Here is a 70227-nt window from a genome sequence, read left to right on the forward strand (position 1 = left end):
AACCTGTAGTACTTTGTATTTAATCATATCCTGCTGTAACTATCACTATTTAATCATATCCTGATGTCACTATCACTATTATCTGCTGTATTATTGAATTGTGGTTTGTCACACTTGTACTTTGCTTGAACAAAAGTTATAGTATTTCTTGCTCTTATTGTAACACTTGAAATGTATTTGCTTACGATTGTAAGTTGCCCTGGATAAGGGCGTCTGCTAAGAAATAAATAATAATAATAATAATAATAATAATAATAATAATAATAATAATAATAATAATAACATGTGGGATATTTCACCATATAATGCTTATTTAAGTTATATAATGTTTGTCCTCCGGTTCTGCAGAGGCTGTGGTATTATTTTGTAGCATGGGTCAACATTTCAAATATATAGGTCTATAGTAAAAATACAACTTTTTCTGTCATTGTACACAGTATAAACTTTATGTTATTTAAAAAAAAAAAGAAAAAGAAAAGTTACATTACTGTCTACTGTAAAACCAAGAACCTACTTTTTTTGACAAACAACCCCAATATGGGCAGGTTGTCACAGGTGACCGGCGCATTTTCAACCGTCTAAATATCATATTTGGAATAAAGTTATTCTTCAATATAACGAGGAATAGAACCTCGCAGTATGTCACCAGATTGAGGAAAATAACCAACCCCAGTCTCCCCCTATAAGATCCTCCCCAAAATTATTATTATTATTATTATTTATTTCTTAGCAGACGCCCTTATCCAGGGCGACTTACAATCGCAAGCAAATACAAATACATTCAAGTGTTACAATATAAGTCATACAATAAGAACAGGAAATACAATAATTCTCAAGTGTGACAAACCACAATTCAATAATACAGCAGATAATAGTGAAAGTTACATCAGGATATGATTAAATTGCCCAAACCTTCGCAAGAAATTGTTCTGACCTACACAAAAGATATGTGTGAGAGAAGATCTTTTTTTCTTCCCACAAGCACGCAAAACAGGTCCAACAAACATATTTCTCGTTTTTCTACTGCGCAATCGCCAGACCGCTAGCGCAGCTGGGATATCAAAATCAACACTGTAGTAGAGATGCTGGATTTAGCTGCATTTCAATGTCATTGGAGGAGACAATGTCTGGCTAGTTTAACGTACTTTTTTTCCCCGCCGATCTGAGCCCCCCATACCGCTGCAGAAGGCAGCCGACGAAAACTGAATCCTTTTCGCTCATTCCCTTGTCTGGAACATCCTCTTCACAAGTTCTGCATTTATTCGAATTGCTGTTATCTATAGAAACAGCTTGATCCGAATCTGATATTGTCGTAGCATAACCTACTGTCTGTTTTCACGCACCCACGTTTTGTGAGAATTTGGTAACTGTGACGCTACTGTCAGAACATACTTCCTTCGACTGTTCGAACAAATGCCACTTTTCAGAACACTGTTTGTGGTGCCAGATTATGAATGTTTCTGAAGTTTTTTCTTTAGATTTATCCAGTCCTTCACTCCATTTTCAGTGAAAGCGGCATCTTTTGAACTTCTGAAAAAGTGTCTGCAAGTAAAGCAGAAAACCGCATCTGCCTGCATACTGTACTCTAAATAGGATAACGTATTTTAATATTCTGATGAAAATTAATGGTTTTGCTTACCAAAGACAGTTTTTGGATACACAGGTAAACAAGGCGGTGACAGTCCCGTTGCAGTATCACCAAGGTCCAAAATACAGGATTTAGTTGCATTTCAATGTCATTCGAGGAGACAATGCTTGGCTGGTTTAAAGTCCATTCTTCCCGCCAATCTGAGCCTCATATAGATATTCAAAAGTTTAAGGTAAGAGTGCAGTCATTTTTTTTTGCAAATATACCTTATGAAATACGTTGAATGCCCCTTGATTATAAATACCATAGTAAGTGCATGTTTAGAAGCTTAATAGTCAGTGTTAATAAGTGATTTAAATTGGTGTGAAGTGATGGAGATGGTGTTTGAAATTAGTGTAGGTACTGTAGGACTGCAGAACAGGTTAACAGATTTAAAGGTTTTAAAAAACAGTGCAGCTTGTTATCCTGACTGTTTTTCTAATTTGCTTAAATAAGCATAACATGTTTTAAAGTACAAGCTAGTGCTATGTTAAACTTCGTTTATTTGGCCGTCTTATGTTGGAAAACAAAAACAATGTCAAATATATATGTAGCATCCCTGAGTGGTTTCGAGGTCTGTTTTGTGCTATAAATTATTATACAAGTTCTCAAAACGACGCAGGAGAATGAATACGGTTTACAGCTTTTATTTGAGTTCGTCAGTCCGACTAATTTTCAAACTCAACACAATGAATAAAACCTAGTATTCAGACTCACTAGTAACAGAGAAATAAAAGAACAAATCCAAGCACCGGTAACTGATATTGTTTTATTGTACGACCAACAATTGAAAGTAATCATTTAACTTCATTAACGTATGCATTTATATGTGTAGTTGTTCATATAACGCAGACTAGGTGAAGGAGATGAGTCATAAAGAAAGATGGTCTACTCGGGCTTCTGAGATCATCGCCACCTGCTGGAGTGGATGGCAACTCAGCAATAATAAAACAGTTCCCTACTTTTTCGAAGGGAGCGTATTGTTACCTTAAATAACCCAGGCTAATATAATATAATCACCGTTTTCATCCCTAATAAACCTCAGACAAGCTAACACTTTTTTGTAGACGTTATTAAAACACGTTCAATGATATTCTTTTTTTTTTTAAATCCCATCTCATTTCAATGATAACCTACACAAACCAACGCTCTCCTCTCCCCTCCCGCCCCACGCTGGCTTTCTAAAAATGTCATCACATTTAGAATTAATCCTCTCTTTTGAAAATGCTGCTTTTCTCTGTTAGCATGGAGTGCCTCCATGATGAGAGAGAAAAAACGTGCTGAAAGGCAGCTTTTATAAGACAAGCACAGGCTCATAACACCTGCTTTATTATTATTATTGTTACAGATTAGTTAAATTACATATGAGGGACACAGAGACGGTAAAGCTTCTATATCTTTATCTTGCATTACTCCAGTTGTTTCCTATTTCGTATCTGCCAGCTGGGTCTATTAGATTTGGTTGATACGCGGAGCTTGCGAAATTGATAGTATTGCTTTGGTCCATAACCATTAAAATGTGTCTCTGTGTGTGTTTTTAATGTAAATTAAGAAAACTGCTATAATGACAATTCTTTTTTATATGAAAGCTATAGATAAAAAAAGTAATTGTGTGGTGTATTGACCAGTCCCCTTTCTTCTTCCTCTCTTCTGAAAATGCTTTTTATAAAACTGGTCTCAGCTCACAACACCAGCTTTCCATCCGTGTTACTAAGCACGCGATTTAAGGTGCACCTTATAGTCAACACGGTTTACTAGATTCCATGTGCATATCATTCCCCTCATTAGTGCTATCTTCCTATTCAATTTGAAGACATTGCAATGTATTAGGCATATTCAGCAGATGCTATTCAACCCAGCACCTAATTTTTAATGCATGTGTGACCTTCTAATTGAACATACATCGTCTCTGAAAAGTAAACCAACTAAAGCAAACCATAACAGCTATTCATGAGCAGGATGTAGCTACTCAGATCAATCTTCATATTTTAACAATAATAAAAATGACAAAAAAGATTTAAGCATCATGACTAAAACAATACATTTTTTTTACAATTTATTTGAATAAATACATATCAATAAATAACATACAAAATGCTTAGACAATTACAACCATTAAATAAAAAACATATAAATATATAAATAAATGTTTATAAATAGATAAATTAAGGAATCAACACCTACATAATAACACTTGTTCATAAATGGTGCCGTAACTTCAATACATCATATATTTTAACAATAAATAAATATGAACACGTAAACATTAAATACAATTAATTTAAATAAAAAAAGTTAAATAAATAATTCAATAAATAAATCCTTTGTTATCTATATTTACAGAAATATCCATAATGCATAACACTTTATAAATCTCTCCCAAAACAAAAAGGAAATATTAAACGTTGGAATTATCCATCATGTGTGTTCTAATATGAGCAGTGAATCGATCCATCCTTTCCAAATTGTCTTGAACTTGTATTCTGATAACCTCCCAGGCACGAGCAGAGTAATTCTAAAACCAAAAGAAAGAGTTATTTCAGTTAGTTCAGTCAACAAATTGGGACCGATATCCTTATTTTTCAGTGGTTATTATGGAGTGATGGACTCCCTCTCCCAGAAGCCTTTGGAACTGCCTTGGGTCACATGATTGCAAGGCTCTCCCATGATTGCAACACAGAAATCACAGTAACAAGCATTATAAACATGTTAAAAACACCAAAGAAAGGGAATATTGGGCATCCTTAAAAAAGAATGTGTACAATTTGCATAAAATTAAAAAAGGGAAAGACATTTTATCTTGTCATATCCTGGAGCTACAATGGCAATAGCAACAGGAATTACCATACCTTGTTTTCCAAAAAATGTTCTAACTTTTTAAAATATGATTCCAGTGTCTTGATTTCAGAAGATCGTCTGTTGTCGGAGTATTTCATCTCCTGCATCTGTGTAAAAAATAAAATAAAAAATCAATCAATCAATATACCTGTACATAAAGGCTTTACCCCAGTGTGTTGGTTCTAAAAACGGTTTGGTATCTATTTATAGACAAAAATACAACTAATGTAGTTCTATATAGGTCTCACATGTGCATTTTTAAAAGAATCACATTTTAAAGCAAACATGTATTTTCATTTACATTTTTTTCAGGTACATACTACAGTAGGTTATGGCAAACTTCCAGGTTGCTTGCATTCCCCATGAATTTGTGGTTAAAACATGTAACTGACTGCAGAACGGGTCAGTCATTAAGAGAAGCAGCTAATTGGTTAAGATAGAAGGCATTGGACGGCTGGAGTCAATTTAACTCTCTGCAGGTTAAATGAACTAGAATGTGCAAGACTACCTGAATGTAAGGCAGGCAAACCAAGCTTTCATTAAATTAAAATTGTCCTTTTTTAAAAATTGAAATACACTTTTGCTCTGCATGCCTTTAAAAACTGCACATACAATAACTATATAGTGAATGAATGTGCACAACAGGTAAGATTTATTGAATTATTTGCTTCATGAAAAAGGATTGATTAATAATGAATAACGTACACAAGACTTGAGTTCTTTAGTCTGTCGGTAGAGGTTGTTCCTGAAGATATCCAGCGCAGTCCTGTTCCATGTTGTCACTGAGTCTTGATTTAAATTGAAAATCTTGCTGATGTTAAGAAATGCTTCATAAACCTCAAACACATTGTCTCCCAACTGTAAACAAATACATGAACGAATCAGTTACAGCATTCTGTAAAGCTTAAACTCTTGAAGTTCAGTTGAAGAATAAAAACGTTTTTTTAAGGAAAATAGAAAAAGGAAAACATAAAAATATAAAACTAGAAAATTGTATGCAAATAAATTCTAGAAATCGTGCTTGCCATTAATGAAACATGTTTTGGAGGTGCTATTTAACTACAGGTGTAAATGCAGTATAACTATGTTACAGAAACTACATTTATTATAAATGGAACTCCTTTAGTTACAATGTGGCCTAATGTTGCTACCACTGTATATAAACACACATACCAAAAAAAAAAAAAAAAAAAAAAAAAAACAATTCGAATAACAGTGCAGGAAAACTGTAATTAAATACCAAATAATGTTATTTAAGTGATGAATAAAAAATATAAAAAAACAGGCAGGTTTACCTTCATATGTTTGTGCATTTTGTAAGCTTTAGGTGGGATATGCATGTGTGCTCTTTCTTTAACAAACTCCTTGCCCTGAAAGGAAAAGAAAAGAAAATGTCAAAATCCACCAAATGAAATTACTGCACAAATTATTAAGAAGAAAATCATGTATTATTATTATTATTATTATTATTATTATTATTATTATTATTATTATTATTATTATTATTATTATTATTATTATTATGCATTTATTTGTCCTAAAGAATCAATATTTAACTGAAAAGCTGCATCAATAGATTCTGAAACATTGCTCACGCCATACTCCCTTCATGAACACGTGTAATAGGCCCTACCCGAGAATACATACATCCACCATTCCTATTAGGTTTAATACTTTTAAACATCGCTCGTTCATTCTATACTAGTGTTCTAAGTACAGCTGAAGGTTATCTTACCATGTGTTTCAGCAGGTTCATGGTTTCTTTGCTGGTGGGTTTGTACAGGTCGTCCTTGATCCATTTGCATCCTAGCGATGAGCAGCAGCCGCATAATAGCGACAGTACAAAGCAGAATGTGAACATATTTCGGCCCATTGTGAGTCTTGCAACTTGTGTTCGAAGTTTGCGGTATAAAATTGTGAGCGGTAAACTGTTCTAGTCTCGTGTCTCGAAGGATTTCCAGGCGGTGTGCTGAGTGCCATGCTGTACAGGTGAGTATATATACACCTGGCGAAGCAGGTAAGTCGGAAAGCGAAAACTGTAAGGAGTTTCCCCAAGGCCGGGTATTCCTCTGCACATAGTTTTGTTTGCTATTTTCAAACGAAGACATTAGAAAGAGTAGAAAGTGCAGCTACCTTATGTTAGTATTCTATTAAAACATAATAATATTTTTTTTCAAATGTATTCTCTATGGATCTATGTTTGCTTTCACTTTAGCCTGCACTTTCTGTTAAAGCTAAGACGGACTTTTATCGTGCTTTCCTGCGTTGCCATTTGCGTTAATTAGGTGAAATCAAAAGCCCTTTTTGTATAATTTATACAGGTTTCCCATTAATACTGAACAGTAACATGTCTTTCTTTCTTTCTTTCTTTCTTTCTTTCTTTCTTTCTTTCTTTCTTTGGCAACAGTTGTTGAACTCGTTAACACCGCCATGTCAAAATAAAGTACACAAACCACACGCATACATACAAACAAATAACAACAGCAAAGTAACGTCAAATAATACGCGTTGAAATCCACTGACAAACGCTGCATCGGCACAGCTAAAAAAATGGACAGAACGCGTTATGAACCCCCCTCGCGCTTATTCTTTCATTTCGTCTATCTGTCAAATAAAATTGAATGTACTTATAAAGTAAAAGAAAAAAAATAAAACAAAAAATAAATAACTCCGATAAAGCCTTGAAAGGAATTCCGCAATGGTCCAGTGATTTAAAAAAGCAACATGAAAACGGAAGATGAGTAGCTACATGTACTCCTGTCAACCGCTCTTCTGGTCTCTGACGTAGCCTGTTCCATGAGTGTTTTTGGAAATCGGAAGTGTGTTGGAGCCAGTGCGCTTTCACTATCTAACTCCGAGTTGTTTCAACTTTTATTTGTAGAAATTTTAAAAATACAACTTTGGGGTACATAAGAGACTTGTATATTATATAATCGAATCATATATTTCACCTCGCCTCGGGGTAGATGTTTTGTTGCCTATTAGGTGGTAGTGCGTTTTAGGGGGTTGGGGGGTTACAAGGATGTCATGGACTCTGCCACACATGATATAAATGAAGATGTGCAGTGATAAACGTTGGAATATATAGTGTCAATAAGATGTTGTGAGAACCAATTAAAAATAAACACCCAGGTGTGTATTGTAGGTTGCCTACAATTTAAAACTAAAACTAGCTTCACTGTGTTTTTCGAGGAACAATTGTATTGCATACCTAGTAATAGTTTACACCGTCTTCACCAATTAGCTAGCACAGGCCTATTGATTTATGACTAGGAGGTAGCATCTAGAAAATGAAAGTATTCCATGTGGATCCCGTCGTGCAAAGTTCAAACTCCTCCCAGATTCGCTTTCATAGTATAAACTCCAGGCAGGCAGGCCACAGTATATACAGCGCACTATATACGTCGTTTTGAAAATGGATTTGAGGAGCTTATGGAAATGCAAACTCGCAAAAGAGATTTATACTTCCATTTTTTAGATGTATTAAATACATTAATACATGAATAACTACATAAATAAATGCAAAAGTTAATGAAGTTAAATGATCACTTTCAAGTGTTGGTCGTACAATAAAACAATATCAGTTACATAAAAAAAAAAAAAAAATCAATGCAGATCTGTTCTAAAATGTTCACCCCAGACCTGCTTCCTGGGATAAAGGTGTTTTTGTGTGCATTAACCGGATATAATAGAAAGGCATTTTTATTCAAATATGGGAATTGCTCATTTTTAATATCATGTAATCAAAGAAACTACAAAATGACATCGCAAAAGTCTACTGGAAGCCATGACAGTAGTACAGTGTAAGCACAGGTAAGTTTTGCAGAGATGGGGTTAATTCTGTCCTGCCAACAATCACAGGTGTGGTCATTCCCCAATTAGGCATTTGAGTTTAGGCATCTGCTATAAAGATACACCTGCTTTCTATCCGTGTTACTAAGCACGCGATTTAATGTGCACCACACTGAACATGGACCAGAGAAAGCAAAGGAGAGAGTTGTCTGAGGAGAACAGAAAGAAAATAATAGACAAGCATGGTAAAGGTAAAGGCTACAAGACCATCTCCAAGCAGCTTCATGTTCCTGTGACAACAGTTGCAAATATTATTAAGAAGTTTAAGGTCCATGGAATCGTAGCCAATCTCCCTGGGCGCGGCCGCTAGTGGAAAATCGACCCCAGATTGAACAGAAGGATAGTGCGAATGGTAGAAAAAGAACCAAGGATAACTGCCAAAGAAATACAAGCTGAACTCCAAGGTGAAGGTCCGTCAGTTTCTGATCGCACCATCCGTCGCTTTTTGAGCGAAAGTGTGCTCAAAAAGTTGATAATGAAAATGAAGAACTGGAAAAGTTGATACTTTTCCAGTTCTTCATTTGCAAAGTTTCCAGCAGCACTTTACTTGCTGCAGTGGATTAGTTCCACACTTTTCAAAGAGCCTGTTTTGAGAAGAAAAATGGCACGAAAGTGACAAGCATGGTTAACCTGTTCGCTAAGCGTTACAAAAAGGTTTGAAACCTGACATTATTTTAGTGCCAATACATGTTTCTTTTTTCTACTGTTTCTACTAAATGTGTTTTCTTGTTGTATATAGATTATCTTAGAGACCAGGCACTTTACCTCCATATTGAGGAGGTTAAACCCATACAGTGGATTGCATAAATATTCACCCCCCTTGGACTTTTCTACATTTTATTGTGTTACAACATGGAATTAAATTGGATTTAATTAGGAGTTTTTGCCATCGATCAACACAAATAAGTCCATAATGTCAAACTGAAAAATAAAATCTACAAATTGTTCTAAATTAATTACAAATATAAAACAGAGAATAATTGATTGCATAAATATTCACCCCCTTTGCTATGACACACCTAAATAAGCTCTGGTGCAACCAATTGTCACTAGAAGTCACATCATTAGTTGAATGGAGTCCACCTGTGTGCAATTAAGGTGTTTCACATGATTTCAGGTTAAATACACCTGTCTCTTTTTTTTTGTTTTATTTTTCAGTTGCAATCCACTGTATTTGAAAGGAGAAGGAACCAAGTTACCTTTTCAATTTAGTACTTAAATTGCTTAGTGGCACTTATCTTTCCATATATCAATAGCACTTTATTTGTAGTTTCTATGATCATATTTTGGCATTACTCCTTCAAACAAGTAATAGATAACTTACTGTGCGTGAATAGCATTACAAAAAGATTTGAAACCTGGTGTTTTTTTTGTGCTAATCCATCAGTTCATTTGTTACTTTGCAGGCTTGAAAATAGAAATACTTGGCGACTCATGATCTGTTGATTAACATTGAATGTGGTTTTTTTCCTGCTTATTCAATATTCAAAGGACATGTAACTTTGCAAAATAAATATGCTGTTAAATGTTATCGAACCAAATCTATCTCTTTCTTGATTCCCTGCAGGAACTCTGTTTTAATTTCAAGTGTTTGATATTGAATGTTTTACGATATGCTTTATTTTAGAGGTAAATCAATGTCTAATAATTACTTGTGTAGGAATGGCAGTATTATGTAGTACTGGTAATTAAATTTTACAAGTAGTATGCACTCAGTTATTTCAAGGCAATGAGTTTGCATGGTTTGATCAAGTTATTATGACAAATGATGGAGTGAGTAGAACTTTAAATGGTGAAGTGAGTAGAACTGAAGAAAGTGGAGTCTTTTTACTCGACAGAGGCTAGTTAATGGAGCTTATGGTTTTGAGTTATCATTACTAACAGAGTGAGTCAGAAGCTAGTTAACAGAACTTGTGTTTTTTAGTAGACTTTACTTTAATGAGTAAGTGTGGTGTAATCAGAATAGGAAAGTTATTCAAACTTATCATCTGAAGTAATATTACCTTGAGCCTACTAAGTTCCTTCACTTGATTGTTTCAAGGCAATGAGTTTGCATGATTTTTTCAAGTAAAGGCAACTAATTAGATTTTACAGTGTAGAGCAAGTCACTTAACCTCCTTGTGCTCCGTCTTCGGGTGAGATGTAATTGTAAGTGAGTCTGCAGCTGATGCATAGTTCACACACCCTAGTCTCTGTAAGTCGCCTTGGATAAAGGCGTCTGCTAAATAAACAAAGTAAAAATAATATTTGGACCCTTATCCGATTTTGTGAAACTTATGCTTGAGCATTTGTACAGATTTTAATGTTACGAAATGTAAAAAAAAACAAGACAGTTGGTTTAGTGTTCCATTGACTACAAACATATAAAAGAAAGTCTAAAAATAGTTGCACAGTTAAGCACACTCCCAAAATAATGTCTGTCAAGCTAATGTACTAGCCATAGACCAGACAAGAAGATTTGTTTGGCTTCTGTGGTATATGGATCCCAGTAAGCATTGCTGTAAAGAACCGTTAACACTAAATCTACTGTTCTTTATAAAAACATTTATGAATGTTAAACCAGAAACATTTTAGATAGATCTTTACAAACAAAAAAGTTTTCTCCCATTGAATGATTAAATCATACTTTATTTTTTTGATCGCATTAAAATAAATAAATAAATAAATAAATAAATAAATAAATAAATATCAAACCAAGTAAAACAGGTTGTTCTAAATAACTAAATGACAATACGTATCCTGACAGTCAAGGTTAATAAATAAATAAATAAATAAATAAATAATTAAATAATGCGAGAAAATGTCCACTATAACAAAGAAACAGGCTATGAATTATAACAATTGTGTTAGTACTGATCATCACACAGTAAAAGTGTGATTATTCCATACATTGATTATTTTTGGGAAGGCGCAAGCGAGGTTTCTCATGTTCGATGCTTCTGTTTTCTTAAGGATTCCCAGCTCTGTCAAGCATCATATGTAACTGCTCCAAGTTACGAATAACTTGCATCCTTACGATTTCCCAGGCGCAGACACTGTGGTTCTGGAATAACATATTACACATGATCACATATTACATTACGTGAATAACGCCATGTATTATAGTTCACATTACCATTGTGTCACAGTAGCGGCTCATACATTATTCTTTATCACCGTATACTTTTACACATATAAAAACGCTTAACTCTACCTTGTCCTTTAAAACATTTTCCATCTTTTCAAAGTACGTCTTCAGAAGCTCGCTGCGGTCGGCAAAAGAGTGCAGATCCCCAGCGAAAGCTGTTTGACCTTCCATCTAAATCAGGAAAAAAAAAGTGAATCAAGGTTGTTCTATGCAGTACAAACCGGCATTTGTGCTTAACTACATATATTCTGTATCGGTAACCTATCGAAAGTGTTACTTACGCATTCCTCAAGCTTGCCTGTCTGACGGAATAGGATATTTTTGAAGTAATGCAGCTTTGAGAGGTCCCAAGACACAGGTGTAAGAGTTTCGTCAAAAAGGTTGAAGACGTGGTTCAGAACGTTATATGCAATCAATACAGTTGTCTCAGTCTGATATATTAAAAAACAAAAACAAACAAAAAAACCCAAACATTAAATTAACAGCACAGGCTAATTATTATTATTATTATTATTATTATTATTATTATTATTATTATTATTATTATTATTATTGATGATAATAAACTAGAGTGTTTACTTGTTCTATATATAAAGTAAATAAAATGACTTAGACCTACCGATGAATCTTCTGAATTATAGGCGTTCTGAGGAAACTGCAGGTTTATCTGTTCGGTAAGACATTTCAGCGGTAATTTGCCACCCTGTAAACAACATTAACAGCATTAAAATAATATATGTCATCGATATATATATTACATATGTGGACAATATGTAAAAAAGAGACTTTACCATGTCTTTCAGAAACCCAGTACTTAGTTCATTCTTATGTCTGAAATGAAAATCCATCCATTTGCATTCCAGAGAAAGAATTTGAGGGACAAAAGTCAGAACGAGACAAAACGTCCAGAAATGCTGCTGTGCCATTGTGAAACGAGTTTAAATCGGCCCTATAATAAAATCAAAATACTCGTTAGTTCAAAATAGTTTATAAAAGCAGTCATAGCATACACATAGTTTTACACGTTTACCCAATAGACATACCTTAACTGATGTGGTTGATGCAAAGAAAACGTCCACCGAAATATGTTGCTTGCACCCATTCTGTCAGTCTTTATAAAGGAAAGGTTAAGGTTAATTTAATAACCGAAAGAATCGTTTTCATCAGTTGAAAACGTGAGCGATCACGAGTTTTGCTTTTAATAGATTTTTCTTCTAGGGAAAATCTAACCGTTGTTTTTCTCGCTTCTGCTTTATGTGGTATACTCGCACTGAGGAATACGCTTTCTAGAATACTTATACAAGACATAATAATGATTTTATTTTTATTACTTTACTGTTTTTTTATTAGTTCATTTCTGTATTTTCACACTCATAGAACGCCAAAGTACACGTTAAAACATCTGTACAATTACAGAAAATGCAGCAGTGTAACAGTAATCCATAATCTATTATTATTATTATTATTATTATTATTATTATTATTATTATTATTATTATTATTATTATTATTATTGTTGTAGTAGTAGTAATTTTCAGAAAGTGTCAGTGATTTTACAGAATTTAAAAAATAACTGGCAGATGTGTAAACATTTAACAAAAAAACAAACAAACAAACAACAACAACTGTCTATTATAATCGTGCTTGCTGTCTATTCAGGTGGTGCGCAATTTCAGGAGCAGCAGTTCCGAGGTCCACTGTATAAACGGAGTTATTATTATTATTATGTATGGAGTTATGTAATTTTAAATCAGATACGCAGAGCATAACACTTTTGACACTTTGTTGTATTCTCAGTATATTATGTGTGGATTAAAAACACGTCAACGAGGTGGATCAATACATAACTATTATTATTTAGGGAGATATAGGCTACTGTGGAATATATGGCCATTAGCACAAATGAGTACAATACTTATGAAGCAGTGCTTCTAGATTTAATTTTGTGTGTGAGGTGAGAGCTCGTTTTAATGTGCCAGAAGGGATACTTTGGTTTTATACTTATCCCAATATTGTTAATGATGATAGATGCTTACTTAGTGGATTGTACATGTCCCTGCGAGGATGCTTTTGCTAATGACATCTTAATGATAGCCGGTTGTAACCGTGGGATTACTCTTTCTATTAGGCCTATGAAGCTACTTCTTGCCGTTCAGGTACTCTGGGTAGGCTACCGCGCAGGTGTTATTTTGTGATTTCTTGTATCCTGTGAAAGTTCAGCACAACAGACAGCCGTTCTTCCGTTTTAACCAATAATTCCCCTTTCAAGAAGAAAACCCGAAATACCAGAGAACTCACTGCTGAAAGTCCTAATGAACAAACAGAAACCCCTTTTCCCGTTCACTTGCGATTTCACGAAACTTTTGTTTTGTAACTAAAAGTGCGAGTAATTTATTTCTATAAAATTAGAATTGTGTGTGACTCTGGTTAACTTATTGAGGGATAGTATTTTGCAACAAATTATAAGTGCCCTTATGTTTTTTTTTGTTGTTTTTTTTTAATATTGTCGTAATTTAAATGTTCTTTTTATATTGGTTTGGAGAAAGGATTAGCAACGTCGATTAAAATTGCTTTCAAAATAGATTTCAGTATCTCTGCACGTTTTAATTATCTTCGTTCTACAAGCATATTTGCGGCGGGTAGGGGAGACCGGGGTTGGTTGTCACAGGGGTTGGTTGTCTCAGTGCTTATAACTATGACACTAGATGGATGGTGCAGGCAGGTGACACTAACGCTGAAATGTGTGTTCTATTGTCTGGAACTCAACCATCTTGTAATTTGAGGTCAATTCCATCTAACATAAAGGTTAGCACAAATTTCATTTTTTTCATACCCAAAGTAAAAATGTATATCTTGTTATTTATGTTATAACTCTTAGTAGTATTGGAGTTTGTTTGAACTGATGGCCATGCTAATAGAACCAGATACTGGCTATCTTTTGGTGTAAAAACAAAACCAGTAGGTTCTCCCAGTAGTACTGAGAGAATTAAATTGTCATGTGAAGTCGGGTTGGGGCAGGTTGCCACATAGTTTTTGGGGTTGGTTGTCACATGTAAATCCTATAGGAAGAAGTCTTATATTTTTTCTTTCTACTTTTTTTACACCAGCATGTGGGATATTTCACCATATAATGCTTATTTAAGTTATTTAATGTTTGTCCTCCGGTTCTGCAGAGGCGTGGTATTATTTTGTAGCATGGGTCAACATTTCAAATATATAGGTCTATAGTAAAAATACAACTTTTTCTGTCATTGTACACAGTATAAACTTTATGTTATTTAAAAAAAAAAGTTGCTTTACTCTCTACTGTAAAACCAAGAACCTACTTTTTTTGACAACCAACTCCAGTATGGGCAGGTTGTCACAGTTGACCGGCGCATTTTCAACCGTCTAAATATCATATTTGGAATAAAGTTATTCTTCAATATAACGAGGAACAGAACCTCGCAGTATATCACCAGATTGAGGAAAATAATAAAGAGTAAAATGAGTGACAACCAACCCCAGTCTCCCCCTATAAGAGGCTTGGGGAGGCTAAGCCTCCCCAAAATAAATTGCACAAACACTCGCAAGAAATTGTTCTGACCTACACAAAAGATATGTGTGAGAGAAGATCTTTTTTTTCTTCCTACAAGCACGCAAAACAGGTCCAATAAACATATTTCTCGTTTTTCTACTGCGCAACCGCCAGACCGCTAGGGCAGCTGGAATGTTTCTGAAGTTTTTTCTTTAGATTTATCCAGTCCTTCACTCCATTTTCAGTGAAAGCGGCATCTTTTAAACTTCTGAAAAAGTGTCTGCAAGGAAAGCAGAAAACCGCATCTGCCTGCATACTGTACTCTAAATAGGATAACGTATTTTAATATTCTGATGAAAATGAATGGTTTTGCTTACCAAAGACAGTTTTTGGATACACAGGTAAACAAGGCTGTGACAGTCCCGTTGCAGTATCACCAAGGTCCAAAATACAGGATTTAGTTGCATTTCAATGTCATTCGAGGAGACAATGCTTGGCTGGTTTAAAGTCCATTCTTCCCGCCAATCCTGAGCCTCATATAGATATTCAAAAGTTTAAGGTAAGAGTGCAGTCATTTTTTTTGCAAACATACCTTATGAAATACGTTGAATGCCCCTTGATTATAAATACCATAGTAAGTGCATGTTTAGAAGCTTAATAGTCAGTGTTAATAAGTGATTTAAATTGGTGTGAAGTGATGGAAATGGTGTTTGAAATTGGTGTAGGTACTGTAGGACTGCAGAACAGGTTAACGGATTTAAAGGTTTTAAAAAACAGTGCAGCTTGTTATCCTGACTGTTTTTCTAATTTGCTTAAATAAGCATAACATGTTTTAAAGTACAAGCTAGTGCTATGTTAAACTTCATTTATTTGGCCGTCTTATGTTGGAAAACAAAAACAATGTCAAATATATATGTAGCATCCCTGAGTGGTTTCGAGGTCTGTTTTGTGCTATAAATTATTATACAAGTTCTCAAAACGACGCAGGAGAATGAATACGGTTTACAGCTTTTATTTGAGTTCGTCAGTCCGACTAATTTTCAAACTCAACACAATGAATGAAACTTAGTATTCAGACTCACTAGTAACAGAGAAATAAAAGAACAAATCCAAGCACCGGTAACTGATATTGTTTTATTGTACGACCAACAATTGAAAGTAATCATTTAACTTCATTAACTTATGCATTTATATGTGTAGTTGTTCATATAACGCAGACTAGGTGAAGGAGATGAGTCATAAAGAAAGATGGTCTACTCGGGCTTCTGAGATCATCGCCACCTGCTGGAGTGGATGGCAACTCAAGAATAATAAAACAGTTCCCTACTTTTTCGAAGGGAGCGTATTGTTACGTTAAATAACCCAGGCTAATATAATATAATCACCGTTTTGATCCCTAATAAACCTCAGACAAGCTAACACTTTTTTGTAGACGTTATTAAAACACGTTCAATGATAGTCATATTTTTTTTTTAAATCCCATCTCATTTCAGTGATAACCTACACAAACCAACGCTCTCCTCTCCCCTCCCGCCCCACGCTGGCTTTCTAAAAATGTCATCACATTTAGAATTAATCCTCTCTTTTGAAAATGCTGCTTTTCTCTGTTAGCATGGCGTGCCTCCATGATGAGAGAGAAAAAACGTGCTGAAAGGCAGCATTTATAAGACAAGCACAGGCTCATAACACCTGCTTTATTATTATTAGTGTTACAGATTAGTTAAATTACATATGAGGGACACAGAGACGGTAAAGCTTCTATATCTTTATCTTGCATTACTCCAGTTGTTTCCTATTTCGTATCTGCCAGCTGGGTCTATTAGATTTGGTTGATACGCGGAGCTTGCGAAAGAGATAGTATTGCTTTGGTCCATAACCATTAAAATGTGTCTCTGTGTGTGTTTTTAATGTAAATTAAGAAAACTGCTATAATGACAATTCTTTTTTATATGAAGGCTATAGATAAAAAAAGCAATTGTGTGGTGTATGGACCAGTCCCCTTTCTTCTTCCTCTCTTCTGAAAATGCTTTTTATAAAACTGGTCTCAGCTCACAACACCAGCTTTCTATCCGTGTTACTAAGCACGCGATTTAAGGTGCACCTTATAGTCAACACGGTTTACTAGATTCCATGTGCATATCATTCCCCTCATTAGTGCTATCTTCCTATTCAATTTGAAGACATTGCAATGTATTAGGCATATTCAGCAGATGCTATTCAAAACAGCACCTAATTTTTAATGCATGTGTGACCTTTTAATTGAACATACATCGTCTCTGAAAAGAAAACCAACTAAAGAAAACCATAACAGCTATTCATGAGCAGGATGTAGCTACTCAGATCAATATTCATATTTTAACAATAATAAAAATGACAAAAAAGATTTAAGCATCATGACTAAAACAATACATTTTTTTACATTTTATTTGAATAAATACGTATCAATAAATAACATACAAAATGCTTAGACAATTACAACCATTAAATAAAAAACATATAAATATATAAATAAATGTTTATAAATAGATAAATTAAGGAAGCAACACCTACATAATAACACTTGTTCATAAATGGTGCCGTAACTTCAATACATCATATATTTTAACAATAAATAAATATGAAGACGTAAACATTAAATACAATTAATTTAAATAAAAAAAGTTAAATAAATAATTCAATAAATAAATACTTTGTTATATATATTTACAGAAATATCCATAATGGATAACACTTTATAAATCTCTCCCAAAACAAAAAGGAAATATTAAACGTTGGAATTATCCATCATGTGTGTTCTAATATGAGCAGTGAATCGATCCATCCTTTCCAAATTGTCTTGAACTTGTATTCTGATAACCTCCCAGGCACGAGCAGAGTAATTCTAAAACCAAAAGAAAGAGTTATTTCAGTTAGTTCAGTCAACAAATTGGGACCGATGTCCTTATTTTTCAGTAGTTATTATGGATTGATGGACTCCCTCTCCCAGAAGCCTTTGGAACTGCCTTGGGTCACATGATTGCAAGGCTCTCCCATGATTGCAACACAGAAATCACAGTAACAAGCATTATAAACATGTTAAAAACACCAAAGAAAGGGAATATTGGGCATTCTTAAGAATGAATGTGCACAATTTGCATAAAATTAAAAAAGGGAAAGACATTTTATCTTGTCATATTCTGTAGCTACAATGGCAATTGCAACAGGAATTACCATACCTTGTTTTCCAAAAAATGTTCTAACTTTTTAAAATATGATTCCAATGTCTTGATTTCAGAAGATCGTCTGTTGTCGGAGTATTTCATCTCCTGCATCTGTGTAAAAAATAAAATAAAAAATCAATCAATCAATATACCTGTACATAAAGGCTTTACCCCAGTGTGTTGGTTCTAAAAACGGTTTGGTATCTATTTATAGACAAAAATACACCTAATGTAGTTCTATATAGGTCTCACATGTGCATTTTTAAAAGAATCACATTTTAAAGCAAACATGTATTTTCATTTACATTTTGTTCAGGTACATACTACAGTAGGTTATGGCAAACTTCCAGGTTGCTTGCATTACCCATGAATTTGTGGTTAAAACATGTAACTGACTGCAGAACGGGTCAGTCATTAAGAGAAGCAGCTAATTGGTTAAGATAGAAGGCATTGGACGTCTGGAGTCAATTTAACTCTCTGCAGGTTAAATTAACTAGAATGTGCAAGACTACATGAATGTAAGGCAGGCAAACCAAGCTTTCATTAAATTAACATTGTCATTTTTTAAAAATTGAAATACACTTTTGCTCTGCATGCCTTTAAAAACTGCACATACAATAACTATATAGTGAATGAATGTGCACAACAGGTAAGATTTATTGAATTATTTGCTTCATGAAAAAGGATTGATTAATAATGAAAAACGTACACAAGACTTGAGTTCTTTAGTCTGTCGGTAGAGGTTGTTCCTGAAGATATCCAGGGCAGTCCTGTTCCATGTTGTCACCGAGTCTTGATTTAAATTGAAAATCTTGCTGATGTTAAGAAATGCTTCATAAACCTCAAACACATTGTCTCCCAACTGTAAACAAATACATGAACGAATCAGTTACAGCATTCTGTAAAGCTTAAACTCTTGAAGTTCAGTTGAAGAATAAAAATAGGAAAATAGGAAAAGGAAAACATAAAAATTTTATAACTAGAAAATAGTATGCAAATAAATTCTAGAAATCTTGCTTGCCATTAATGAAACATGTTTTGGAGGTGCTATTTAACTACAGGTGTAAATGCAGTATAACTATGTTACAGAAACTACATTTATTATAAATGGAACTCCTTTAGTTACAATGTGGCCTAATGTTGCTACCAGTATCTATATATATGAACACACATACCAAAAAAACAAACAAACAAACAAAAAAAACATTTGGAATAACAGTGCAGGAAAACTGTAATTAAATACCAAATGTTATTTAAGTGATGAATAAAAAATATAAAAAAACAGGCAGGTTTACCTTCGTATGTTTGTGCATTTTGTAAGCTTTAGGTGGGATATGCATGTGTGCTCTTTCTTTAACAAACTCCTTGCCCTGAAAGGAAAAGAAAAGAATAGAAAATGTCAAAATCCACCTAATGAAATTACTGCACAAATTATTAAGAAGAAAATCATGAATTATTATTATTATTATTATTATTATTATTATTATTATTATTATTATTATTATGCATTTATTTGTCCTAAAGAATCAATATTTAACTGAAAAGCTGCATCAATAGATTCTGAAACATTGCTCACGCCATACTCCCTTCATGAACACGTGTAATAGGCCCTACCCGAGAATACATACATCCACCTTTCCTATTAGGTTTAATACTTTTAAACATCGCTCGTTCAATGTATACTAATGTTCTAAGTACAGTTTAAGATTATCTTACCATGTGTTTCAGCAGGTTCATGGTTTCTTTGCTGGTGAGTTTGTAAAGGTCGTCCTTGATCCATTTGCATCCTAGCGATGAGCAGCAGCCGCATAATAGCGACAGTACAAAGCAGAATGCGAACATATTTCGGCCCATTGTGAGTCTTGTAACTTGTATTCAAAGTTTGCGGTATAAAATTGTGAGCGGTAAGCTGTTCTACTCTCGTGTCTCGAAGGATTTCCAGGCGGTGTGCTGAGTGCCATGCTGTACAGGTGAGTATATATACACCTGGCGAAGCAGGTAAGTCGGAAAGCGAAAACTGTAAGGAGTTTCCCCACAGCCGGGTATTCCTCTGCACATAGTTTTGTTTGCTATTTTCAAACGAAGACATTAGAAAGTGTTGAAAGTGCAGCTACCTTATATTCTATTAAAACATAATATATATTTTTTTCAAATGTATTCTCTATGGATCTAAGTTTGCTTTCACTTTAGCCTGCACTTTCTGTTAAAGCTAAGACGGACTTTTATCGTGCTTTCCTGCGTTGCCATTTGCTTTAATTAGCTGAAATCAAAAGCCCTTTTTGTATAATTTATACAGGTTTCCCATTAATACTGAACAGTAACATGTCGTTCTTTCTTTCTTTCTTTCTTTCTTTTTCTTTCTTTCTTTCTTTCTTTCTTTGGCAACAGTTGTTGAGCTCGTTAACACCGCCATGTCAAAATAAAGTACACAAACCACACGCATACATACAAACAAATAACAACAGCAAAGTAACGTCAAATAATACGCGTTGAAATCCACTGACAAACGCAGCATCGGCACAGCTAAAAAAATGGATACAACGCGTTATGAAACCCCCTCGCGCTTATTCTTTCATTTCGTCCTACGTCAAATAAAATTGAAATCACTTATAACGTAAAGGAAAAAAAATAAAACAAAAAATAAATAACTCCGATAAAGCCTTGAAAGAAATTCCGCAATGCTCCAGTGATTTAAAAAAGCAACATGAAAACGGAAGATGAGTTGCTACATGTACTCCTGTCAACCGCTCTTCTGGTCTCTGACGTAGGCTGTTTCATGAGTGTTTTTGGAAATCGGAAGTGTGTTGGGGCCAGTGCGCTTTCACTATCTAACTCCGAGTTGTTTCAACTTTTATTTGTAGAAATTTAAAAAATACAACTTTGGGGTGCTTAAGAGACTTGTATATTATATCATAGAATCATATATTTCACCTCGCCTCGGGGTAGATGTTTTGTTGCCTATTAGGTGGTAGTGCGTGTTAGGGGGTTGGGGAGTTACAAGGATGTCATGGACTCTGCCCCACATGATATAAATGAAGATGTGCAGTGATAAACGTTGGAATATATAGTGTCAATAAGATGTTGTGAGAACCAATTAAAAATAAACACCCAGGTGTGTATTGTAGGTTGCCTACAATTTTCAACTAAAACCAACTTCACTGTGTTTTTCGAGGAACAATTGTATTGCATACCTAGTAATAGTTTACACCGTCTTCACCAATTAGCTAGCACAGGCCTATTGATTTATGACTAGGAGGTAGCATCTAGAAAATGAAAGTATTCCATGTGGATCCCGTCGTGCAAAGTTCAAACTCCTCCCAGATTCGCTTTCATAGTATAAACTCCAGGCAGGCAGGCCACAGTATATACAGCGCACTATATACATAGTTTTGAAAATGGATCTGAGGAGCTTATGAAAATGCAAACTCGCAAAAGAGATTCATCCTTCCATTTTTTACATGTATTAAATACATTAATACATGAATAACTACATAAATAAATGCAAAAGTTAATGAAGTTAAATGATCACTTTCAAGTGTTGGTCGTACAATAAAACAATATCAGTTACATAAAAAAAAAAAAATCAATGCAGATCTGTTCTAAAATGTTCACCGCAGACCTGCTTCCTGGGATAAAGGTGTTTTTGTGTGCATTAACCGGATATAATAGAAAGGCATTTTTATTCAAATATGGGAATTGCTCATTTTTAATATCATGTAATCAAAGAAACTACAAAATGACATCGCAAAAGTCTACTGGAAGCCATGACAGTAGTACAGTGTAAGCACAGGTAAGTTTTGCAGAGATGGGGTTAATTCTGTCCTGCCAACAATCACAGGTGTGGTCATTCCCCAATTAGGCATTTGAGTTTAGGCATCTGCTATAAAGATACACCTGCTTTCTATCCGTGTTACTAAGCACGCGATTTAAGGTGCACCTTATAGTCAACACGGTTTACTAGATTCCATGTGCATATCATTCCCCTCATTAGTGCTATCTTCCCATACCATTTGAAGACATTGCAATGTATTAGGCAAATTCAGCAGATGCTATTCAACCCAACACCTACAGACGTGCTCAAATTTGTTGGTACCCTTACAGTTCATTGAAATAATGCTTCATTCCTCCTGAAAAGTGATGAAATTAAAAGCTATTTTATCATGTATACTTGCATGCCTTTGGTATGTCATAGAATAAAGCAAAGAAGCTGTGAAAAGAGATGAATTATTGCTTATTCTACAAAGATATTCTAAAATGGCCTGGACACATTTGTTGGTACCTCTTAGAAAAGATAATAAATAATTGGATTATAGTGATATTTCAAACTAATTCGTTTCTTTAATTAGTATCACACATGTCTCCAATCTTGTAATCAGTCATTCAGCCTATTTAAATGGAGAAAAGTAGTCACTGTGCTGTTTGGTATCATTGTGTGCACCACACTGAACATGGACCAGAGAAAGCAAAGGAGAGAGTTGTCTGAGGAGATCAGAAAGAAAATAATAGACAAGCATGGTAAAGGTAAAGGCTACAAGACCATCTCCAAGCAGCTTCATGTTCCTGTGACAACAGTTGCAAATATTATTAAGAAGTTTAAGGTCCAAGGAACTGTAGCCAACCTCCCTGGGCGCGGCCGCAAGAGGAAAATCGACCCCAGATTGAACAGAAGGATAGTGCGAATGGTAGAAAAAGAACCAAGGATAACTGCCAAGGAGATACAAGCTGAACTCTAAGGTGAAGGTCCGTCAGTTTCTGATCGCACCATCCGTCGCTTTTTGAACGAAAGTGTGCTCAAAAAGTTGATAATGAAAATGAAGAACTGGAAAAGTTGATACTTTTCCAGTTCTTCATTTGCAAAGTTTCCAGCAGCACTTTACTTGCTGCAGTGGTTTAGTTCCACACTTTTCAAAGAGCCTGTTTTGAGAAGAAAAATGGCACAAAAGTGACAAGCATGGTTTACCTGTTTGCTAAGCGTTACAAAAAGGTTTGAAACCTGACATTATTTTAGTGCCAATACATGTTTCTTTTTTCTACTGTTTCTACTAAATGTGTTTTCTTGTTGTATATAGATTATCTTAGAGACCAGGCACTTTACCTCCATATTGAGGAGGTTAAACCCATACAGTGGATTGCATAAATATTCACCCCCCTTGGACTTTTCTACATTTTATTGTGTTACAACATGGAATTAAATTGGATTTAATTAGGAGTTTTTGCCACTGATCAACACAAATAAGTCCATAATGTCAAACTGAAAAATAAAATCTACAAATTGTTCTAAATTAATTACAAATATAAAACAGAGAATAATTGATTGCATAAATATTCACCCCCTTTGCTATGACACACCTAAATAAGCTCTGGTGCAACCAATTGTCACTAGAAGTCACATCATTAGTTGAATGGAGTCCACCTGTGTGCAATTAAGGTGTTTCACATGATTTCAGGTTAAATACACCTGTCTCTTTTTTTTTGTTTTATTTTTCAGTTGCAATCCACTGTATTTGAAAGGAGAAGGAACCAAGTTACTTTTTCAATGTAATACTTAAATTGCTTAGTGGCACTTATCTTTCTATATATCAATAGCACTTTATTTGTAGTTTCTATGATCATATTTTGGCATTACTCCTTCAAACAGGTAATAGATAACTTACTGTGCGTGAATAGCATTACAAAAAGATTTGAAACCTGGTGTTTTTTTTGTGCTAATCCATCAGTTCATTTGTTTCTCTGCAGGCTTGAAAATAGAAATACTTGGCGACTCATGATCTGTTGATTAACATTGAATGTGTTTTTTTCCCTGCTTATTCAATATTCAAAGGACATGTAACTTTGCAAAAATAAATATGCTGTTAAATGTTATCGAACCAAATCTATCTCTTTCTTGATTCCCTGCAGGAACTCTGTTTTAATTTCAAGTGTTTGATATTGAATGTTTTACGATATGCTTTATTTTAGAGGTAAATCAATGTCTAATAATTACTTGTGTAGGAATGGCAGTATTATGTAGTACTGGTAATTAAATTTTACAAGTAGTATGCACTCAGTTATTTCAAGGCAATGAGTTTGCATGGTTTGATCAAGTTATTATGACAAATGATGGAGTGAGTAGAACTTTAAATGGTGAAGTGAGTAGAACTGAAGAAAGTGGAGTCTTTTTACTCGACAGAGGCTAGTTAATGGAGCTTATGGTTTTGAGTTATCATTACTAACAGAGTGAGTCAGAAGCTAGTTAACAGAACTTGTGTTTTTTAGTAGACTTTACTTTAATGAGTAAGTGTGGTGTAATCAGAATAGGAAAGTTATTCAAACTTATCATCTGAAGTAATATTACCTTGAGCCTACTGAGTTCCGTCACTTGATTGTTTCAAGGCAATGAGTTTGCATGATTTTTTCAAGTAAAGGCAACTAATTAGATTTTACAGTGTAGAGCAAGTCACTTAACCTCCTTGTGCTCCGTCTTCGGGTGAGATGTAATTGTAAGTGAGTCTGCAGCTGATGCATAGTTCACACACCCTAGTCTCTGTAAGTCGCCTTGGATAAAGGCGTCTGCTAAATAAACAAAGTAAAAATAATATTTGGACCCTTATCCGATTTTGTGAAACTTATGCTTGAGCATGTGTACAGATTTTAATGTTACGAAATGTAAAAAAAAAACAAGACAGTTGGTTTAGTGTTCCATTGACTACAAACATATAAAAAAGTCTAAAAATAGTTGCACAGTTAAGCACACTCCCAAAATAATGTCTGTCAAGCTAATGTACTAGCCGTAGACCAGACAAGAAGATTTGCTTGGCTTCTGTGGTATATGGATCCCAGTAAGCATTGCTGTAAAGAACCGTTAACACTAAATCTACTGTTCTTTATAAAAACATTTATGAATGTTAAACCAGAAACATTTTAGATAGATCTTTACAAACAAAAAAGTTTTCTCCCATTGAATGATTAGGCTGCATTGATAATAATGCGTCAAAATGTAATTTCCCAATTCCTTGAACCTGTGTGTTATATCCTTACCTATTGGCAAAACAATAGTGCATTGTCCTCATAGAAACACGCAAACAAAACTTATTAAATCATACTTTATTTTTTTGATCGCATTAAAATAAATAAATACATAAATAAATAAATAAATAAATATCAAACCAAGTAAAACAGGTTTTTCTAAATAACTAAATGACAATACGCATCCTTACAGTCAAGGTTAATAAATAAATAAATAAATAAATAAATAATGCGAGAAAATGTGCACTATAACAAAGAAACAGGCTATGAATTATAACAATTGTGTTAGTACTGATCATCACACAGTAAAAGTGTGATTATTCCATACATTGATTATTTTTGGGAAGGCGCAAGCGAGGTTTCTCATGTTCGATGCTTCTGTTTTCTTAAGGATTCCAAGCTCTGTCAAGCATCATATGTAACTGCTCCAAGTTACGAATAACTTGCATCCTTACGATTTCCCAGGCGCAGACACTGTGGTTCTGGAATAACATATTACACATGATCACATATTACATTAAGAGAATAACGCCATGTATTATAGTTCACATTGCCATTGTGTCACAGTAGCGGCTCATACATTATTCTTTATCACCGTATACTTTTACACATATAAAAACGCTTAACTCTACCTTGTCCTTTAAAACATTTTCCATCTTTTCAAAGTACGTCTTCAGAAGCTCGCTGCGGTCGGCAAAAGAGTGCAGATCCCCAGCGAAAGCTGTTTGACCTTCCATCTAAATCAGGAAAAAAAAGTGAATCAAGGTTGTTCTATGCAGTACAAACCGGCATTTGTGCTTAACTACATATATTCTGTATCGGTAACCTATCGAAAGTGTTACTTACGCATTCCTCAAGCTTGCCTGCCTGACGGAATAGGATATTTTTGAAGTAATGCAGCTTTGAGAGGTCCCAAGACACAGGTGTAAGAGTTTCGTCAAAAAGGTTGAAGACGTGGTTCAGAACGTTATATGCAATCAATACAGTTGTCTCAGTCTGATATATTAAAAAACAAAAACAAACAAACAAAAAAAAAAAACATTAAATTAACTGCACAGGCTAATTATTATTATTATTATTATTATTATTATTATTATTATTATTATTATTATTATTATTATTATTATTGATGATAATAAACTAGAGTGTTTACTTGTTCTATATATAAAGTAAATAAAATGACTTAGACCTACCGATGAATCTTCTGAATTATAGGCGTTCTGAGGAAACTGCAGGTTTATCTGTTCGGTAAGACATTTCAGCGGTAATTTGCCACCCTGTAAACAACATTAACAGCATTAAAATAATATATGTCATCGATATATATATATTACATATGTGGACAATATGTAAAAAAGAGACTTTACCATGTCTTTCAGAAACCCAGTACTTAGTTCATTCTTATGTCTGAAATGAAAATCCATCCATTTGCATTCCAGAGAAAGAATTTGAGGGACAAAAGTCAGAACGAGACAAAACGTCCAGAAATGCTGCTGTGCCATTGTGAAACGAGTTTAAATCGGCCCTATAATAAAATCAAAATACTCGTTAGTTCAAAATAGTTTATAAAAGCAGTCATAGCATACACATAGTTTTACACGTTTACCCAATAGACATACCTTAACTGATGTGGTTGATGCAAAGAAAACGTCCACCGAAATATGCTGCTTGCACCCATTCTGTCAGCCTTTATAAAGGAAAGGTTAAGGTTAATTTAATAACCGAAAGAATCGTTTTCATCAGTTGAAAACGTGAGCGATCACGAGTTTTGCTTTTAATAGATTTTTCTTCTAGGGAAAATCTAACCGTTGTTTTTCTCGCTTCTGCTTTATGTGGTATACTCGCACTGAGGAATACGCTTTCTAGAATACTTATACAAGACATAATAATGATTTTATTTTTATTACTTTACTGTTTTTTTATTAGTTCATTTCTGTATTTTCACACTCATAGAACGCCAAAGTACACGTTAAAACATCTGTACAATTACAGAAAATGCAGCAGTGTAACAGTAATCCATAATCTATTATTATTATTATTATTATTATTATTATTATTATTATTATTATTATTATTATTATTATTATTATTATTATTGTAGTAGTAGTAATTTTCAGAAAGTGTCAGTGATTTTACAGAATTTAAAAAATAACTGGCAGATGTGTAAACATTTAACAAAAAAACAAACAAACAAACAACAACAACTGTCTATTATAATCGTGCTTGCTGTCTCTTCAGGTGGTGCGCAATTTCAGGAGCAGCAGTTCCGAGGTCCACTGTATAAACGGAGTTATTATTATTATTATGTATGGAGTTATGTAATTTTAAATCAGATACGCAGAGCATAACACTTTTGACACTTTGTTGTATTCTCAGTATATTATGTGTGGATTAAAAACACGTCAACGAGGTGGATCAATACATAACTATTATTATTTAGGGAGATATAGGCTACTGTGGAATATATGGCCATTAGCACAAATGAGTATAATACTTATGAAGCAGTGCTTCTAGATTTAATTTTGTGTGTGAGGTGAGAGCTCGTTTTAATGTGCCAGAAGGGATACTTTGGTTTTATACTTATCCCAATATTGTTAATGATGATAGATGCTTACTTAGTGGATTGTACATGTCCCTGCGAGGATGCTTTTGCTAATGACATCTTAATGATAGCCGGTTGTAACCGTGGGATTACTCTTTCTATTAGGCCTATGAAGCTACTTCTTGCCGTTCAGGTACTCTGGGTAGGCTACCGCGCAGGTGTTATTTTGTGATTTCTTGTATCCTGTGAAAGTTCAGCACAACAGACAGCCGTTATTCCGTTTTAACCAATAATTCCCCTTTCAAGAAGAAAACCCGAAATACCAGAGAACTCACTGCTGAAAGTCCTAATGAACAAACAGAAACCCCTTTTCCCGTTCACTTGCGATTTCACGAAACTTTTGTTTTGTAACTAAAAGTGAGAGTAATTTATTTCTATAAAATTAGAATTGTGTGTGACTCTGGTTAACTTATTGAGGGATAGTATTTTGCAACAAATTATAAGTGCCCTTATGTTTTTTTTTGTTGTTTTTTTTTTTAATATTGTCGTAATTTAAATGTTCTTTTTATACTGGTTTGGAGAAAGGATTAGCAACGTCGATTAAAATTGCTTTCAAAATAGATTTCAGTATCTCTGCACGTTTTAATTCTCTTCGTTCTACAAGCATATTTGCGGCGGGTAGGGGAGACCGGGGTTGGTTGTCACACGGGTTGGTTGTCTCAGTGCTCATAACTATGACACTAGATGGTGCAGGCAGGTGACACTAACGCTGAAATGTGTGTTCTATTGTCTGGAACTCAACCATCTTGTAATTTGAGGTCAATTCCATCTAACATAAAGGTTAGCACAAATTTCATTTTTTTCATACCCAAAGTAAAAATGTATATCTTGTTATTTATGTTATAACTCTTAGTAGTATTGGAGTTTGTTTGAACTGATGGCCATGCTAATAGAACCAGATACTGGCTATCTTTTGGTGTAAAAACAAAACCAGTAGGTTCTCCCAGTAGTACTGAGAGAATTAAATTGTCATGTGAAGTCGGGTTGGGGCAGGTTGCCACATAGTTTTTGGGGTTGGTTGTCACATGTAAATCCTATAGGAAGAAGTCTTATATTTTTTCTTTCTACTTTTTTACACCAACATGTGTAAAAAAGTCCTGGGACACTATCACCCTTCGTGTAAATGTGCTTTATTTTGCTCTTATCTGCCCCCTATTTTACTGCATTTAATCCTGTACTTCAGAATACAGTAATCTGCCAAGTGTTTAACCTGTAGTACTTTGTATTTAATCATATCCTGATGTAACTATCACTATTTAATCATATCCTGATGTCACTATCACTATTATCTGCTGTATTATTGAATTGTGGTTTGTCACACTTGTACTTTGCTTGAACAAAAGTTATAGTATTTCTTGCTCTTATTGTAACACTTGAAATGTATTTGCTTACGATTGTAAGTCGCCCTGGATAAGGGCGTCTGCTAAGAAATAAATAAATAAATAAATAAATAAATAAATAAATAAATAATAATAATAATAATAATAATAATAATAATAATAATAATAATAATAATAATAACATGTGGGATATTTCACCATATAATGCTTATTTAAGTTATATAATGTTTGTCCTCCGGTTCTGCAGAGGCTGTGGTATCATTTTGTAGCATGGGTCAACATTTCAAATATATAGGTCTATAGTAAAAATACAACTTTTTCTGTCATTGTACACAGTATAAACTTTATGTTATTTAAAAAAAAAAGAAAAAGAAAAGTTACATTACTGTCTACTGTAAAACCAAGAACCTACTTTTTTTGACAAACAACCCCAGTATGGGCAGGTTGTCACAGGTGACCGGCGCATTTTCAACCGTCTAAATATCATATTTGGAATAAAGTTATTCTTCAATATAACGAGGAATAGAACCTCGCAGTATGTCACCAGATTGAGGAAAATAATAGAGGTAAAAAGAGTGACAACCAAACCCAGTCTCCCCCTATAAGAGCCTCCCCAAAATAAATTGCCCAAACCTTCGCAAGAAATTGTTCTGACCTACACAAAAGATATGTGTGAGAGAAGATCTTTTTTTCTTCCCACAAGCACGCAAAACAGGTCCAACAAACATATTTCTCGTTTTTCTACTGCGCAACCGCCAGACCGCTAGCGTGGCTGGGATATCAAAATCAACACTGTAGTAGAGATGCTGGATTTAGCTGCATTTCAATGTCATTGGAGGAGACAATGTCTGGCTAGTTTAACGTACTTTTTTCCCGCCGATCTGAGCCCCCCATACCGCTGCAGGAGGCAGCCGACGAAAACTGAATCCTTTTCGCTCATTCCCTTGTCTGGAACATCCTCTTCACAAGTTCTGCATTTATTCGAATTGCTGTTATCTATACAAACAGCTTGATCCGAATCTGATATTGTCGTAGCATAACCTACTGTCTGTTTTCACGCACCCCCGTTTTGTGAGAATTTGATAACTGTGACGCTACTGTCAGAACATACTTACTTCGACTGTTCGAACAAATGCCACTTTTCAGAACACTGTTTGTGGTGCCAGATTATGAATGTTTCTGAAGTTTTTTCTTTAGATTTATCCAGTCCTTCACTCCATTTTCAGTGAAAGCGGCATCTTTTGAACTTCTGAAAAAGTGTCTGCAAGGAAAGCAGAAAACCGCATCTGCCTGCATACTGTACTCTAAATAGGATAACGTATTTTAATATTCTGATGAAAATTAATGGTTTTGCTTACCAAAGACAGTTTTTGGATACACAGGTAAACAAGGCTGTGACAGTCCCGTTGCAGTATCACCAAGGTCCAAAATACAGGATTTAGTTGCATTTCAATGTCATTCGAGGAGACAATGCTTGGCTGGTTTAAAGTCCATTCTTCCCGCCAATCTGAGCCTCATATAGATATTCAAAAGTTTAAGGTAAGAGTGCAGTCATTTTTTTTTGCAAATATACCTTATGAAATACGTTGAATGCCCATTGATTATAAATACCATAGTAAGTGCATGTTTAGAAGCTTAATAGTCAGTGTTAATAAGTGATTTAAATTGGTGTGAAGTGATGGAAATGGTGTTTGAAATTGGTGTAGGTACTGTAGGACTGCAGAACAGGTTAACGGATTTAAAGGTTTTAAAAAACAGTGCAGCTTGTTATCCTGACTGTTTTTCTAATTTGCTTAAATAAGCATAACATGTTTTAAAGTACAAGCTAGTGCTATGTTAAACTTCATTTATTTGGCCGTCTTATGTTGGAAAACAAAAACAATGTCAAATATATATGTAGCATCCCTGAGTGGTTTCGAGGTCTGTTTTGTGCTATAAATTATTATACAAGTTCTCAAAACGACGCAGGAGAATGAATACGGTTTACAGCTTTTATTTGAGTTCGTCAGTCCGACTATTTTTCAAACTCAACACAATGAATGAAACTTAGTATTCAGACTCACTAGTAACAGAGAAATAAAAGAACAAATCCAAGCACCGGTAACTGATATTGTTTTATTGTACGACCAACAATTGAAAGTAATCATTTAACTTCATTAACTTATGCATTTATATGTGTAGTTGTTCATATAACGCAGACTAGGTGAAGGAGATGAGTCAGAAAGAAAGATGGTCTACTCGGGCTTCTGAGATCATCGCCACCTGCTGGAGTGGATGGCAACTCAGCAATAATAAAACAGTTCCCTACTTTTTCGAAGGGAGCGTATTGTTACCTTAAATAACCCAGGCTAATATAATATAATCACCGTTTTGATACCTAATAAACCTCAGACAAGCTAACACTTTTTTGTAGACGTTATTAATGCTGCTTTTCTCTGTTAGCATGGAGTGCCACCATGATGAGAGAGAAAAAACGTGCTGAAAGGCAGCTTTTATAAGACAAGCACAGGCTCATAACACCTGCTTTATTATTATTATTGTTACAGATTAGTTAAATTACATATGAGGGACACAGAGACGGTAAAGCTTCTATATCTTTATCTTGCATTACTCCAGTTGTTTCCTATTTCGTATCTGCCAGCTGGGTCTATTAGATTTGGTTGATACGCGGAGCTTGCGAAAGAAACGGAGCTTGCGAAACTGATAGTATTGCTTTGGTCCATAACCATTAAAATGTGTCTCTGTGTGTGTTTTTAATGTAAATTAAGAAAACTGCTATAATGACAATTCTTTTTTATATGAAGGCTATAGATAAAAAAAGTAATTGTGTGGTGTATTGACCAGTCCCCTTTCTTCTTCCTCTCTTCTGAAAATGCTTTTTATAAAACTGGTCTCAGCTCACAACACCAGCTTTCCATCCGTGTTACTAAGCACGCGATTTAAGGTGCACCTTATAGTCAACACGGTTTACTAGATTCCATGTGCATATCATTCCCCTCATTAGTGCTATCTTCCTATTCAATTTGAAGACATTGCAATGTATTAGGCATATTCAGCAGATGCTATTCAACCCAGCACCTAATTTTTAATGCATGTGTGACCTTCTAATTGAACATACATCGTCTCTGAAAAGTAAACCAACTAAAGCAAACCATAACAGCTATTCATGAGCAGGATGTAGCTACTCAGATCAATCTTCATATTTTAACAATAATAAAAATGACAAAAAAGATTTAAGCATCATGACTAAAACAATACATTTTTTTACATTTTATTTGAATAAATACATATCAATAAATAACATACAAAATGCTTAGACAATTACAACCATTAAATAAAAAACATATAAATATATAAATAAATGTTTATAAATAGATAAATTAAGGAATCAACACCTACATAATAACACTTGTTCATAAATGGTGCCGTAACTTCAATACATCATATATTTTAACAATAAATAAATATGAACACGTAAACATTAAATCCAATTAATTTAAATAAAAAAAGTTAAATAAATAATTCAATAAATAAATACTTTTTTATATATATTTACAGAAATATCCATAATGGATAACACTTTATAAATCTCTCCCAAAACAAAAAGGAAATATTAAACGTTGGAATTATCCATCATGTGTGTTCTAATATGAGCAGTGAATCGATCCATCCTTTCCAAATGGTCTTGAACTTGTATTCTGATAACCTCCCAGGCACGAGCAGAGTAATTCTAAAACCAAAAGAAAGAGTTATTTCAGTTAGTTCAGTCAACAAATTGGGACCGATGTCCTTATTTTTCAGTAGTTATTATGGATTGATGGACTCCCTCTCCCAGAAGCCTTTGGAACTGCCTTGGGTCACATGATTGCAAGGCTCTCCCATGATTGCAACACAGAAATCACAGTAACAAGCATTATAAACATGTTAAAAACACCAAAGAAAGGGAATATTGGGCATTCTTAAGAATGAATGTGCACAATTTGCATAAAATTAAAAAAGGGAAAGACATTTTATCTTTTCATATTCTGGAGCTACAATGGCAATAGCAACAGAAATTACCATACCTTGTTTTCCAAAAAATGTTCTAACTTTTTAAAATATGATTCCAATGTCTTGATTTCAGAAGATCGTCTGTTGTCGGAGTATTTCATCTCCTGCATCTGTGTAAAAAATAAAATAAAAAATCAATCAATCAATATACCTGTACATAAAGGCTTTACCGCAGTGTGTTTGTTCTAAAAAGGGTTTGGTATCTATTTATAGACAAAAATACACCTAATGTAGTTCTATATAGGTCTCACATGTGCATTTTTAAAAGAATCACATTTTAAAGCAAACATGTATTTTCATTTACATTTTGTTCAGGTACATACTACAGTAGGTTATGGCAAACTTCCAGGTTGCTTGCATTACCCATGAATTTGTGGTTAAAACATGTAACTGACTGCAGAACGGGTCAGTCATTAAGAGAAGCAGCTAATTGGTTAAGATAGAAGGCATTGGACGTCTGGAGTCAATTTAACTCTCTGCAGGTTAAATTAACTAGAATGTGCAAGACTACATGAATGTAAGGCAGGCAAACCAAGCTTTCATTAAATTAACATTGTCATTTTTTAAAAATTGAAATACACTTTTGCTCTGCATGCCTTTAAAAACTGCACATACAATAACTATATAGTGAATGAATGTGCACAACAGGTAAGATTTATTGAATTATTTGCTTCATGAAAAAGGATTGATTAATAATGAAAAACGTACACAAGACTTGAGTTCTTTAGTCTGTCGGTAGAGGTTGTTCCTGAAGATATCCAGGGCAGTCCTGTTCCATGTTGTCACCGAGTCTTGATTTAAATTGAAAATCTTGCTGATGTTAAGAAATGCTTCATAAACCTCAAACACATTGTCTCCCAACTGTAAACAAATACATGAACGAATCAGTTACAGCATTCTGTAAAGCTTAAACTCTTGAAGTTCAGTTGAAGAATAAAAATAGGAAAATAGGAAAAGGAAAACATAAAAATGTTATAACTAGAAAATAGTATGCAAATAAATTCTAGAAATCTTGCTTGCCATTAATGAAACATGTTTTGGAGGTGCTATTTAACTACAGGTGTAAATGCAGTATAACTATGTTACAGAAACTACATTTATTATAAATGGAACTCCTTTAGTTACAATGTGGCCTAATGTTGCTACCAGTATCTATATATATGAACACACATACCAAAAAAACAAACAAACAAACAAAAAAAACATTTGGAATAACAGTGCAGGAAAACTGTAATTAAATACCAAATGTTATTTAAGTGATGAATAAAAAATATAAAAAAACAGGCAGGTTTACCTTCGTATGTTTGTGCATTTTGTAAGCTTTAGGTGGGATATGCATGTGTGCTCTTTCTTTAACAAACTCCTTGCCCTGAAAGGAAAAGAAAAGAATAGAAAATGTCAAAATCCACCTAATGAAATTACTGCACAAATTATTAAGAAGAAAATCATGTATTATTATTATTATTATTATTATTATTATTATTATTATTATTATTATTATTATTATTATTATTATTATTATTATTATGCATTTATTTGTCCTAAAGAATCAATATTTAACTGAAAAGCTGCATCAATAGATTCTGAAACATTGCTCAAGCCATACTCCCTTCATGAACACGTGTAATAGGCCCTACCCGAGAATACATACATCCACCTTTCCTATTAGGTTTAATACTTTTAAACATCGCTCGTTCAATGTATACTAATGTTCTAAGTACAGTTTAAGATTATCTTACCATGTGTTTCAGCAGGTTCATGGTTTCTTTGCTGGTGAGTTTGTAAAGGTCGTCCTTGATCCATTTGCATCCTAGCGATGAGCAGCAGCCGCATAATAGCGACAGTACAAAGCAGAATGCGAACATATTTCGGCCCATTGTGAGTCTTGTAACTTGTATTCAAAGTTTGCGGTATAAAATTGTGAGCGGTAAGCTGTTCTACTCTCGTGTCTCGAAGGATTTCCAGGCGGTGTGCTGAGTGCCATGCTGTACAGGTGAGTATATATACACCTGGCGAAGCAGGTAAGTCGGAAAGCGAAAACTGTAAGGAGTTTCCCCACAGCCGGGTATTCCTCTGCACATAGTTTGGTTTGCTATTTTCAAACGAAGACATTAGAAAGTGTTGAAAGTGCAGCTACCTTATATTCTATTAAAACATAATATATATTTTTTTCAAATGTATTCTCTATGGATCTAAGTTTGCTTTCACTTTAGCCTGCACTTTCTGTTAAAGCTAAGACGGACTTTTATCGTGCTTTCCTGCGTTGCCATTTGCTTTAATTAGCTGAAATCAAAAGCCCTTTTTGTATAATTTATACAGGTTTCCCATTAATACTGAACAGTAACATGTCGTTCTTTCTTTCTTTCTTTTTCTTTCTTTCTTTCTTTCTTTCTTTGGCAACAGTTGTTGAGCTCGTTAACACCGCCATGTCAAAATAAAGTACACAAACCACACGCATACATACAAACAAATAACAACAGCAAAGTAACGTCAAATAATACGCGTTGAAATCCACTGACAAACGCAGCATCGGCACAGCTAAAAAAATGGATACAACGCGTTATGAAACCCCCTCGCGCTTATTCTTTCATTTCGTCCTACGTCAAATAAAATTGAAATCACTTATAACGTAAAGGAAAAAAAATAAAACAAAAAATAAATAACTCCGATAAAGCCTTGAAAGAAATTCCGCAATGCTCCAGTGATTTAAAAAAGCAACATGAAAACGGAAGATGAGTTGCTACATGTACTCCTGTCAACCGCTCTTCTGGTCTCTGACGTAGGCTGTTTCATGAGTGTTTTTGGAAATCGGAAGTGTGTTGGAGCCAGTGCGCTTTCACTATCTAACTCCGAGTTGTTTCAACTTTTATTTGTAGAAATTTAAAAAATACAACTTTGGGGTACATAAGAGACTTGTATATTATATCATAGAATCATATATTTCACCTCGCCTCGGGGTAGATGTTTTGTTGCCTATTAGATGGTAGTGCGTGTTAGGGGGTTGGGGAGTTACAAGGATGTCATGGACTCTGCCCCACATGATATAAATGAAGATGTGCAGTGATAAACGTTGGAATATATAGTGTCAATAAGATGTTGTGAGAACCAATTAAAAATAAACACCCAGGTGTGTATTGTGGGTTGCCTACAATTTTCAACTAAAACCAACTTCACTGTGTTTTTCGAGGAACAATTGTATTGCATACCTAGTAATAGTTTACACCGTCTTCACCAATTAGCTAGCACAGGCCTATTGATTTATGACTAGGAGGTAGCATCTAGAAAATGAAAGTATTCCATGTGGATCCCGTCGTGCAAAGTTCAAACTCCTCCCAGATTCGCTTTCATAGTATAAACTCCAGGCAAGCAGGCCACAGTATATACAGCGCACTATATACGTCGTTTTGAAAATGGATCTGAGGAGCTTATGGAAATGTGAACTCGCAAAAGAGATTCATACTTCCATTTTTTACATGTATGAAAAACATTAATACAAGAATAACTACATAAATAAATGCAAAAGTTAATGAAGTTAAATGATCACTTTCAAGTGTTGGTCGTACAATAAAACAATATCAGTTACATAAAAAAAAAAATCAATGCAGATCTGTTCTAAAATGTTCACCCCAGACCTGCTTCCTGGGATAAAGGTGTTTTTGTGTGCATTAACCGGATATAATAGAAAGGCATTTTTATTCAAATATGGGAATTGTTCATTTTTAATATCATGTAATCAAAGAAACTACAAAATGACATCGCAAAAGTCTACTGGAAGCCATAACAGTAGTACAGTGTATGCACAGGTAAGTTTTGCAGAGATGGGGTTAATTCTGTCCTGACAACAATCACAGGTGTGGTCATTCCCCAATTAGGCATTTGAGTTTAGGCATCTGCTACAAAGATACACCTGCTTTCCATCCGTGTTACTAAGCACGCGATTTAAGGTGCACCTTATAGTCAACACGGTTTACTAGATTCCATGTGCATATCATTCCCCTCATTAGTGCTATCTTCCCATATCATTTGAAGACATTGCAATGTATTAGGCATATTCAGCAGATGCTATTCAACCCAACACCTACAGACGTGCTCAAATTTGTTGGTACCCTTACAGCTCATTGAAATAATGCTTCATTCCTCCTGAAAAGTGATGAAATTAAAAGCTATTTTATCATGTATACTTGCATGCCTTTGGTATGTCATAGAATAAAGCAAAGAAGCTGTGAAAAGAGATGAATTATTGCTTATTCATCAAAGATATTCTAAAATGGCCTGGACAGATTTATTGGTACCCCTTAGAAAAGATAATAAATAATTGGATTATAGTGATATTTCAAACTAATTAGTTTCTTTAATTAGTATCACACATGTCTCCAATCTTGTAATCAGTCATTCAGCCTATTTAAATGGAGAAAAGTAGTCACTGTGCTGTTTGTTATCATTGTGTGCACCACACTGAACATGGACCAGAGAAAGGAAAGGAGATATATGTCTGAGGAGAACAGAAAGAAAATAATAGACAAGCATGGTAAAGGTAAAGGCTACAAGATCATCTCCAAGCAGCTTCATATTCCTGTGACAACAGTTGCAAATATTATTAAGAAGTTTAAGGTCCATGGAACTGTAGCCAATCTCCCTGGGCGCGGCCGCAAGAGGAAAATCGACCCCAGATTGAACAGAAGGATAGTGTGAATGGTAGAAAAAGATCCAAGGATAACTGCCAAAGAGATACAAGCTGAACTCCAAGGTGAAGGTCCGTCAGTTTCTGATCGCACCATCCGTCGGTTTTTGAGCGAAAGTGTGCTCAAAAAGTTGATAATGAAAATGAAGAACTGGAAAAGTTGATACTTTTCCAGTTCTTCATTTGCAAAGTTTCCAGCAGCACTTTACTTGCTGCAGTGGTTTAGTTCCACACTTTTCAAAGAGCCTGTTTTGAGAAGAAAAATGGCACGAAAGTGACAAGCATGGTTAACCTGTTCGCTAAGCGTTACAAAAAGGTTTGAAACCTGACATTATTTTAGTGCCAATACATGTTTCTTTTTTCTACTGTTTCTACTAAATGTGTTTTCTTGTTGTATATAGATTATCTTAGAGACCAGGCACTTTACCTCCATATTGAGGAGGTTAAACACATACAGTGGATTGCATAAATATTCACCCCCCTTGGACTTTTCTACATTTTATTGTGTTACAACATGGAATTAAATTGGATTTAATTAGGAGTTTTTGCCATCGATCAACACAAATAAGTCCATAATGTCAAACTGAAAAATAAAATCTACAAATTGTTCTAAATTAATTACAAATATAAAACGGAAAATAATTGATTGCATAAATATTCACCCCCTTTGCTATGACACACCTAAATAAGCTCTGGTGCAACCAATTGTCACTAGAAGTCACATCATTAGTTGAATGGAGTCCACCTGTGTGCAATTAAGGTGTTTCACATGATTTCAGGTTAAATACACCTGTCTCTTTTTTTGTTTTATTTTTCAGTTGTAATCCACTGTATTTGAAAGGAGAAGGAACCAAGTTACTTTTTCAATGTAATACTTAAATTGCTTAGTGGCACTTATCTTTCTATATATCAATAGCACTTTATTTGTAGTTTCTATGATCATATTTTGGCATTACTCCTTCAAACAGGTAATAGATAACTTACTGTGCGTGAATAGCATTACAAAAAGATTTGAAACCTGGTGTTTTTTTTGTGCTAATCCATCAGTTCATTTGTTTCTCTGCAGGCTTGAAAATAGAAATACTTGGCGACTCATGATCTGTTGATTAACATTGAATGTGTTTTTTTCCCTGCTTATTCAATATTCAAAGGACATGTAACTTTGCAAAATAAATATGTTGTTAAATGTTATCGAACCAAATCTATCTCTTTCTTGATTCCCTGTAGGAACTCTGTTTTAATTTCAAGTGTTTGATATTGAATGTTTTACGATATGCTTTATTTTAGAGGTAAATCAATGTCTAATAATTACTTGTGTAGGAATGGCAGTATTATGTAGTACTGGTAATTAAATTTTACAAGTAGTATGCACTCAGTTATTTCAAGGCAATGAGTTTGCATGGTTTGATCAAGTTATTATGACAAATGATGGAGTGAGTAGAACTTAAAATGGTGAAGTGAGTAGAACTGAAGAAAGTGGAGTCTTTTTACTCAACAGAGGCTAGTTAATGGAGCTTATGGTTTTGAGTCATAATTACTAACAGAGTGAGTCAGACGCTAGTTAACAGAACTTGTGTTTTTTAGTAGACTTTACTTTAATGAGTAAGTGTGGTGTAATCAGAATAGGAAAGTTATTCAAACTTATCATCTGAAGTAATATTACCTTGAGCCTACTGAGTTCCTTCACTTGATTGTTTCAAGGCAATGAGTTTGCATGATTTTTTCAAGTAAAGGCAACTAATTAGATTTTACAGTGTAGAGCAAGTCACTTAACCTTATTGTGCTCCGTCCTTCAGGTGAGATGTAATTGTAAGTGAGTCTGCAGCTGATGCATAGTTCACACACCCTAGTCTCTGTAAGTCGCCTTGGATAAAGGCGTCTGCTAAATAAACAAAGTAAAAATAATATTTGGACCCTTATCCGATTTTGTGAAACTTATGCTTGAGCATGTGTACAGATTTTAATGTTATGAAATGTAAAAAAACCACGACAGTTGGTTTAGTGTTCCATTGACTACAAACATATAAAAGAAAGTCTAAAAATAGTTGCACAGTTAAGCACACTCCCAAAATAATGTCTGTCAAGCTAATGTACTAGCCATAGACCAGACAAGAAGATTTGCTTGGCTTCTGTGGTATATGGATCCCAGTAAGCATTGCTGTAAAGAACCGTTAACACTAAATCTACTGTTCTTTATAAAAACATTTATGAATGTTAAACCAGAAACATTTTAGATAGATCTTTACAAACAAAAAAGTTTTCTCCCATTGAATGATTAGGCTGCATTGATAATAATGCGTCAAAATGTAATTTCCCAATTCCTTGAACCTGTGTGTTATATCCTTATTGGCAAAACAATAGTGCATTGTCCTCATAGAAACACGCAAACAAAACTTATTAAATCATACTTTATTTTTTTGATCGCATTAAAATAAATAAATACATAAATAAATAAATAAATAAATAAATAAATAAATAAATAAATAAATAAATAAATAAATAAATAAATATCAAACCAAGTAAAACAGGTTGTTCTAAATAACTAAATGACAATACGTATCCTGACAGTCAAGGTTAATAAATAAATAAATAAATAAATAAATAATGCGAGAAAATGTCCACTATAACAAAGAAACAGGCTATGAATTATAACAATTGTGTTAGTACTGATCATCACACAGTAAAAGTGTGATTATTCCATACATTGATTATTTTTGGGAAGGCGCAAGCGAGGTTTCTCATGTTCGATGCTTCTGTTTTCTTAAGGATTCCCAGCTCTGTCAAGCATCATATGTAACTGCTCCAAGTTACGAATAACTTGCATCCTTACGATTTCCCAGGCGCAGACACTGTGGTTCTGGAATAACATATTACACATGATCACATATTACATTACGTGAATAACGCCATGTATTATAGTTCACATTGCCATTGTGTCACAGTAGCGGCTCATACGTTATTCTTTATCACCGTATACTTTTACACATATAAAAACGCTTAACTCTACCTTGTCCTTTAAAACATTTTCCATCTTTTCAAAGTACGTCTTCAGAAGCTCGCTGCGGTCGGCAAAAGAGTGCAGATCCCCAGCGAAAGCTGTTTGACCTTCCATCTAAATCAGGAAAAAAAAAAAGTGAATCAAGGTTGTTCTATGCAGTACAAACCGGCATTTGTGCTTAACTACATATATTCTGTATCGGTAACCTATCGAAAGTGTTACTTACGCATTCCTCAAGCTTGCCTGTCTGACGGAATAGGATATTTTTGAAGTAATGCAGCTTTGAGAGGTCCCAAGACACAGGTGTAAGAGTTTCGTCAAAAAGGTTGAAGACGTGGTTCAGAACGTTATATGCAATCAATACAGTTGTCTCAGTCTGATATATTAAAAAACAAAAACAAACAAACAAAAAAAAACCAAACATTAAATTAACAGCACATGCTAATTATTATTATTATTATTATTATTATTATTATTATTATTATTATTATTATTATTATTATTATTATTATTATTATTATTGATGATAATAAACTAGAGTGTTTACTTGTTCTATATATAAAGTAAATAAAATTACTTAGACCTACCGATGAATCTTCTGAATTATAGGCGTTCTGAGGAAACTGCAGGTTTATCTGTTCGGTAAGACATTTCAGCGGTAATTTGCCACCCTGTAAACAACATTAACAGCATTAAAATAATATATGTAATCGATATATATATATTACATATGTGGACAATATGTAAAAAAGAGACTTTACCATGTCTTTCAGAAACCCAGTACTTAGTTCATTCTTATGTCTGAAATGAAAATCCATCCATTTGCATTCCAGAGAAAGAACTTGAGGGACAAAAGTCAAAACGAGACAAAACGTCCAGAAATGCTGCTGTGCCATTGTGAAACGAGTTTAAATCGGCCCTATAATAAAATCAAAATACTCGTTAGTTCAAAATAGTTTATAAAAGCAGTCATAGCATACACATAGTTTTACACGTTTACCCAATAGACATACCTTAACTGATGTGGTTGATGCAAAGAAAACGTCCACCGAAATATGCTGCTTGCACCCATTCTGTCAGCCTTTATAAAGGAAAGGTTAAGGTTAATTTAATAACCGAAAGAATCGTTTTCATCAGTTGAAAACGTGAGCGATCACGAGTTTTGCTTTTAATAGATTTTTCTTCTAGGGAAAATCTAACCGTTGTTTTTCTCGCTTCTGCTTTGTGTGGTATACTCCCACTGAGGAATACGCTTTCTAGAATACTTATACAAGACATAATAATGATTTTATTTTTATTACTTTACTGTTTTTTTTATTAGTTCATTTCTGTATTTTCACACTCATAGAACGCCAAAGTACAGGTTAAAACATCTGTACAATTACAGAAAATGCAGCAGTGTAACAGTAATCCATAATCTATTATTATTATTATTATTATTATTATTATTATTATTATTATTATTATTATTATTATTATTATTATTATTGTAGTAGTAGTAATTTTCAGAAAGTGTCAGTGATTTTACAGAATTTAAAAAATAACTGGCAGATGTGTAAACATTTAACAAAAAAACAAACAAAGAAACAACAACAACTGTCTATTATAATCGTGCTTGCTGTCTATTCAGGTGGTGCGCAATTTCAGGAGCAGCAGTTCCGAGGTCCACTGTATAAACGGAGTTATTATTATTATTATGTATGGAGTTATGTAATTTTAAATCAGATACGCAGAGCATAACACTTTTGACGCTTTGTTGTATTCTCAGTATATTATGTGTGGATTAAAAACACGTCAACGAGGTGGATCAATACATAACTATTATTATTTAGGGAGATATAGGCTACTGTGGAATATATGGCCATTAGCACAAATGAGTACAATACTTATGAAGCAGTGCTTCTAGATTTAATTTTGTGTGTGAGGTGAGAGCTCGTTTTAATGTGCCAGAAGGGATACTTTGGTTTTATACTTATCCCAATATTGTTAATGATGATATATGCTTACTTAGTGGATTGTACATGTCCCTGCGAGGATGCTTTTGCTAATGACATCTTAATGATAGCCGGTTGTAACCGTGGGATTACTCTTTCTATTAGGCCTATGAAGCTACTTCTTGCCGTTCATGTACGCTGGGTAGGCTACCGCGCAGGTGTTATTTTGTGATTTTTTGTATCCTGTGAAAGTTCAGCACAACAGACAGACGTTCTTCCGTTTTAACCAATAATTCCCCTTTCAAGAAGAAAACCCGAAATACCAGAGAACTCACTGCTGAAAGTCCTAATGAACAAACAGAAACCCCTTTTCCCGTTCACTTGCGATTTCACGAAACTTTTGTTTTGTAACTAAAAGTGCGAGTAATTTATTTCTATAAAATTAGAATTGTGCGTGACTCTGGTTAACTTATTGAGGGATAGTATTTTGCAACAAATTATAAGTGCCCTTATGTTTGTTTTTTTTTTTTTTTAATATTGTCGTAATTTAAATGTTCTTTTTATACTGGTTTGGGGAAAGGATTAGCAACGTCGATTAAAATTGCTTTCAAAATAGATTTCAGTATCTCTGCTCGTTTTAATTATCTTCGTTCTACAAGCACATTTGCGGCGGGTAGGGGAGACCGGGGTTGGTTGTCACACGGGTTGGTTGTCTCAGTGCTTATAACTATGACACTAGATGGATGGTGCAGGCAGGTGATACTAACGCTGAAATGTGTGTTCTATTGTTTGGAACTCAACCATCTTGTAATTTGAGGTCAATTCCATCTAACATAAAGGTTAGCACATATTTCATTTTTTTCATACCCAAAGTAAAAATGTATATCTTGTTATTTAGGTTATAAATCTTAGTAGTATTGGAGTTTGTTTGAACTGATGGCCATGCTAATAGAACCAGATACTGGCTATCTTTTGGTGTAAAAACAAAACCAGTAGGTTCTCCCAGTAGTACTGAGAGAATTAAATTGTCATGTGAAGTCGGGTTGGGGCAGGTTGCCACATAGTTTTTGGGGTTGGTTGTCACATGTAAATCCTATAGGAAGAAGTCTTATATTTTTTCTTTCTACTTTTTTACACCAACATGTGGGATATTTCACCATATAATGCTTATTTAAGTTATTTAATGTTTGTCCTTCGGTTCTGCAGAGGCGGTGGTATTATTTTGTAGCATGGGTCAACATTTCAAATATATAGGTCTATAGTAAAAATACAACTTTTTCTGTCATTGTACACAGTATAAACTTTATGTTATTTTTTTTAAAAAAAAGTTGCATTACTGTCTACTGTAAAACCAAGAACCTACTGTTTTTGACAACCAACTCCAGTATGGGCAGGTTGTCACAGGTGACCGGCGCATTTTCAACCGTCTAAATATCATATTTGCAATAAAGTTATTCTTCAATATAACGAGGAACAGAACCTCGCAGTATGTCACCAGATTGAGGAAAATAATAAAGAGTAAAATGAGTGACAACCAACCCCAGTCTCCCCCTATAAGAGGCTTGGGGAGGCTAAGCCTCCCCAAAATAAATTGCCCAATCCCTCGCAAGAAATTGTTCTGACCTACACAAAAGATATGTGTGAGAGAAAATCTTTTTTTTCTTCCCACAAGCACGCAAAACAGGTCCAACAAACATATTTCTCGTTTTTCTACTGCGCAACCGCCAGACCGCTAGGGCAGCTGGGATATCAAAATCAACACTGTAGTAGAGATGCTGGATTTAGCTGCATTTCAATGTCATTGGAGGAGACAATGTCTGGCTAGTTTAACGTACTTTTTTTCCTGCCGATCTGAGCTCCCCATACCGCTGCAGGAGGCAGCCGACGAAAACTGAATCCTTTTCGCTCATTCCCTTGTCTGGAACATCCTCTTCACAAGTTCTGCATTTATTCGAATTGCTGTTATCTATACAAACAGCTTGATCCGAATCTGATATTGTCGTAGCATAACCTACTGTCTGTTTTCACGCACCCACGTTTTGTGAGAATTTGGTAACTGTGACACTACTGTCAGAACATACTTCCTTCGACTGTTCGAACAAATGCCACTTTTCAGAACACTGTTTGTGGTGCCAGATTATGAATGTTTCTGAAGTTTTTTCTTTAGATTTATCCAGTCCTTCACTCCATTTTCAGTGAAAGCGGCATCTTTTGAACTTCTGAAAAAGTGTCTGCAAGGAAAGCAGAAAACCGCATCTGCCTGCTTACTGTACTCTAAATAGGAAAACGTATTTTAATATTCTGATGAAAATGAATGGTTTTGCTTACCAAAGACAGTTTTTGGATACACAGGTAAACAAGGCTGTGACAGTCACGTTGCAGTATCACCAAGGTCCAAAATACAGGATTTAGTTTAATGTCATTCGGGGAGACAATGCTTGGCTGGTTTAAAGTCCGTTCTTCCCACCAATCCTGAGCCTCATATAGATATTCAAAAGTTTAAGGTAAGAGTGCAGTCATTTTTTTTGCAAATATACCTTATGAAATACGCTGAATGCCCCTTGATTATAAATACCATAGTAAGTGCATGTTTAGAAGCTTAATAGTCAGTGTTAATAAGTGATTTAAATTGGTGTGAAGTGATGGAAATGGTGTTTGAAATTGGTGTAGGTACTGTAGGACTGCAGAACAGGTTAACGGATTTAAAGGTTTTAAAAAACAGTGCAGCTTGTTATCCTGACTGTTTTTCTAATTTGCTTAAATAAGCATAACATGTTTTAAAGTACAAGCTAGTGCTTTGTTAAACTTCATTTATTTGGCCGTCTTATGTTGGAAAACAAAAACAATGTCAAATATATATGTAGCATCCCTGAGTGGTTTCGAGGTCTGTTTTGTGCTATAAATTATTATACAAGTTCTCAAAACGACGCAGGAGAATGAATACGGTTTACAGCTTTTATTTGAGTTCGTCAGTCCGACTAATTTTCAAACTCAACACAATGAATAAAACCTGGTATTCAGACTCACTAGTAACAGAGTAATAAAAAAAAAATCCAAGCACCGGTAACTGATATTGTTTTATTGTACGACCAACAATTGAAAGTAATCATTTAACTTCATTAACTTATGCATTTATATGTGTAGTTGTTCATATAACGCAGACTAGGTGAAGGAGATGAGTCATAAAGAAAGATGGTCTACTCGGGCTTCTGAGATCATCGCCACCTGCTGGAGTGGATGGCAACTCAGCAATAATAAAACAGTTCCCTACTTTTTTGAAGGGAGCGTATTGTTACCTTAAATAACCCAGGCTAATATAATATAATCACCGTTTTGATACCTAATAAACCTCAGACAAGCTAACACTTTTTTGTAGACGTTATTAATGCTGCTTTTCTCTGTTAGCATGGAGTGCCTCCATGATGAGAGAGAAAAAACGTGCTGAAAGGCAGCTTTTATAAGACAAGCACAGGCTCATAACACCTGCTTTATTATTATTATTGTTACAGATTAGTTAAATTACATATGAGGGACACAGAGACGGTAAAACTTCAATATCTTTATCTTGCATTACTCCAGTTGTTTCCTATTTCGTATCTGCCAGCTGGGTCTACTAGATTTGGTTGATACGCGGAGCTTGCGAAAGAAACAGAGCTTGCGAAATTGATAGTATTGCTTTGGTCCATAACCATTAAAATGTGTCTCTGTGTGTGTTTTTAATGTAAATTAAGAAAACTGCTATAATGACAATTCTTTTTTATATGAAGGCTATAGATAAAAAAAAGTAATTGTGTGGTGTATGGACCAGTCCCCTTTCTTCTTCCTCTCTTCTGAAAATGCTTTTTATAAAACTGGTCTCAGCTCACAACACCAGCTTTCTATCCGTGTTACTAAGCACGCGATTTAAGGTGCACCTTATAGTCAACACGGTTTACTAGATTCCATGTGCATATCATTCCCCTCATTAGTGCTATCTTCCCATATCATTTGAAGACATTGCAATGTATTATGCATATTCAGCAGATGCTATTCAACCCAACAGCTAATTTTTAATGCATGTGTGACCTTCTAATTGAACATACATCGTCTCTGAAAAGTAAACCAACTAAAGCAAACCATAACAGCTATTCATGAGCAGGATGTAGCTACTCAGAACAATCTCCATATTTTACAAATAATAAAAATGACAAAAAGATTTAAGCATCATTGCTCAAACAATACATTTTTTTACATTTTATTTGAATAAATGCATATCAATAAATAACATACAAAATGCTTAGACAATTATAACCATTAAATAAAAAAACATATCAATATATAAATAAATGTTTATAAATAGATAAATTAAGGAAGCAACACCTACATAATAACACTTGTTCATAAATGGTGCCGTAACTTCAATACATCATATATTTTAACAATAAATAAATATGAACACGTAAACATTAAATACAATTAATTTAAATAAAAAAGTTAAATAAATAATTCAATAAATAAATACTTTGTTATCTATATTTACAGAAATATCCATAATGCATAACACTTTATAAATCTCTCCCAAAACAAAAAGGAAAGATTAAACGTTGGAATTATCCATCATGTGTGTTCTAATATGAGCAGTGAATCGATCCATCCTTTCCAAATTGTCTTGAACTTGTATTCTGATAACCTCCCAGGCACGAGCAGAGTAATTCTAAAACCAAAAGAAAGAGTTATTTCAGTTAGTTCAGTCAACAAATTGGGACCGATATCCTTATTTTTCAGTAGTTATTATGGATTGATGGACTCCCTCTCCCAGAAGCCTTTGGAACTGCCTTGGGTCACATGATTGCAAGGCTCTCCCATGATTGCAACACAGAAATCACAGTAACACGCATTATAAACATGTTAAAAACACCAAAGAAAGGGAATATTGGGCATCCTTAAAAAAGAATGTGTACAATTTGCATAAAATTAAAAAAGGGAAAGACATTTTATCTTGTCATATTCTGTAGCTACAATGGCAATTGCAACAGAAATTACCATACCTTGTTTTCCAAAAAATGTTCTTTTTTAAAATATGATTCCAGTGTCTTGATTTCAGAAGATCGTCTGTTGTCGGAGTATTTCATCTCCTGCATCTGTGTAAAAAATAAAATAAAAAATCAATCAATCAATATACCTGTACATAAAGGCTTTACCGCAGTGTGTTTGTTCTAAAAAGGGTTTGGTATCTATTTATAGACAAAAATACACCTAATGTAGTTCTATATAGGTCTCACATGTGCATTTTTAAAAGAATCACATTTTAAAGCAAACATGTATTTTCATTTACATTTTGTTCAGGTACATACTACAGTAGGTTATGGCAAACTTCCAGGTTGCTTGCATTACCCATGAATTTGTGGTTAAAACATGTAACTGACTGCAGAACGGGTCAGTCATTAAGAGAAGCAGCTAATTGGTTAAGATAGAAGGCATTGGACGTCTGGAGTCAATTTAACTCTCTGCAGGTTAAATTAACTAGAATGTGCAAGACTACATGAATGTAAGGCAGGCAAACTAAGCTTTCATTAAATTAACATTGTCATTTTAAAAAAATTGAAATACACTTTTGCTCTGCATGCCTTTAAAAACTGCACATACAATAACCATATAGTGAATGAATGTGCACAACAGGTAAGATTTATTGAATTATTTGCTTCATGAAAAAGGATTGATTAATAATGAATAACGTACACAAGACTTGAGTTCTTTAGTCTGTCGGTAGAGGTTGTTCCTGAAGATATCCAGCGCAGTCCTGTTCCATGTTGTCACCGAGTCTTGATTTAAATTGAAAATCTTGCTGATGTTAAGAAATGCTTCATAAACCTCAAACACATTGTCTCCCAACTGTAAACAAATACATGAACAAATCAGTTACAGCATTCTGTAAAGCTTAAACTCTTGAAGTTCAGTTGAAGAATAAAAACGTTTTTTAAGGAAAATAGGAAAAGGAAAACATAAAAATATAAAACTAGAAAATAGCATGCAAATAAATTCTAGAAATCTTGCTTGCCATTAATGAAACATGTTTTGGAGGTGCTATTTAACTACAGGTGTAAATGCAGTATAACTGTGTTACAGAAACTACATTTATTATAAATGGAACTCCTTTAGTTAGAATGTGGCCTAATGTTGCTACCACTGTATATAAACACACATACCAAAAAACAAACAAACAAAAAAAAAAAAAACCATTTGGAATAACAGTGCAGGAAAACTGTAATTAAATACCAAATGTTATTTAAGTGATGAATAAAAAATATATTAAAAAAACAGGCAGGTTTACCTTCGTATGTTTGTGCATTTTGTAAGCTTTAGGTGGGATATGCATGTGTGCTCTTTCTTTAACAAACTCCTTGCCCTGAAAGGAAAAGAAAAGAAAATGTCAAAATCCACCAAATGAAATTAATGCACAAATTATTAAGTAGAAAATCATGTATTATTATTATTATTATTATTATTATTATTATTATTATTATTATTATGTTTATTATTATTATTATTATATGCATTTATTGGTCCTAAAGAATCAATATTTCACTTAAAAGTTGCACTGCAATAGGTTTTCAAACATTGCTCACCCCATACTCCCTTCATCAACACATGTAATACCCGAGAATACATACATCCACCTTTCCTATTAGGTTTAATACTTTTAAACATCGCTCGTTCAATGTATACTAATGTTCTAAGTACAGTTGAAGATTATCTTACCATGTGTTTCAGCAGGTTCATGGTTTCTTTGCTGGTGGGTTTGTACAGGTCGTCCTTGATCCATTTGCATCCTAGCGAAGAGCAGCAGCCGCATAATAGCGACAGTACAAAGCAGAATGCGAATATATTTCGGCCCATTGTGAGTCTTGTAACTTGTGTTCAAAGTTTGCGGTATAAAATTGAGAGCGGAAAGCTGTTCTAGTCTCGTGTCTCGAAGGATTTCCAGGCGGTGTGCTGAGTGCCATGCTGTACAGGTGAGTATATATACACCTGGCGACGCAGGTAAGTCGGAAAGCGAAAACTGTAAGGAGTTTCCCCACAGCCGGGTATTCCTCTGCACATAGTTTTGTTTGCTATTTCGAAACGAAGACATTAGAAAGTGTTGAAAGTGCAGCTACCTTATGTTAGTATTCTATTAAAACATAATATTATTTTTTTCAAATGTATTCTCTATGGATCTATGTTTGCTTTCACTTTAGCCTGCACTTTCTGTTAAAGCTAAGACGGACTTTTATCGTGCTCTTCTGCGTTCCCATTTGCGGTAATTAGCTGAAATCAAAAGCCCTTTTTGTATAATAATGTATACAGGTTTCACGTGAAAACTGGACAGTAACATGTCGTTCTTTCTTTCTTTCTTTCTTTCTTTCTTTCTTTCTTTCTTTCTTTCTTTGGCAACAGTTGTTGAGCTCGTTAACACCGCCATGTCAAAATAAAGTACACAAACCACACGCATACATACAAACAAATAACAACAGCAAAGTAACGTCAAATAATACGCGTTGAAATCCACTGACAAACGCAGCATCGGCACAGCTAAAAAAAATGGATACAACGCGTTATGAAACCCCTCGCGCTTATTCTTTCATTTCGTCCTACGTCAAATAAAATTGAAATCACTTATAACGTAAAGGAAAAAAAATAAAACAAAAAATAAATAACTCCGATAAAGCCTTGAAAGAAATTCCGCAATGCTCCAGTGATTTAAAAAAGCAACATGAAAACGGAAGATGAGTTGCTACATGTACTCCTGTCAACCGCTCTTCTGGTCTCTGACGTAGGCTGTTCCATGAGTGTTTTTGGAAATCGGAAGTGTGTTGGAGCCAGTGCGCTTTCACTATCTAACTCCGAGTTGTTTCAACTTTTATTTGTAGAAATTTTAAAAATACAACTTTGGGGTGCTTAAGAGACTTGTATATTATATCATAGAATCATATATTTCACCTCGCCTCGGGGTAGATGTTTTGTTGCCTATTAGATGGTAGTGCGTGTTAGGGGGTTGGGGAGTTACAAGGATGTCATGGACTCTGCCCCACATGATATAAATGAAGATGTGCAGTGATAAACGTTGGAATATATAGTGTCAATAAGATGTTGTGAGAACCAATTAAAAATAAACACCCAGTTGTGTATTGTAGGTTGCCTACAATTTCCAACTAAAACCAACTTCACTGTGTTTTTCGAGGAACAATTGTATTGCATACCTAGTAATAGTTTACACCGTCTTCACCAATTAGCTAGCACAGGCCTATTGATTTATGACTAGGAGGTAGCATCTAGAAAATGAAAGTATTCCATGTGGATCCCGTCGTGCAAAGTTCAAACTCCTCCCAGATTCGCTTTCATAGTATAAACTCCAGGCAGGCAGGCCACAGTATATACAGCGCACTATATACGTCGTTTTGAAAATGGATCTGAGGAGCTTATGGAAATGTAAACTCGCAAAAGAGATTCATACTTCCATTTTTTACATGTATTGAAAACATTAATACATGAATAACTACATAAATAAATGCAAAAGTTAATGAAGTTAAATGATCACTTTCAAGTGTTGGTCGTACAATAAAACAATATCAGTTACATAAAAAAAAAAAAAAAATCAATGCAGATCTGTTCTAAAATGTTCACCCCAGACCTGCTTCCTGGGATAAAGGTGTTTTTGTGTGCATTAACCGGATATAATAGAAAGGCATTTTTATTCAAATATGGGAATTGTTCATTTTTAATATCATGTAATCAAAGAAACTACAAAATGACATCGCAAAAGTCTACTGGAAGCCATGACAGTAGGCAGACAGTAGTATCATGACAGTAGGCAGACAGTAGTATCTGTGAATCTGTGATTAGTACCAGGTGAGTGGCTAAATTGATTAGCAGTTGATTTTGCTATTTGATTGGTTTCCACACAGTTTAGTTGGTTCTTTTGCCAAGCAGGGGTAACAACATTTATTCAAGCAGCTTATTTTAGCGCCAGCACGAAGCGCCAGCCAACAGAAGAGCCTCAACAAAAGAGCCGGGAGTCTAGCTGTGGGAGTCGACAGGTAACCAGGTAACCAGGTAACCAGCATTTGAAGCAAGATAGGTATTTGATCCTGCTCCTAGTAATTTTTCCATTAACTATATAGTATTACCTGGTGTTTCTAATTGGGGAGGAGTGTGTGATTTTATCCCAGGCAGTGTGCTTATTTTGAGTACTTAATTTGTAATTTGTAAATTTGAATCAGGGTGGGTTAACTTGATTAGAGCAGTTTGCATTTGAATTGGTCTCCACACAGCTCCTGCAGTTGTGTGATCCCATCAAAGTGTGTGAAACTATTGTCTCCAGAGCAGTTAGCAGCTAGTTCCCTTGCTAAGTGAAGGGAGTTATTTAAGAGTGGGCATCTGGTAATTAGTTCAGTCTTCAGGGAACCAGGGAGAGAGGCAGATAGATAAGTTCCTGCTTTTTGTAATTGTAACTACTACATTTGGTGACATTGTAAGGTGGTGTTTGAATTGGCTGAGTTTGTGTGTGATTAGTACCAGGTGAGTGGCTAAATTGATTAGCAGTTGATTTTGCTATTTGATTGGTTTCCACACAGTTTAGTTGGTTCTTTTGCCAAGCAGGGGTAACAACATTTATTCAAGCAGCTTATTTTAGCGCCAGCACGAAGCGCCAGCCAACAGAAGAGCCTCAACAAAAGAGCCGGGAGTCTAGCTGTGGGAGTCCAGCGAGGGGAGGCCTGCGCTGAGACGCTGTTCGACTAGATCCGAACCTACCAGCGCTCTGGAAGAAGCCATCTACTAGCCAGGTCTGTATCCTCCACCCCACTGCTCCTACTGTGCCTTTTGTCTTGCTTGTCCTGCTATGACTGTCTCTCACATCCCTGTTCTGTCCTCCTGTCCTCGTCCTCTGCCCTCCCTCCGCTGTTGCTCCTCCAACCCCTCTAACCTCATTTCTCTGCCTCTCCCCCCCTCCCGCACACTCTCTGGTGCACTCTGGAACTGTCACTCTTCTGCTAACAAAGCTGATTTCATCTCTGCCTTTGCCTCCCACCTCTCGCTCGATTTCCTTGCTCTCACTGAAACCTGGCTGTCCCCTGATAACACTGTTACTCCTGCTGCCCTGTCCTCTCTCTACGTCCTGTCCCATACCCCGCGTCTCACCGGACGGGGAGGTGGGACGGGTCTTCTCCTCTCTCCCTCCTTACTCTTTTCTGTCCCCTCTGATCTCACCTCCCTCTCTGTCACTACCTTTGAATTTCATGCAGTCCAACTAACCTCTCCCTGTCAACTCCTGCTCATTGTTTTGTACCGCCCCCCTGGGCCTCTCACTCACTTTCTGGATGAACTCGACTATCTACTCTCCTCCCTCCCCTCTCTGTCTACCCCGACTGTCCTGTTGGGTGACTTCAACATCCATCTCTCCAACCCCAGCCACTCTGCTGGATTCCTCCCTCTCCTTCACTCCTTCGACTTCTGTCTCTCTCCGTCCCCTCCTACCCACAAAGCTGGCCGTCAACTGGACCTCACCTTCTCCAGGGCCTGCTGCCCCTCCAACCTCTCTGTCACCCCCCTGGACCTCTCTGATCACTATTTCATCTCTTTTTCTCTGTCTCTCCCCCCTCTCCCTGCTCCTCCTACCCCCACTGTCACCTCTCGCCGTAACCTCCGCTCTCTCTCCCCCTCTGTCCTTGCCTCCACTGCTCTCTCTCACCTCCCTCCTATCGACTCCTTTTCACAACTCTCCGTAGACTCTGCTACCTCCACCCTCTTCTCCTCACTCACCTCCTCCCTCGACTCCCTCTGTCCCCTCACCTCCCGACCCGCTCGCCCCTCCCCTCCCCATCCCTGGCTCTCCTCTGTGCTCCGCTTGGCAAGAATCACACTGCGATCTGCTGAAAAGAAATGGAAGAGAACCAAACTCCCTGCTGCCCTAGACCTTTACCGCACTCTTCTCTCCTCCTTCTCCTCTACTCTCTCCTCTGCTAAATGTGCTTATTTCCAATCTGTAATCCAAGCCTCCACTAACAACCCACGTAAACTATTCTCTACCTTCTCCTCCCTCCTAAACCCTCCCCCCCTCCTCCTCCCTCCTCTATCTCCCCTGACGACTTTGCCTCCTTCTTCTCTTCTAAAATCTCAGATATCCGCAAACTCTTTAACACCTCTCCCTCCCCCGCACCCCCTCCTGCTCCAACCCCTACACCCACTACATCCCCTACTAACTCGCCCTCCCTCTCCACCTTCTTGCCCCTCTCAGACTCTGACCTCTCCTCCCTGCTCCAGGGTCACAAACCCACCACGTGTGCCTTGGACCCCCTCCCCACTCACCTCTTTCAAGCTGCTGCTCCTGCTCTACTCCCCTTCATCTCCTCCCTCCTCAACACCTCTCTACTTTCTGGCATCTTCCCCTCTGCCTTCAAAAAAGCCTCTATCACTCCCCTCCTCAAAAAACCTACCCTCGACCCCACCTCCCTCCAGAGCTACCGTCCTGTCTCCCTCCTACCCTTCCTCTCCAAAACCCTCGAGCGGACTGTACACCGCCAGCTCTCTGCTTTCCTGTCCAACCACTCTCTGCTTGACCCTCTCCAATCTGGCTTCCGCTCTGCTCACTCCACTGAAACCGCCCTTCTCTCTGTCACCAACTCACTTAAGTGTGCCCGAGCTGCCTCTCTCTCCTCTGTCCTAATTCTCCTCGACCTCTCTGCTGCCTTTGACACTGTTGATCACTCTATTCTACTATCATCTCTTGCTGACCTGGGGATCTCTGGCACTGCTCTGGCCTGGTTCTCCTCCTACCTCTCCAACCGCACTTACCAGGTAACCTGGCGTGGAGCAACCTCCACACCTCACCCTCTCTTGACTGGAGTCCCCCAAGGGTCAGTCTTGGGTCCTCTCCTGTTCTCTCTCTACACCCGCTCCCTGGGCCCCCTCATCGCATCCTATGGTTTCTCATACCATTTCTATGCTGATGATGCTCAGATTTTCCTCTCCTTCCCCACCTCTGACTCCACCATCTCCTCCCGTATCTCTACCTGTCTGTCTGCTATTTCCTCCTGGATGCACTCGCATCACCTCAAACTCAACCTCTCTAAATCTGACCTCCTTTTCTTTCCCTCCTCCTCCCCCTCCTCTGATCTCTCTATCTCTGTTCCTCTGGAATCTACCACACTCTCTCCCTCTTCCTCAGCTAAAAACCTTGGAGTCACCCTGGACCCCTGCCTCTCTTATTCCCAGCACATCTCCACTCTGGCACGCACTTGCAGATTCTTCCTGAGCAACATCCGAAGAATCCGACCCTTCCTCACCAACTATGCTACCCAGCTCCTGGTCCAGGCCCTGGTACTCTCCCGCCTAGACTACTGCAACTCCCTCCTGGCTGGCCTCCCTGCGTCCGCCACCCGTCCGCTCCAGCTCATCCAGAACTCTGCTGCTCGCCTGGTGTTCTCTCTACCTCGCTTCGCCCACGCTACTCCACTACTCCGCTCGCTCCACTGGCTCCCGATCACCGCTCGCATCCAGTTCAAGACTCTTGTACTAGCCTACAGATGCCTTGATCAGACTGCACCCAGCTACCTCCAGACCCTCATCTCTCCCTACACCCCCACTCGACCTCTCCGCTCCGCCTGCACTAGAAGACTGGCTCTACCTCCGCTACGCTCCCCTGCCTCCCGAGCCCGCTCCTTCTCCACCCTTGCTCCGCAGTGGTGGAACGACCTTCCTACAGATGTCAGGACTGCCCAGTCCCTGACCACATTCCGGCGCCTCCTTAAGACTCACCTCTTCAAACAGCACCTGTAGAACTCCTCTGTTGTATCCTGGGACACTATCACCCTTCATTTAAATATGCTTTATTTTGCTCTTATCTGCCCCCTATTTTACTGCATTTAATCCTGTACCTCAGAATATTGTAATCTCCCAAGTGTTTAATCTGTAGTATTTTGTACTTAATCATATCCTGATGTAACTATCACTACTTAATCATATCCTGATGTAACTTTCACTATTATCTGCTGTATTATTGAATTGTGGTTTGTCACACTTGAGAATTATTGTATTTCTTGTTCTTATTGTATGACTTATATTGTAACACTTGAATGTATTTGTATTTGCTTGCGATTGTAAGTCGCCCTGGATAAGGGCGTCTGCTAAGAAATAAATAATAATAATAATAATAATAATAGTACAGTGTAAGCACAGGTAAGTTTTGCAGAGATGGGGTTAATTCTGTCCTGACAACAATCACAGGTGTGGTCATTCCCCAATTAGGCATTTGAGTTTAGGCATCTGCTATAAAGATACACCTGCTTTCCATCCGTGTTACTAAGCACGCGATTTAAGGTGCACCCTATAGTCAACACGGTTTACTAGATTCCATGTGCATATCATTCCCCTCATTAGTGCTATCTTCCCATATCATTTGAAGACATTGCAATGTATTAGGCATATTCAGCAGATGCTATTCAACCCAACACCTACAGACGTGCTCAAATTTGTTGGTACCCTTACAGCTCATTGAAATAATGCTTCATTCCTCCTGAAAAGTGATGAAATTAAAAGCTATTTTATCATGTATACTTGCATGCCTTTGGTATGTCATAGAATAAAGCAAAGAAGCTGTGAAAAGAGATGAATTATTGCTTATTCATCAAAGATATTCTAAAATGGCCTGGACACATTTGTTGGTACCCCTTAGAAAAGATAATAAATAATTGGATTATAGTGATATTTCAAACGAATTAGTTTCTTTAATTAGTATCACACATGTCTCCAATCTTGTAATCAGTCATTCAGCCTATTTAAATGGAGAAAAGTAGTCACTGTGCTGTTTGGTATCATTGTGTGCACCACACTGAACATGGACCAGAGAAAGCAAAGGAGATATATGTTTGAGGAGAACAGAAAGAAAATAATAGACAAGCATGGTAAAGGTAAAGGCTACAAGACCATCTCCAAGCAGCTTCATATTCCTGTGACAACAGTTGCAAATATTATTAAGAAGTTTAAGGTCCATGGAACTGTAGCCAATCTCCCTGGGCGCGGCCGCAAGAGGAAAATCGACCCCAGATTGAACAGAAGGATAGTGCGAATGGTAGAAAAAGAACCAAGGATAACTGCCAAAGAGATACAAGCTGAACTCCAAGGTGAAGGTCCGTCAGTTTCTGATCGCACCATCCGTCACTTTTTGAGCGAAAGTGGGCTCAAAAAGTTGATAATGAAAATGAAGAACTGGAAAAGTTGATACTTTTCCAGTTCTTCATTTGCAAAGTTTCCAGCAGCACTTTACTTGCTGCAGTGGTTTAGTTCCACACTTTTCAAAGAGCCTGTTTTGAGAAGAAAAATGGCACAAAAGTGACAAGCATGGTTAACCTGTTCGCTAAGCGTTACAAAAAGGTTTGAAACCTGACATTATTTTAGTGCCAATACATGTTTCTTTTTTCTACTGTTTCTACTAAATGTGTTTTCTTGTTGTATATAGATTATCTTAGAGACCAGGCACTTTACCTCCATATTGAGGAGGTTAAACACATACAGTGGATTGCATAAGGATTCACCCCCCTTGGACTTTTCTACATTTTATTGTGTTACAACATGGAATTAAATTGGATTTAATTAGGAGTCTTTGCCATCGATCAACACAAAAAAAGTCCATAATGTCAAACTGAAAAATAAAATCTACAAATTGTTCTAAATTAATTACAAATATAAAACAGAAAATAATTGATTGCATAAATATTCACCCCCCTTTGCTATGACACACCTAAATAAGCTCTGGTGCAACCAATTGTCACTAGAAGTCACATCATTAGTTGAATGGAGTCCACCTGTGTGCTATTAAGGTGTTTTACATGATTTCAGGTTAAATACACCTGTCTCTTTTTTTGTTTTATTTTTCAGTTGTAATCCACTGTATTTGAAAGGAGAAGGAACCAAGTTACCTTTTCAATTTAGTACTTAAATTGCTTAGTGGCACTTATCTTTCCATATATCAATATCACTTTATTTGTAGTTTCTATGATCATATTTTGGCATTATTCCTTCAAACAAGTAATAGATAACTTACTGTACGTGAATAGCATTACAAAAATATTTGAACCTGGTGTTTTTTTTGTGCTAATCCATCAGTTCATTTGTTACTTTGCAGGCTTGAAAATAGAAATACTTGGCGACTCATGATCTGTTGATTAACATTGAATGTGGTTTTTTTCCTGCTTATTCAATATTCAAAGGACATGTAACTTTGCAAAATAAATATGCTGTTAAATGTTATCGAACCAAATCTATCTCTTTCTTGATTCCCTGCAGGAATTTCAAGTGTTTGATATTGAATGTTTTACGATATGCTTTATTTTAGAGGTAAATCAATGTCTAATAATTACTTGTGTAGGAATGGCAGTATTATGTAGTACTGGTAATTAAATTTTACAAGTAGTATGCACTCAGTTATTTCAAGGCAATGAGTTTGCATGGTTTGATCAAGTTATTATGACAAATGATGGAGTGAGTAGAACTTAAAATGGTGAAGTGAGTAGAACTGAAGAAAGTGGAGTCTTTTTACTCGACAGAGGCTAGTTAATGGAGCTTATGGTTTTGAGTTATCATTACTAACAGAGTGATTCAGAAGCTAGTTAACAGAACTTGTGTTTTTAGTAGACTTTACTTTAATGAGTAAGTGTGGTGTAATCAGAATAGGAAAGTTATTTAAACTTATCATCTGAAGTAATATTACCTTGAGCCTACTAAGTTCCTTCACTTGATTGTTTCAAGGCAATGAGTTTGCATGATTTTTTCAAGTAAAGGCAACTAATTAGATTTTACAGTGTAGAGCAAGTCACTTAACCTCCTTGTGCTCCGTCTTTCGGGTGAGATGTAATTGTAAGTGAGTCTGCAGCTGATGCATAGTTCACACACCCTAGTCTTTGTAAGTCGCCTTGGATAAAGGCGTCTGCTAAATAAACAAAGTAAAAATAATATTTGGACCCTTATCCGATTTTGTGAAACTTATGCTTGAGCATGTGTACAGATTTTAATGTTACGAAATGTAAAAAAACCAAGACAGTTGGTTTAGTGTTCCATTGACTACAAACATATAAAAAAAAGTCTAAAAATAGTTGCACAGTTAAGCACACTCCCAAAATAATGTCTGTCAAGCTAATGTACTAGCCATAGACCAGACAAGAAGATTTGCTTGGCTTCTGTGGTATATGGATCCCAGTAAGCATTGCTGTAAAGAACCGTTAACACTAAATCTACTGTTCTTTATAAAAACATTTATGAATGTTAAACCAGAAACATTTTAGATAGATCTTTACAAACAAAAAAGTTTTCTCCCATTGAATGATTAGGCTGCATTGATAATAATGCGTCAAAATGCCATCTCCCAATTCCTTGAACCTGTGTGTTATATTCTTATTGGCAAAACAATAGTGCATTGTCCTCATAGAAACACGCAAACAAAACTTATTAAATCATACTTTATTTTTTTGATCGCATTAAAATAAATAAATAAATCAATAAATAAATAAATAAATAAATAAATAAATATCAAACCAAGTAAAACAGATTGTTCTAAATAACTAAATGACAATACGCATCCTTACAGTCAAGGTTAATAAATAAATAAATAAATAATGCGAGAAAATGTTCACTAAAACTAAAAAACAGGCTATGAATTATAACAATTGTGTTAGTACTGATCATCACACAGTAAAAGTGTGATTATTCCATACATTGATTATTTTTGGGAAGGCGCAAGCGAGGTTTCTCATGTTCGATGCTTCTGTTTTCTTAAGGATTCCCAGCTCTGTCAAGCATCATATGTAACTGCTCCAAGTTACGAATAACTTGCATCCTTACGATTTCCCAGGCGCAGACACTGTGGTTCTGGAATAACATATTACACATGATCACATATTACATTACGTGAATAACGCCATGTATTATAATTCACATTACCATTGTGTCACAGTAGCGGCTCATACATCATTCTTTATCACCGTATACTTTTACACATATAAAAACGCTTAACTCTACCTTGTCCTTTAAAACATTTTCCATCTTTTCAAAGAACGTCTTCAGAAGCTCGCTGCGGTCGGCAAAAGAGTGCAGATCCCCAGCGAAAGCTGTTTGACCTTCCATCTAAATCAGGAAAAAAAAAGTGAATCAAGGTTGTTCTATGCAGTACAAACCGGCATTTGTGCTTAACTACATATATTCTGTATCGGTAACCTATCGAAAGTGTTACTTACGCATTCCTCAAGCTTGCCTGTCTGACGGAATAGGATATTTTTGAAGTAATGCAGCTTTGAGAGGTCCCAAGACACAGGTGTAAGAGTTTCGTCAAAAAGGTTGAAGACGTGGTTCAGAACGTTATATGCAATCAATACAGTTGTCTCAGTCTGATATATTAAAAAACAAAAACAAACAAACAAAAAAAAACCAAACATTAAATTAACAGCACATGCTAATTATTATTATTATTATTATTATTATTATTATTATTATTATTATTATTATTATTATTATTATTGATGATAATAAACTAGAGTGTTTACTTGTTCTATATATAAAGTAAATAAAATTACTTAGACCTACCGATGAATCTTCTGAATTATAGGCGTTCTGAGGAAACTGCAGGTTTATCTGTTCGGTAAGACATTTCAGCGGTAATTTGCCACCCTGTAAACAACATTAACAGCATTAAAATAATATATGTAATCGATATATATATTACATATGTGGACAATATGTAAAAAAGAGACTTTACCATGTCTTTCAGAAACCCAGTACTTAGTTCATTCTTATGTCTGAAATGAAAATCCATCCATTTGCATTCCAGAGAAAGAATTTGAGGGACAAAAGTCAAAACGAGACAAAACGTCCAGAAATGCTGCTGTGCCATTGTGAAACGAGTTTAAATCGGCCCTATAATAAAATCAAAATACTCGTTAGTTCAAAATAGTTTATAAAAGCAGTCGTAGCATACACATAGTTTTACATGTTTACCCAATAGACATACCTTAACTGATGTGGTTGATGCAATGAAAACGTCCACCGAAATATGCTGCTTGCACCCATTCTGTCAGCCTTTATAAAGGAAAGGTTAAGGTTAATTTAATAACCGAAAGAATCGTTTTCATCAGTTGAAAACGTGAGCGAACACGAGTTTTGCTTTTAATAGATTTTTCTTCTAGGGAAAATCTAACCGTTGTTTTTCTCGCTTCTGCTTTATGTGGTATACTCGCACTGAGGAATACGCTTTCTAGAATACTTATACAAGACATAATAATGATTTTATTTTTATTACTTTACTGTTTTTTTATTAGTTCATTTCTGTATTTTCACACTCATAGAACGCCAAAGTACACGTTAAAACATCTGTACAATTACAGAAAATGCAGCAGTGTAACCGTAATCCATAATCTATTATATTATTATTATTATTATTATTATTATTATTATTATTATTATTATTATTATTATTATTGTAGTAGTGTCAGTGATTTTACAGAATTTAAAAAATAACTGGCAGATGTGTAAACATTTAACAAAAAAACAAACAAACAAACAAACAACAACAACTGTCTATTATAATCGTGCTTGCTGTCTATTCAGGTGGTGCGCAATTTCAGGAGCAGCAGTTCCGAGGTCCACTGTATAAAAGGAGTTATTATTATTATTATGTATGGAGTTATGTAATTTTAAATCAGATACGCAGAGCATAACACTTTTGACGCTTTGTTGTATTCTCAGTATATTAAGTGTGGATTAAAAACACGTCAACGAGGTGGATCAATACATAACTATTATTATTTAGGGAGATATAGGCTACTGTGGAATATATGGCCATTAGCACAAAAGAGTACAATACTCCACACTCCACACTTTTTTAAGTGTGGAGTGTGGAGTAGTGGTTAGGGCTCTGGACTCTTGACCGGAGGGTCGTGGGTTCAATCCCTGGTTGGGGACACTGCTGCTGTACCCTTGAGCAAGGTACTTTACCTAGATTGCTCCAGTAAAAAACCCAGTTGTATAAATGGGTAATTGTATGTAAAAAATAATGTAATTGTATGTAAAAATAATGTGATATTTTGTAACAATTGTAAGTCGCCCTGGATAAGAGCGTCTGCTAAGAAATAAATAATAATAATAATAATAATACTTATGAAGCAGTGCTTCTAGATTTAATTTTGTGTGTGAGGTGAGAGCTCGTTTTAATGTGCCAGAAGGGATACTTTGGTTTTATACTTATCCCAATATTGTTAATGATGATCGATGCTTACTTAGTGGATTGTACATGTCCCTGCGAGGATGCTTTTGCTAATGACATCTTAATGATAGCCGGTTGTAACCGTGGGATTACTCTTTCTATTAGGCCTATGAAGCTACTTCTTGCCGTTCAGGTACTCTGGGTAGGCTACCGCGCAGGTGTTATTTTGTGATTTCTTGTATCCTGTGAAAGTTCAGCACAACAGACAGCCGTTATTCCGTTTTAACCAATAATTCCCCTTTCAAGAAGAAAACCCGAAATACCAGAGAACTCACTGCTGAAAGTCCTAATGAACAAACAGAAACCCCTTTTCCCGTTCACTTGCGATTTCACGAAACTTTTGTTTTGTAACTAAAAGTGCGAGTAATTTATTTCTATAAAATTAGAATTGTGCGTGACTCTGGTTAACTTATTGAGGGATAGTATTTTGCAACAAATTATAAGTGCCCTTATGTTTTTTTTTTTTTTTTTTTTTTTTTTTTTTTTTTTTTAATATTGTCGTAATTTAAATGTTCTTTTTATATTGGTTTGGGGAAAGGATTAGCAACGTCGATTAAAATTGCTTTCAAAATAGATTTCAGTATCTCTGCACGTTTTAATTCTCTTCGTTCTACAAGCACATTTGCGGCGGGTAGGGGAGACCGGGGTTGGTTGTCACACGGGTTGGTTGTCTCAGTGCTTATAACTATGACACTAGATGGATGGTGCAGGCAGGTGATACTAACGCTGAAATGTGTGTTCTATTGTCTGGAACTCAACCATCTTGTAATTTGAGGTAAATTCCATCTAACATAAAGGTTAGCACATATTTCATTTTTTTCATACCCAAAGTAAAAATGTGTATCTTGTTATTTATGTTATAACTCTTAGTAGTATTGGAGTTTGTTTGAACTGATGGCCATGCTAATAGAACCAGATACTGGCTATCTTTTGGTGTAAAAACAAAACCAGTAGGTTCTCCCAGCTGTACTGAGAGAATTAAATTGTCATGTGAAGTCGGGTTGGGGCAGGTTGCCACATAGTTTTTGGGGTTGGTTGTCACATGTAAATCCTATAGGAAGAAGTCTTATATTTTTTCTTTCTACTTTTTTACACCAACATGTGTAAAAAAGTCCTGGGACACTATCACCCTTCGTGTAAATGTGCTTTATTTTGCTCTTATCTGCCCCCTATTTTACTGCATTTAATCCTGTACTTCAGAATACAGTAATCTGCCAAGTGTTTAACCTGTAGTACTTTGTATTTAATCATATCCTGCTGTAACTATCACTATTTAATCATATCCTGATGTCACTATCACTATTATCTGCTGTATTATTGAATTGTGGTTTGTCACACTTGTACTTTGCTTGAACAAAAGTTATAGTATTTCTTGCTCTTATTGTAACACTTGAAATGTATTTGCTTACGATTGTAAGTTGCCCTGGATAAGGGCGTCTGCTAAGAAATAAATAATAATAATAATAATAATAATAATAATAATAATAATAATAATAATAATAATAATAATAATAATAACATGTGGGATATTTCACCATATAATGCTTATTTAAGTTATATAATGTTTGTCCTCCGGTTCTGCAGAGGCTGTGGTATTATTTTGTAGCATGGGTCAACATTTCAAATATATAGGTCTATAGTAAAAATACAACTTTTTCTGTCATTGTACACAGTATAAACTTTATGTTATTTAAAAAAAAAAAGAAAAAGAAAAGTTACATTACTGTCTACTGTAAAACCAAGAACCTACTTTTTTTGACAAACAACCCCAATATGGGCAGGTTGTCACAGGTGACCGGCGCATTTTCAACCGTCTAAATATCATATTTGGAATAAAGTTATTCTTCAATATAACGAGGAATAGAACCTCGCAGTATGTCACCAGATTGAGGAAAATAACCAACCCCAGTCTCCCCCTATAAGATCCTCCCCAAAATAAATTGCCCAAACCTTCGCAAGAAATTGTTCTGACCTACACAAAAGATATGTGTGAGAGAAGATCTTTTTTTCTTCCCACAAGCACGCAAAACAGGTCCAACAAACATATTTCTCGTTTTTCTACTGCGCAATCGCCAGACCGCTAGCGCAGCTGGGATATCAAAATCAACACTGTAGTAGAGATGCTGGATTTAGCTGCATTTCAATGTCATTGGAGGAGACAATGTCTGGCTAGTTTAACGTACTTTTTTTCCCCGCCGATCTGAGCCCCCCATACCGCTGCAGAAGGCAGCCGACGAAAACTGAATCCTTTTCGCTCATTCCCTTGTCTGGAACATCCTCTTCACAAGTTCTGCATTTATTCGAATTGCTGTTATCTATAGAAACAGCTTGATCCGAATCTGATATTGTCGTAGCATAACCTACTGTCTGTTTTCACGCACCCACGTTTTGTGAGAATTTGGTAACTGTGACGCTACTGTCAGAACATACTTCCTTCGACTGTTCGAACAAATGCCACTTTTCAGAACACTGTTTGTGGTGCCAGATTATGAATGTTTCTGAAGTTTTTTCTTTAGATTTATCCAGTCCTTCACTCCATTTTCAGTGAAAGCGGCATCTTTTGAACTTCTGAAAAAGTGTCTGCAAGTAAAGCAGAAAACCGCATCTGCCTGCATACTGTACTCTAAATAGGATAACGTATTTTAATATTCTGATGAAAATTAATGGTTTTGCTTACCAAAGACAGTTTTTGGATACACAGGTAAACAAGGCGGTGACAGTCCCGTTGCAGTATCACCAAGGTCCAAAATACAGGATTTAGTTGCATTTCAATGTCATTCGAGGAGACAATGCTTGGCTGGTTTAAAGTCCATTCTTCCCGCCAATCTGAGCCTCATATAGATATTCAAAAGTTTAAGGTAAGAGTGCAGTCATTTTTTTTTGCAAATATACCTTATGAAATACGTTGAATGCCCCTTGATTATAAATACCATAGTAAGTGCATGTTTAGAAGCTTAATAGTCAGTGTTAATAAGTGATTTAAATTGGTGTGAAGTGATGGAGATGGTGTTTGAAATTAGTGTAGGTACTGTAGGACTGCAGAACAGGTTAACAGATTTAAAGGTTTTAAAAAACAGTGCAGCTTGTTATCCTGACTGTTTTTCTAATTTGCTTAAATAAGCATAACATGTTTTAAAGTACAAGCTAGTGCTATGTTAAACTTCGTTTATTTGGCCGTCTTATGTTGGAAAACAAAAACAATGTCAAATATATATGTAGCATCCCTGAGTGGTTTCGAGGTCTGTTTTGTGCTATAAATTATTATACAAGTTCTCAAAACGACGCAGGAGAATGAATACGGTTTACAGCTTTTATTTGAGTTCGTCAGTCCGACTAATTTTCAAACTCAACACAATGAATAAAACCTAGTATTCAGACTCACTAGTAACAGAGAAATAAAAGAACAAATCCAAGCACCGGTAACTGATATTGTTTTATTGTACGACCAACAATTGAAAGTAATCATTTAACTTCATTAACGTATGCATTTATATGTGTAGTTGTTCATATAACGCAGACTAGGTGAAGGAGATGAGTCATAAAGAAAGATGGTCTACTCGGGCTTCTGAGATCATCGCCACCTGCTGGAGTGGATGGCAACTCAGCAATAATAAAACAGTTCCCTACTTTTTCGAAGGGAGCGTATTGTTACCTTAAATAACCCAGGCTAATATAATATAATCACCGTTTTGATCCCTAATAAACCTCAGACAAGCTAACACTTTTTTGTAGACGTTATTAAAACACGTTCAATGATATTCTTTTTTTTTTTAAATCCCATCTCATTTCAATGATAACCTACACAAACCAACGCTCTCCTCTCCCCTCCCGCCCCACGCTGGCTTTCTAAAAATGTCATCACATTTAGAATTAATCCTCTCTTTTGAAAATGCTGCTTTTCTCTGTTAGCATGGAGTGCCTCCATGATGAGAGAGAAAAAACGTGCTGAAAGGCAGCTTTTATAAGACAAGCACAGGCTCATAACACCTGCTTTATTATTATTATTGTTACAGATTAGTTAAATTACATATGAGGGACACAGAGACGCTAAAGCTTCTATATCTTTATCTTGCATTACTCCAGTTGTTTCCTATTTCGTATCTGCCAGCTGGGTCTATTAGATTTGGTTGATACGCGGAGCTTGCGAAATTGATAGTATTGCTTTGGTCCATAACCATTAAAATGTGTCTCTGTGTGTGTTTTTAATGTAAATTAAGAAAACTGCTATAATGACAATTCTTTTTTATATGAAAGCTATAGATAAAAAAAGTAATTGTGTGGTGTATTGACCAGTCCCCTTTCTTCTTCCTCTCTTCTGAAAATGCTTTTTATAAAACTGGTCTCAGCTCACAACACCAGCTTTCCATCCGTGTTACTAAGCACGCGATTTAAGGTGCACCTTATAGTCAACACGGTTTACTAGATTCCATGTGCATATCATTCCCCTCATTAGTGCTATCTTCCTATTCAATTTGAAGACATTGCAATGTATTAGGCATATTCAGCAGATGCTATTCAACCCAGCACCTAATTTTTAATGCATGTGTGACCTTCTAATTGAACATACATCGTCTCTGAAAAGTAAACCAACTAAAGCAAACCATAACAGCTATTCATGAGCAGGATGTAGCTACTCAGATCAATCTTCATATTTTAACAATAATAAAAATGACAAAAAAGATTTAAGCATCATGACTAAAACAATACATTTTTTTTACAATTTATTTGAATAAATACATATCAATAAATAACATACAAAATGCTTAGACAATTACAACCATTAAATAAAAAACATATAAATATATAAATAAATGTTTATAAATAGATAAATTAAGGAATCAACACCTACATAATAACACTTGTTCATAAATGGTGCCGTAACTTCAATACATCATATATTTTAACAATAAATAAATATGAACACGTAAACATTAAATACAATTAATTTAAATAAAAAAGTTAAATAAATAATTCAATAAATAAATCCTTTGTTATCTATATTTACAGAAATATCCATAATGCATAACACTTTATAAATCTCTCCCAAAACAAAAAGGAAATATTAAACGTTGGAATTATCCATCATGTGTGTTCTAATATGAGCAGTGAATCGATCCATCCTTTCCAAATTGTCTTGAACTTGTATTCTGATAACCTCCCAGGCACGAGCAGAGTAATTCTAAAACCAAAAGAAAGAGTTATTTCAGTTAGTTCAGTCAACAAATTGGGACCGATATCCTTATTTTTCAGTGGTTATTATGGAGTGATGGACTCCCTCTCCCAGAAGCCTTTGGAACTGCCTTGGGTCACATGATTGCAAGGCTCTCCCATGATTGCAACACAGAAATCACAGTAACAAGCATTATAAACATGTTAAAAACACCAAAGAAAGGGAATATTGGGCATCCTTAAAAAAGAATGTGTACAATTTGCATAAAATTAAAAAAGGGAAAGACATTTTATCTTGTCATATCCTGGAGCTACAATGGCAATAGCAACAGGAATTACCATACCTTGTTTTCCAAAAAATGTTCTAACTTTTTAAAATATGATTCCAGTGTCTTGATTTCAGAAGATCGTCTGTTGTAGTAGTAGTTCATCTCCTGCATCTGTGTAAAAAATAAAATAAAAAATCAATCAATCAATATACCTGTACATAAAGGCTTTACCCCAGTGTGTTGGTTCTAAAAACGGTTTGGTATCTATTTATAGACAAAAATACAACTAATGTAGTTCTATATAGGTCTCACATGTGCATTTTTAAAAGAATCACATTTTAAAGCAAACATGTATTTTCATTTACATTTTTTTCAGGTACATACTACAGTAGGTTATGGCAAACTTCCAGGTTGCTTGCATTCCCCATGAATTTCTGGTTAAAACATGTAACTGACTGCAGAACGGGTCAGTCATTAAGAGAAGCAGCTAATTGGTTAAGATAGAAGGCATTGGACGGCTGGAGTCAATTTAACTCTCTGCAGGTTAAATGAACTAGAATGTGCAAGACTACCTGAATGTAAGGCAGGCAAACCAAGCTTTCATTAAATTAAAATTGTCCTTTTTTAAAAATTGAAATACACTTTTGCTCTGCATGCCTTTAAAAACTGCACATACAATAACTATATAGTGAATGAATGTGCACAACAGGTAAGATTTATTGAATTATTTGCTTCATGAAAAAGGATTGATTAATAATGAATAACGTACACAAGACTTGAGTTCTTTAGTCTGTCGGTAGAGGTTGTTCCTGAAGATATCCAGCGCAGTCCTGTTCCATGTTGTCACCGAGTCTTGATTTAAATTGAAAATCTTGCTGATGTTAAGAAATGCTTCATAAACCTCAAACACATTGTCTCCCAACTGTAAACAAATACATGAACAAATCAGTTACAGCATTCTGTAAAGCTTAAACTCTTGAAGTTCAGTTGAAGAATAAAAACGTTTTTTTAAGGAAAATAGAAAAAGGAAAACATAAAAATATAAAACTAGAAAATTGTATGCAAATAAATTCTAGAAATCGTGCTTGCCATTAATGAAACATGTTTTGGAGGTGCTATTTAACTACAGGTGTAAATGCAGTATAACTATGTTACAGAAACTACATTTATTATAAATGGAACTTCTTTAGTTACAATGTGGCCTAATGTTGCTACCACTGTATATAAACACACATACCAAAAAAAAAAAAAAAAAAAAAAAAAACAATTCGAATAACAGTGCAGGAAAACTGTAATTAAATACCAAATAATGTTATTTAAGTGATGAATAAAAAATATAAAAAAACAGGCAGGTTTACCTTCATATGTTTGTGCATTTTGTAAGCTTTAGGTGGGATATGCATGTGTGCTCTTTCTTTAACAAACTCCTTGCCCTGAAAGGAAAAGAAAAGAAAATGTCAAAATCCACCAAATGAAATTACTGCACAAATTATTAAGAAGAAAATCATGTATTATTATTATTATTATTATTATTATTATTATTATTATTATTATTATTATTATTATTATTATTATTATTATTATTATTATTATTATTATGCATTTATTTGTCCTAAAGAATCAATATTTAACTGAAAAGCTGCATCAATAGATTCTGAAACATTGCTCACGCCATACTCCCTTCATGAACACGTGTAATAGGCTCTACCCGAGAATACATACATCCACCATTCCTATTAGGTTTAATACTTTTAAACATCGCTCGTTCATTCTATACTAGTGTTCTAAGTACAGCTGAAGGTTATCTTACCATGTGTTTCAGCAGGTTCATGGTTTCTTTGCTGGTGGGTTTGTACAGGTCGTCCTTGATCCATTTGCATCCTAGCGATGAGCAGCAGCCGCATAATAGCGACAGTACAAAGCAGAATGTGAACATATTTCGGCCCATTGTGAGTCTTGCAACTTGTATTCGAAGTTTGCGGTATAAAATTGTGAGCGGTAAGCTGTTCTAGTCTCGTGTCTCGAAGGATTTCCAGGCGGTGTGCTGAGTGCCATGCTGTACAGGTGAGTATATATACACCTGGCGACGCAGGTAAGTCGGAAAGCGAAAACTGTAAGGAGTTTCCCCACAGCCGGGTATTCCTCTGCACATAGTTTTGTTTGCTATTTTCAAACGAAGACATTAGAAAGTGTAGAAAGTGCAGCTACCTTATGTTAGTATTCTATTAAAACATAATATATATTTTTTTCAAATGTATTCTCTATGGATCTATGTTTGCTTTCACTTTAGCCTGCACTTTCTGTTAAAGTTAAGACGGACTTTTATCGTGATTTCCTGCGTTCCCATTTGCTTTAATTAGCTGAAATCAAAAGCCCTTTTTGTATAATTTATACAGGTTTCCCATTAATACTGAACAGTAACATGTCGTTCTTTCTTTCTTTCTTTCTTTCTTTCTTTCTTTCTTTCTTTCTTTCTTTCTTTCTTTCTTTCTTTGGCAACATTTGTTGAACTCGTTAACACCGCCATGTCAAAATAAAGTACACAAACCACACGCATACATACAAACAAATAACAACAGCAAAGTAACGTCAAATAATACGCGTTGAAATCCACTGACAAACGCTGCATCGGCACAGCTAAAAAAATGGACAGAACGCGTTATGAACCCCCCTCGCGCTTATTCTTTCATTTCGTCTATCTGTCAAATAAAATTGAATGTACTTATAAAGTAAAAGAAAAAAAATAAAACAAAA

General features: G+C 35.4%; 9 protein-coding genes across 9 annotated transcripts; all 9 read right to left on the reverse strand.

Annotated features, from left to right (window-relative positions):
* Window positions 1-4025: 4025 nt before the first annotated feature.
* LOC131701955 (interferon a3-like) lies at window positions 4026-6338 on the reverse strand. Its single transcript, XM_059003038.1, has 5 exons — window positions 6201-6338; window positions 5761-5835; window positions 5171-5323; window positions 4477-4572; window positions 4026-4142 (listed from the first exon to the last, which is right to left on the reverse strand). Exons 1-5 carry the CDS (start codon window positions 6336-6338, stop codon window positions 4026-4028), a joined length of 579 nt encoding a protein of 192 aa, XP_058859021.1.
* A 4926-nt stretch (window positions 6339-11264) lies between these two features.
* On the reverse strand, window positions 11265-12370 carry LOC131701925 (interferon alpha-1-like). The gene is made up of 5 exons (XM_059002760.1): window positions 12236-12370; window positions 12064-12147; window positions 11726-11875; window positions 11511-11615; window positions 11265-11360 (listed from the first exon to the last, which is right to left on the reverse strand). Exons 1-5 carry the CDS (start codon window positions 12368-12370, stop codon window positions 11265-11267), a joined length of 570 nt encoding a protein of 189 aa, XP_058858743.1.
* Window positions 12371-17725: 5355 nt separating this feature from the next.
* On the reverse strand, window positions 17726-20015 carry LOC131701966 (interferon a3-like). The gene is made up of 5 exons (XM_059003114.1): window positions 19878-20015; window positions 19457-19531; window positions 18871-19023; window positions 18177-18272; window positions 17726-17842 (listed from the first exon to the last, which is right to left on the reverse strand). Exons 1-5 carry the CDS (start codon window positions 20013-20015, stop codon window positions 17726-17728), a joined length of 579 nt encoding a protein of 192 aa, XP_058859097.1.
* A 5537-nt stretch (window positions 20016-25552) lies between these two features.
* LOC117434485 (interferon alpha-1-like) lies at window positions 25553-26668 on the reverse strand. Its single transcript, XM_034057049.3, has 5 exons — window positions 26534-26668; window positions 26360-26443; window positions 26013-26162; window positions 25799-25903; window positions 25553-25648 (listed from the first exon to the last, which is right to left on the reverse strand). The coding sequence occupies exons 1-5, from the start codon at window positions 26666-26668 to the stop codon at window positions 25553-25555; spliced, it is 570 nt and encodes a 189-aa protein (XP_033912940.3).
* Window positions 26669-32721: 6053 nt separating this feature from the next.
* On the reverse strand, window positions 32722-35035 carry LOC117434834 (interferon a3-like). Its single transcript, XM_034906796.2, has 5 exons — window positions 34898-35035; window positions 34453-34527; window positions 33867-34019; window positions 33173-33268; window positions 32722-32838 (listed from the first exon to the last, which is right to left on the reverse strand). Exons 1-5 carry the CDS (start codon window positions 35033-35035, stop codon window positions 32722-32724), a joined length of 579 nt encoding a protein of 192 aa, XP_034762687.2.
* Window positions 35036-40600: 5565 nt separating this feature from the next.
* LOC117964166 (interferon alpha-1-like) lies at window positions 40601-41733 on the reverse strand. The gene is made up of 5 exons (XM_034906745.2): window positions 41599-41733; window positions 41425-41508; window positions 41064-41213; window positions 40847-40951; window positions 40601-40696 (listed from the first exon to the last, which is right to left on the reverse strand). The coding sequence occupies exons 1-5, from the start codon at window positions 41731-41733 to the stop codon at window positions 40601-40603; spliced, it is 570 nt and encodes a 189-aa protein (XP_034762636.2).
* A 5614-nt stretch (window positions 41734-47347) lies between these two features.
* On the reverse strand, window positions 47348-49647 carry LOC117969716 (interferon a3-like). Its single transcript, XM_034917643.2, has 5 exons — window positions 49510-49647; window positions 49082-49156; window positions 48490-48642; window positions 47799-47891; window positions 47348-47464 (listed from the first exon to the last, which is right to left on the reverse strand). The coding sequence occupies exons 1-5, from the start codon at window positions 49645-49647 to the stop codon at window positions 47348-47350; spliced, it is 576 nt and encodes a 191-aa protein (XP_034773534.2).
* Window positions 49648-59553: 9906 nt separating this feature from the next.
* On the reverse strand, window positions 59554-60843 carry LOC131701926 (interferon alpha-1-like). Its single transcript, XM_059002761.1, has 5 exons — window positions 60772-60843; window positions 60361-60444; window positions 60015-60164; window positions 59800-59904; window positions 59554-59649 (listed from the first exon to the last, which is right to left on the reverse strand). The coding sequence occupies exons 1-5, from the start codon at window positions 60841-60843 to the stop codon at window positions 59554-59556; spliced, it is 507 nt and encodes a 168-aa protein (XP_058858744.1).
* Window positions 60844-67097: 6254 nt separating this feature from the next.
* LOC117964173 (interferon a3-like) lies at window positions 67098-69421 on the reverse strand. Its single transcript, XM_034906803.2, has 5 exons — window positions 69284-69421; window positions 68832-68906; window positions 68243-68395; window positions 67549-67644; window positions 67098-67214 (listed from the first exon to the last, which is right to left on the reverse strand). Exons 1-5 carry the CDS (start codon window positions 69419-69421, stop codon window positions 67098-67100), a joined length of 579 nt encoding a protein of 192 aa, XP_034762694.2.
* Between the last annotated feature and the right edge of the window lie 806 nt (window positions 69422-70227).

The sequence above is a fragment of the Acipenser ruthenus genome, chromosome 28 (genome assembly GCF_902713425.1).
Source record: "Acipenser ruthenus chromosome 28, fAciRut3.2 maternal haplotype, whole genome shotgun sequence".
Lineage (NCBI taxonomy): Eukaryota > Metazoa > Chordata > Actinopteri > Acipenseriformes > Acipenseridae > Acipenser > Acipenser ruthenus.

Bases quoted from the DNA above. Each gene is read 5' to 3' on its own strand.
- LOC117964173 (XM_034906803.2), bottom strand. From the start codon at position 69,421: ATGGGCCGAAATATGTTCACATTCTGCTTTGTACTGTCGCTATTATGC. The intron at 68,396-68,831 runs GTAAACCTGCCT...ATTTGTTTACAG, and splicing joins AAATGCACAAACATATGAAG to TTGGGAGACAATGTGTTTGA. The intron at 67,215-67,548 runs GTATGGTAATTC...TTTTGGTTTTAG, and splicing joins AACATTTTTTGGAAAACAAG to AATTACTCTGCTCGTGCCTG.
- LOC117969716 (XM_034917643.2), bottom strand. From the start codon at position 49,647: ATGGGCCGAAATATATTCGCATTCTGCTTTGTACTGTCGCTATTATGC. The intron at 49,157-49,509 runs GTAAGATAATCT...TTTTCCTTTCAG, and splicing joins TGAACCTGCTGAAACACATG to GGCAAGGAGTTTGTTAAAGA. The intron at 47,892-48,489 runs GTACGTTATTCA...TTTTTTACACAG, and splicing joins CTAAAGAACTCAAGTCTTGT to ATGCAGGAGATGAAATACTC.
- LOC117434485 (XM_034057049.3), bottom strand. From the start codon at position 26,668: ATGGCACAGCAGCATTTCTGGACGTTTTGTCTCGTTCTGACTTTTGTC. The intron at 26,444-26,533 runs GTAAAGTCTCTT...TGTTGTTTACAG, and splicing joins CTGGGTTTCTGAAAGACATG to GGTGGCAAATTACCGCTGAA. The intron at 25,649-25,798 runs GTAGAGTTAAGC...ATGTTATTCCAG, and splicing joins AAAATGTTTTAAAGGACAAG to AACCACAGTGTCTGCGCCTG.
- LOC131701955 (XM_059003038.1), bottom strand. From the start codon at position 6,338: ATGGGCCGAAATATGTTCACATTCTGCTTTGTACTGTCGCTATTATGC. The intron at 5,836-6,200 runs GTAAGATAACCT...TTTTCCTTTCAG, and splicing joins TGAACCTGCTGAAACACATG to GGCAAGGAGTTTGTTAAAGA. The intron at 4,143-4,476 runs GTATGGTAATTC...TTTTGGTTTTAG, and splicing joins AACATTTTTTGGAAAACAAG to AATTACTCTGCTCGTGCCTG.
- LOC117964166 (XM_034906745.2), bottom strand. From the start codon at position 41,733: ATGGCACAGCAGCATTTCTGGACGTTTTGTCTCGTTTTGACTTTTGTC. The intron at 41,214-41,424 runs GTAGGTCTAAGT...TTAATATATCAG, and splicing joins ATAATTCAGAAGATTCATCG to ACTGAGACAACTGTATTGAT. The intron at 40,697-40,846 runs GTAGAGTTAAGC...ATGTTATTCCAG, and splicing joins AAAATGTTTTAAAGGACAAG to AACCACAGTGTCTGCGCCTG.
- LOC131701926 (XM_059002761.1), bottom strand. From the start codon at position 60,843: ATGGGTGCAAGCAGCATATTTCGGTGGACGTTTTCATTGCATCAACCA. The intron at 60,445-60,771 runs GTAAACATGTAA...TGTTGTTTACAG, and splicing joins AGTTAAGGTATGTCTATTGG to GGTGGCAAATTACCGCTGAA. The intron at 59,905-60,014 runs GTAAGTAACACT...TTCCTGATTTAG, and splicing joins CAGGCAAGCTTGAGGAATGC to ATGGAAGGTCAAACAGCTTT.
- LOC117434834 (XM_034906796.2), bottom strand. From the start codon at position 35,035: ATGGGCCGAAATATGTTCGCATTCTGCTTTGTACTGTCGCTATTATGC. The intron at 34,528-34,897 runs GTAAGATAATCT...TTTTCCTTTCAG, and splicing joins TGAACCTGCTGAAACACATG to GGCAAGGAGTTTGTTAAAGA. The intron at 34,020-34,452 runs GTAAACCTGCCT...ATTTGTTTACAG, and splicing joins AAATGCACAAACATACGAAG to TTGGGAGACAATGTGTTTGA.
- LOC131701925 (XM_059002760.1), bottom strand. From the start codon at position 12,370: ATGGCACAGCAGCATTTCTGGACGTTTTGTCTCGTTCTGACTTTTGTC. The intron at 11,616-11,725 runs GTAAGTAACACT...TTCCTGATTTAG, and splicing joins CAGGCAAGCTTGAGGAATGC to ATGGAAGGTCAAACAGCTTT. The intron at 11,361-11,510 runs GTAGAGTTAAGC...ATGTTATTCCAG, and splicing joins AAAATGTTTTAAAGGACAAG to AACCACAGTGTCTGCGCCTG.
- LOC131701966 (XM_059003114.1), bottom strand. From the start codon at position 20,015: ATGGGCCGAAATATGTTCGCATTCTGCTTTGTACTGTCGCTATTATGC. The intron at 19,532-19,877 runs GTAAGATAATCT...TTTTCCTTTCAG, and splicing joins TGAACCTGCTGAAACACATG to GGCAAGGAGTTTGTTAAAGA. The intron at 18,273-18,870 runs GTACGTTTTTCA...TTTTTTACACAG, and splicing joins CTAAAGAACTCAAGTCTTGT to ATGCAGGAGATGAAATACTC.